At 42.1% G+C, this 60,948-nt stretch overlaps 2 protein-coding genes across 2 annotated transcripts; both read left to right on the plus strand.

Annotated features, from left to right (window-relative positions):
• The first annotated feature begins 33,348 nt into the window (after positions 1-33,348).
• Positions 33,349-41,617, plus strand: nus1 (NUS1 dehydrodolichyl diphosphate synthase subunit). Its single transcript, XM_062411422.1, has 5 exons — positions 33,349-33,900; positions 34,833-34,964; positions 39,000-39,152; positions 40,159-40,258; positions 40,373-41,617. Exons 1-5 carry the CDS (start codon positions 33,501-33,503, stop codon positions 40,461-40,463), a joined length of 876 nt encoding a protein of 291 aa, XP_062267406.1. The 5' UTR covers positions 33,349-33,500; the 3' UTR covers positions 40,464-41,617.
• Positions 41,618-44,782: 3,165 nt separating this feature from the next.
• slc35f1 (solute carrier family 35 member F1) lies at positions 44,783-59,521 on the plus strand. Its single transcript, XM_062412130.1, has 8 exons — positions 44,783-45,111; positions 48,908-49,083; positions 50,541-50,668; positions 52,729-52,888; positions 53,136-53,292; positions 55,067-55,119; positions 55,285-55,439; positions 57,242-59,521. The coding sequence occupies exons 1-8, from the start codon at positions 45,017-45,019 to the stop codon at positions 57,473-57,475; spliced, it is 1,158 nt and encodes a 385-aa protein (XP_062268114.1). The 5' UTR covers positions 44,783-45,016; the 3' UTR covers positions 57,476-59,521.
• Positions 59,522-60,948: the final 1,427 nt, after the last annotated feature.

Consider the following 60,948-nt stretch of genomic DNA (forward strand, 5'->3'; position numbering starts at 1 on the left):
TTTTATTTTCACCCTGACACAGTATGCTTGTGGCAGACAGAGTACCAAAGGAGATGTTTTGATAGCAACATTTAAACCAGGATGCTGTGCTCTCAACGCATACTGCATGTGACTATGCAGTATTCTTTCATTAGCAAAGCTCATTCAGGACAACAGCTGGAGTGCAGCTGTTTGGTCACAGCCATGGAAAACTAAGTAATGATACTGATGTGCTATGTATTCTTGTTACTCATGTTCGTGCTGCAGAAAGATGGCAATATAGTATGTTGGGCATGGACTGTCTGATAAACCCCTGTAGTGTCCATGTTTAATTCATTTTCATTGCCAGTGTTTTGTGTAAAAATGCTGAAAGTGTCAAGGGACACATACTTGAATTTCAGGGACGCAGGTTGAGTAAAACTTAAGGAGGACTTATTTGTGTTGGTTTTGAATTCTCTTGTATTTTCATTAACCCCCGGTTCTTTTATCCCTTTGTGTGTCTAACTGAACAGAGCTTTATTAGTAACTGAAGAGATAGAGTAACCTTCATCGTATGAGAGAAAAAATCCAATAGGTTGTCCTGCTGCTAACGTTGAAATGAAACTCTCTTCTTTTTTCTCTGTTCATGCTAAAATAAAGTGGATTCACTTCGTCTGACATCTTTATAAAACACCTCATTAGACTCACACTTCAAACCCCTTGGGGGGGAAAGGTTTTTTGAGAGAAGATTCCAGATTCATTTACTCGAATGGCACTCAGGAGATGTGCACCGCAGGAGATGTGCACCGCAGGAGATGACGCAAGATGTGCGTGCACAGTTTTTTTATTGATTTGATTTAAATATTTTTTTTCCGTAAATTTTGTTTTACTTATGTGCGCCGCAGGATGTGCGCACATCTGCGCTGCAGGAGATGTGCGCCGCAGGAGATGTGCACACGTCTGCGCAGCAGGAGATGTGCGCTGAAGGAGATGTGCGCTGCAGGATATGTGCATTGGCACAGATTTGCCCACATCTGCGCTGCAGGAGATGTGCGCAGCAGGAGATGTGCGCTGCAGGAGATGTTGGCCGGCACAGATTTGCGCACATCGTGCCGCAGGATGTGCGCACATCTGCGCTGCAGGAGATGTGCGCAGCAGGAGATGTGCGCCAACGAAGATGTGGGCAGCAGGAGATGTGCGCCGTAGGAGATGTGCGCACATGCGGCGCAGATGTGGGCTGCGGGAAATGTGCACCGGCAAAGATGTGCCAGCGTATAAAAAAAGATATTTTTATTTAGGTGCATCGCAGGATGTTCGCCGCAGGAGATGTGAGCCGCAGGATGTGCGCACATATACTAGGCAGGAGTGCGCCGCGAGCCCCTTCGCCGTCCCAACGCACTCACAGGCGGTCAGTCTCCCAGTAGCCTTGGGCAGCAGTCGCAGCTGCAGTCCGTGCAGAGAAGAGACCACAAAGCCGCCGCTGATCTGGCTTACAGAGTGGGATATAAGTGTCAATGTATCTTCATGTCACTGGAAAACATGAGTCATTGAGTTCAGTCTCTTCATCCAAATAGCTTTGTTGGCCAGATTGGGCAACTCCTTGGCAGCAGATAACCAAAAACTGTCCAAAGGAAGATCAGCTAAGTTTAGCTTTAAACCACGATCTTGTTTCAGTTCAATGAGTTCCTCTTGCTCCTGTAAAGTCATGTCGTTTCAAGCAACTGATGCTGAGCTGCATGGGTCCCTAACCCAGTCAAGGCATTCTGTGAAGGCTGAAGAGAAATAAAATGACAACTTCTCCTCAAGAGTTTTCAAATGTGTGCCTACCACCTCGCACATTGCATTAGTGTTGACATCATGCCTTTTCTCAGTCAGTGGGAACATCTTAAGGTTGCCACGCTGCACATGTTGTTGCCAGAGCTGCAGCTTTAAACGGAATCCATTTATTTGATCAGTGCCTGTAAGCAGGTTTTCATTTCGGCCTTGCATCCGTGTGTTCAGTTTACTTAGATGATGAAATATATCAGCCAGGTATGCCAGCTTTGCACACCACTCATTAGTTGCTAGCAGCTTTGAGTGATCGGACATCTCATTTGTCAGAAATACTTTCCACCCACCGGAATAGAAGAGTATTACATTATCTGCAACACTTTATTACAGCACAGACCAGGGGTGCCCACACTTTATAGGCCTGTGAGCTACTCATGAAATGACCAGGTCAGCAAGATCTACCGACTGACTAATGTTGGTATCACCCCCCCCCCCCCCAGCAACGCAACGCTGTTAGTGTTTTCCCTGGGTGTTACATCCCAGTTTTTTTATTAATTTGATTTAAATGTTTTTTTTTTATTTAATTGTTTTTTTTTATTTATGTGCGCCGCAGTATGTGCGATGCAGTATGTGTGTCGCAGGAGATGGTTATCTGCTGCCAATCTGGCAAACAAAGCTATTTGGACATGGCTCCTGTTTTCCATAACATATGTGTGAGCTGAGCTTTTCAAGCTTGACTGCGAAAAAACAGAAAATAGAGAGACACTGAGAGATGTTGAGGAAGAGCTTTGTGTGTGTCTTTCATCCGTTCCTGCCAGAATATCAGTTTTGTGTTCATCTAAACAGGCCCAGGTTTCACACTGAGTGAGTGTAAATACATTTAGAAACTATATTATAAACTATTTGTTAAACCCCTATCTGATAAATATTATTGTGTTATATCCGTATTCTTCTGTTGATTATTGTTTTGTTTTTTTATCTTGCCATTGAAATAGACCATCACTTCTCATAAATCCATTTTGTCCTGTATTGTTAAATGTTAGAATATCAATTTTTTTTTTTTACAAACATTTTTATTGATTTCACATTTGCAGTAGACAATACAATCAACAGTTTCATTTCCATTTTGTATAACCCCATGCCCATCCCACTCATCCCAGAGATCTTCAAACATTTTAACAACAGTACAATATACCAGATTGGTTTTAAATAACACGACATACAGAAATAGATAAATAAATAAATAAATAATAAACAATAACAATAATAAAATAACATGGTAATAAAAATAAATTAAAAAAAATAGATAAGGAAGGGGGGTGTAATAAAAGTTGTTTGCTGCCTGCGTCTGTGTCTCTGCGTGTTCAACTGATCAGCCCACTATTCCTGGGTCAGGTTGAGTACAAAGAGTCATATCAAATGGGGTGGGGGTCGGCGGACTATTCAAGACGTTTTAGTGGCAGGGAGTTTATCGACATAATTTAGAAGTGATTTCCAGTGCAAATAAAACTTCTCAGGGCGGCCTCTTAGGCTGAATTTGATTTTCTCAAGTTTCAATAGAAATAGCAAATCATGAAGCCAGGATTTGAAAGAAGGTGGCTGGGAAGATTTCCATAAGAGAAGAATTTTTCTACGTGCAATCAAGGACGCAAAAGCTATGACATTTTCCTGCAGTGATGTGGTTACAAGTTCATCAGGAGGCACCCCAAAAATAGCTATCTGTGGTGAAGGACCAACATGTATACCTAGGATGTCAGAGATAGATTTAAAAATTGATTGCCAGTAATTGAACAACTTGGAGCATGTCCAGAACATATGTGTCAGATTGCATGGCGTCCGAGAGCATCTGTCACAAGTTTCAGATGTCTTGTCTGGGTAGAGTTTGAAGAGTTTGTCTTTGCTATAGTGCAGCCTAAAAAGTACTTTAAATTGGATAACAGAAAGTCTGGCACAGCTAGAAGAGGAGTTAACAGCTTTCAATGCCTTTTTGCAAAGAGCATCGGAAATGCTTATCTGGAGTTCAGTTTCCCAGCCTGCCCTGCTCTTATTCACAGATGAATCGTTTGTCGGTGATAAGAGATTATAGAGATATGAGACATGGCCCTTAGGCAACGACTTAGCCTCCAGATTTGTCTTTGTCCCTGGACAAAGTAGAACTGATTAAGGCCCAACAGAGTGACTTTACCTTAGTTAGTAGTTTGTCTGCAGCTTCTGAAAACAGAAGGGAGAGGTCTGGCACTTACTTCTTTGATGATGGTGTCCTCATGCGGAGGTGGTCTTCTGGGCCTGACAGTGACCACAATACAATCCGACAACTAGTTGTGCCAACTCCCTTTCGTGTTCAAGTGTTGAGTTTAGCACATGATCATAGTCTGTCAGGACATTTGGGCATTTCCAAAACATATCGGCGCATCCTTAGGTATTTTTTCTGGCCGGGATTGAGATCCGAAGTGGCAGCATTTTGCCGATCATGTCATATTTGCCAGGTTGTGGGAAAACCTAACCAAATGGTCCCTCGTGCACCCTTACACCCTATCCCTGTAATAGGAGAACCGTTTGAGCATGTCGTGATTGATTGTGTGGGACCACTTCCAAAAACTAAATCTGGCAACCAGTATATCCTCACTATGATGTGCGCTGCCACTCGATATCCTGAAGCTGTGCCCTTACGCACAATAAAGTCAAAGGCTATTATAAAAGCACTAGTGACAGCTAGACAGTCTCTTGCTTCTGTTCAGACCAAGATGAAGAACAGATCGATCGGAAGACTGTGTCGAGAGCGTTTAATGCGTTGGTCGCTGCTATTGCAGGACTTTAATATCGAAATTCGGCATAAGAAAGGTAAAGATAATGTTATAGCTGATGCACTTTCGCGTTCCGGTGACCTGTGGAATCGATCATTTTCTTTTGGAGAGAAATGTTCGATCTTTAAGGGGGGAGGTGTTACAACCTTGAGGTTGTGTGGATCTCTCTCTCTCTCTCTCTCTCTCTTTCTCTCTCTCTTTCTCTCTCTCTCTCTCTCTCTCGTGATGATTGTGTGATGTGTTTCAGCTGTGTCTGTTCGAGTGGATGCGTTTCAGGTGTGTCTCTTTGAGTGGGTGGATGTATTTACAGGGAGTGGATTGGTTCCAGCAGCGATGGAGGTGGATCGTATTTCCAGGATAAGAGGACGGTTCCCAAAGCTCTTGCGGTTCTCACTCCTCTTGCCACTGCCAGCAGGACCTCCAGCCGGACTCAACTTATGCAGCCGTCTGTAAATTGTTCTATTGGTAACAGCCCGTTCTTGGTAGGGGTGGGTAGCATTTTCGTTCGAACCATGTTTTCTACTGTTTTGTTGGAGTTTGAGGAGTTAGGTCAGTATGATGTCTTTTGTTTTCTTTAATTTTGAGTAGGAAAGGTTAGGTTGTTTCGCCTTAGGGTTGTTTTCTGTTTGTTATTTTGCTGTAAGCCCACCCTGAAGCAAATGTGTCAATAAACACGAACGGGCTGTTAATTGTTGTGGCTGGTTCTTGGGAGCGTGGCAAGGAGGGGGTGAACTATTGTAGCATGTTGCCATTATATTTTCCCCTAGACAGGGTCGTAACAATGCCAACTGTGGCAGTCTTAAATGGTATGAGATGAGTTGGAATTTCTGTAGCTAGTTGGTTTATTGGGAACCACTCACTCTTGATGTTGAGTTTATATCCGGAGAATATGCTAAAAGAGTCCAGGATTGAGAGAATAGATGGAAGGCTTGACAGGGGATCGCTTACATACAGGAGTAGGTCATCAGCATACAATGAGACCCGATGTTCCTCTCCATGTCTCCTTATTCCTTTAAATCCCCCTTCTGATTTCAATGCTATGGACAGCGGCTCAATAGCAAGCGCAAACAGCAGTGGAGAGAGGGGGCACCCTTGACGAGTGCCACGAAAGAGGGTGAAAGGATCAGAGCGCTGTGTGTTCGTGCATACTAATGCCTGAGGAGATGAGTACAGTAATTTGATCCAGGACACAAAACGTGAGCTTAACCCAAATTGCTGCAAGGAAAAGAAAAGGTAAGGCCACTCCACTCTATCGAAGGCCTTCTCGGCATCAAGTGAAATAACCATCTCCGGATCTGTAGGGGAGGATAGAGTATGAATGATGTCGAGAAGTCTCCTGACATTAGAAAAGGAGAGCCTCCCACTGATGAACCCCGTCTGGTCCTCCGAGATGATTAAAGGCATAATTGGCCCCAGACGGCGTGCTAAAATTTTCACAAGTATTTTCACATCTACAGGTAGTAGTGAAATTGGCCTATATGATGCACAGTTTAGAGGGTCCTTATCCTTTTTATAAATGAGTGAAATGGAAGCTTGCGTTAGGGTGGGTGGCAGAGAACCCTGGCTGTATGAGTAGTTAAACATCTCCAAAAGTAGAGGGGCTAGCTGGTTAGAAAACCGTTTATAAAACTCAACGGGATATCCGTCAGGGCCTGGTGATTTGCCACTATTCATTGAGGTTATTGCTTCTTTTATCTCAGAGAGTGTTAAAGGAGCGTCTAGCACCTGATTATCATTAGGCGAAACTTTCGGTACATCTAGATTTTGAAAGAAAGCGTCCATATGGGTTTCATCATCGGGGGATTCAGATTTATACAGTTGTTGATAGAATAAACTGAATGAGGTATTAATTTTAATAGAGTCGGTCACTACCATGCCCGATTCATCTCTTATCTGGATGATTTGGTTGGATGCTTGTTTGGTGAGCAAGGAGACGCCCAGCCTTGTCGCCGTGTTCATATAGTGATCCATAGGACAGAGAAGTAGTCGTTCAGCTTCTGTTGTAAGGAGCAAGTCAAGTTCTGTCTTAAATCCAAGTCTTTCTTTATATAAGTCCGGAGTATTTGTTACTGCTAAGGATCTGTCCAGATCTGCGATTAACCTTTCTAGTTCTTCCTTACGCATTCTGTGTTGTTTATTTGCATAGGAAACATATGAAATTGTCTTGCCTCTAAGAAAAGCCTTCAAGGTGTCCAATAGCAATGATGGGGAGGTTTCCTCATTTTTGTTAGTGTCGCAGAAGACTGAGATTGAGTCCGAAATATGGTTACAAAATTTTTCTTCTCTAAGTAAAAGAGGGTCGAGACGCCAGAATCTAAAATGTTTGGGTTTTAGGTCAAAACAGAGATCTAGTACCAAGGCTGAGTGATCTGAAACCGTTATGGGTAAGTATTGTACATGAATAAGAGAAGAAATAAGAGTTTTATCCACTAGGAAGTAATCTATACGGGAGAAAGAACGATGGGCGTGCGAGAAAAAGGAATATTGACGAGAAGATGGGTTCGTAAATCTCCAGGGATCGACGTAGCCAAACTGGTCCATGATGGCGGACAGGGTTTGTGACATCTTCAAGGGCGGAATAGTTCTGTGACTCGATCTGTCAAGGACTGGGTCGATAACACAATTCAAATCCCCTCCAAAAATCAAAGTATGAGAGTCCAGATTAGGAATTAGAGAAAACACTGAATTGAAGAAGCTTTGGTCATCCCAATTAGGGGCGTAGATTGATGCCAAGATTACAGGCTTCCTTCTGGATCGTCCTTCTGGATCTGTGATAATATTACTGGAGGTAAATTGAACATTTTTTCTGATTAGTATGGCTGTCCCTCTAGTCTTGCAGTTAAATTGAGAGTGAAAAATTTGTCCTATCCATGGTCGGTTCAACTTTCTATGATCAGTTTTTAGCAGGTGCGTCTCTTGAAGTAGAATCACATCAGCATTCAGATTTTTGATATATGTCATTATCTTAGTCCGTTTTAATGCGGCATTCAAGCCTCCCGTGTTTAAAGAGGTGAACCTTACCACTTGCCCACCGGTGGTCCCTCCATCTAGTGAGCCAGTCATATTACAGCAAAAGGTAAAGAGGGTACCAGGTCAATTCTAAGACGCAGACAGCAAGAGATGAGGGAAAAAATCACAAATAATGTCAAAAACTTAATAAACCACAAAACAATGAAACTTATCAATACTGGACACACAAAAAAGGTCTCTTTACCCACACTTCCCCCAACCCTCCCACCCCATGTGTGAGGAGACCTAGTCTCCTGCCCTTGCTCCCTCTCATGCCCCCCCCTGCCCCTAGGAATGTTATCCACTCCTAAACTGACTTGCTCATACTTCCCTTTCTGAAGCATCTCACCTCGAAGAATCATCTCAGAACCCATAACAGAACAAGTATTATAATTGATTACATAACCCTTTGAACATTTAACAAAATACTTCAAAGTACCCCTCCAACAGGGTTAGGGTTATGGTTAACCCTAACCCATTTTTATATGCTAGGGTCTAGCATATAAAAATAAAACATTCTGTGTAATGTGACTATTACATAGTGAACTATGACCCATGTAGAGTGTTGAATATAATTATTTACCCTTACCATATTGAGTAAGCCTTCAAAACCAAGCAGAACAGGCCAATTCTTGTGTTTAGTTAAGCTCAACCTTATTCAAAACTTACAATTATTGTGCTTTTCTTCATCTAAATAAAAAACTACTGGCTCTGTAGAAATTGCAGCTTTAAGTAAATAAAGAGAAAATAATGCAGTATACTTCTAAACATTTAGTTATCTCATACAACCGAGTCATTATGAGAACTGCAAACCATGAAATAAAATGAGAATAAATACAAAAAATAAGTTGTCCGAGTGCAAAGTTAACTCAGTTTGCTGCAGGAGAGTGTCTTTGGATGAGAGCCAGTCCCCTGGTTCCCCAGGCAGAGGCACAGCCGGCGCGTTAGCCACCGGCTAGCACAATGATCGGCTATCAGTAGCCCTGAGCAAATAGACTTCAGTCACATATTGTCATTACATAGCATTTAACAACAGTCATATACCTTTGGTCTGCTATGCATAGGTGGTCAGAATTATACTGAACGGTTATCTTACGCCTTACTGGAGCTGGCTAGCCTGGCTGGCTAAGCTAGTTGGGCCCCGGGCTCTGTTTGTATCTTGAGGCGAACGCCGCAGCCTCCTCTTCTTCGCCTAGGAGAACCTCTTCTTCGCCTTGTCGCTGAGTGAAATCTGTAGGCGAGCCGGGAAGAGTAGAGCAGGCTTGAGAGCGAGGTTGTACAGTTCTCCCATTACCGCCCGGTATTTTGCGCGTTCTCCACATCTGGTGCGTAGTCTTAGAAGATCTGGACAGGAGCTCCTTCATACTGTAGTTTTCCTCTTCTTTTGCGAGCCTCTCGTATGATCAGATCCTGGATCCGGTAGCGGTGCAGTCGGATGATCACCGGCCGCGGCCGCGACCCCGGTTGTGGCTTGGCAGTTAACGCCCTGTGCACCCGGTCTAGCTCTGGAGGGGACTTTAAGATCTCCTCCCCGAGTAGTTCAACTAACAGCTTCGAGAAAAACATAGTGGGTGCCGGGCCCTCGATTGATTCTGGAAGGCCGATGATCCGGATGTTATTCCTGCGGCTCCGGCTTTCGAGGTCCCGCGTCTTCGCTAATAGCTTGTTGTTGCTATCGGCTTAAGCTATAAGTTTCACCTCCAGAGTGCGAATACGCTGGTCATCTGATTCGGCGCTGGTTTCCATTGAGATGATACGTTGTCCATGATTAAACACAGTTGCCTGCATTTTCTCCAGTCTTGTCTCCAGGGCAGTAAAGGAGTTTTTAAGATCCGTAGCTATGCTGGCTCTGTGTTTTTCCAGCAGGTCTTCGATGCTAGTTAAGCACGTGTTATCGCAGGCCCTCGGAGCTTCATTTTCGTTTTTCTTTGTCTGCTTCGTTGATTTTGACATTATTCCTGGTTCCACAGTATTATACGGAGTTTATGGGGCGTCAGTTCTTACTTGGGTCGTTGAGGGTATAAGAGGGTTTTTGAAAAGTTGGGTTACGGGAGACCGAGACTACACCGCTCTCACATGCTCACCAAACCGGAAGTTCGCTAGAATATCAAATTTAATCAAAAGGCTGTTAAGTGGGGCGGCATTGCTAGCTCTACGTCCAACCCTCGTCCTTTATCCGGGATGGGACCAGCAAAATGATCCAAAAGAGCAAGGCTTTTTTTTTTATAAGTTTTTTTTTTTTTTTTCAGGGTCCTGAAAGGGTTCAGTTTCACCACGTTCCACACTAGAGGTCTGGAAATGTCTAGATTCTTAGATGCATCACGATCTGGACTCTGCATTGATGAAGAGACTGGACTCAATGACTCATGTTTTCCAGTGACAGTGAAGATACATTGACACTTACATCCCGCTCTGTAAGCCAAATCAGCGGCGGCTTTGCGCACGTGCGATTCATTTGCAGTCCGGAGAATGCGGAGCGTGGGTCTCCTCTCTGCTCTGACTGCCACTGGGATTGCTGCGCAAGGCTACTGGGACACTGACCGCCTGTGAGTGCGCTGGGACGGCGAAGAGGCTCAGGGCAGCAACTGCTGCTTGTTGAGGATTAAGATTAAGATACATTTATTTGTCTCGAAAACATACACAGACATGCACAGCCACACTCATGAAATGTAGGGAAATGTAACCTCTGCTTTTAACCCATCTGGTGCAGGACACACAGAGCAGTGAGCAGCCATGTACGGCGCAAGGGGAGCAGATGTTGGGGGAGTAAGGTGGCTTGCTCAGAGGCACTAGACAGGGTAGGGAGGTTCCTCTTGGAGTTTTGGACAGATCAATCCAGGTTCATCTTTTTGTTGTACCAGAGACGAACCAGATACCTTTTCTGCCCATAGTCCAAGTTTCTGCCACTAGTCCACGGCCTCTCCCCATTGTCAGTCACTGCAACGATACGTGCTTTCACGTTAGTCTCCAAAACACCAGAAAGTCTCCAATATCACACATCACCAGAAAATGTAGCTTTTGACAAATCAGAAATTTGATAAATATAGGAGGAATTTTATTTTACATACAACTTTGTGTCGACCTGTATTCAGTTTACCATCATAGAACAGCTCACATTCACATTCATGAATGTGAAACCAGGAAGTTTTAAGTACAAGATTTCATATAAAATCTTTTATTTTGTTGTCATCGCTTAAATTAAATCTCTTCTTTCTGCCTCCATTTTGCACAACTTCATTTTTTTGCATCTTTCAAATCACTGTCACAATCTTTTCTTTTTACATTCTGTAATAACGTCCAAAGACATCGTCCCTTTTTTCTCATCAAGCGTCCTCCTCTCTGCAGATGGATCCCTTCCACACTTTGTTCGGAGTCAAGGGTCTCTCCCTCCTCGGAGACGAGTAGATAAAGCCGTTGAATCCAGTGCAGAGAGTCGGCCTGCTAGCAAAGCTCCCCAACATCAAACACACACACACACACAGACACACACACACACAGACACACACACACACACACACACACACACACAAACACACACACACGTTTATTAGTCTTTCCCGCTCAGAGCCTTGATTGGGTGCATGGATATTGATGAAACCGAATTTCAAATCTTTCACATAAACTGTTTTACCGAAGGTTTCATCTAAATGTTAAACAGAGAAAACAGTTTGAGAAAAACACTTGACACACTTTCAGAGTCAGAGTCACGTCATCACCATGACAATCAGAAGGCCCCTGTTCAGCAGGACCGATCAGAGCCACCGGGCACCGGAACACCAAGACCCACAGCCCGTCCAGAGGGCCACCGGGCACTGGGCCACCAAGACCCGCAGCCCGACTAGAGGCCCACCGGGCACTGGGCCACTAAGACCCGCAGCCCGACCAGAGGGCCACAAGGCACCGGGCCACCAAGACCCGCAGCCCGACTAGAGGCCCACCGGGCACTGGGCCACTAAGACCTGCAGCCCGACCACAGGGCCACCGGGCAATGGACCACGAGTCTCTGACACCAGCAGACCCAACCACCGGCCCCCCGGCAGCAACGACAGCATGCGCGGAGCCGCCTTCCCCACGGCCTGCTGTGGCTGCTGTTGGGACAGGAGATCCGCTGGTGACCCACATCTCCACACCTGGACGAGTTGATCCCGGATCACCAGGCTGCTCTCAGAAAAACGACCACCGCTTCGTTCCTCCGTGAGTTGTAGGAGATGTTCCCGTGTTCCACCTGCTCTCGAACCGCAAACAACACCTGCTGCCCTTGGCTGTCCTGCTGTTTTACCAGCCTCACTCCGTTTCTCACAGACAGGGTCAGCGACTCACGGTCCGCCAAACAACCACAGACACTAACAACACAAAAACTAACAACTACACAATCATACAAAAACACAGTTAGAAATACAGTATAGAAGTTTGCGGGAAAACACAAACTCTCACACTCTCAACACTACCAAACTCCTAGCATGCAGTGCGAGAGAAAGAAATAGGGGGGGGAGGGGCAGGAGCCACAGTTACCTGGCTTCATAGAACACAATTGAACCTTGTATCTGCATCATCCCTTTATTAAAATAATTTATAATTTGGAAGAACTAGGTTTAGCTGTTTTTGGAGGAAATCAGTTTAGTTGTTTCGTGTAATTATGTTAATACAAATAAACCAATATACGCAGGATAAAATATAACTTTTATAAATCATAACAACAATAGTTGCCACAGTTACCAGGCTTGACAGACTTCAAAGGTTTCAGTTGAGGCTTTTATCTGCATCATCCTTCATTGCCTATGATTTTTGACTTGGAGGAAAGCGGTTGAGTTGTCTGTGTAATCCTGTTATTACAAATAGACTAACTTACTCAGGATAAAACCTAGCTAGAGTTCATGGTTTCAAGGCTTGACAAAATTCCCGGGATTTAACCTTTTGCTCTCGAACCTACAACACACAAAACTGCATTTTTCTTCATTTTAACGGCATTAATTGAGGCAACATGGATGCTACGCTAACTGCTCAGGAAAACCAGGTGGTTCCAGGAAGCCTGCTAACCTCCGGATCCTCTAACTATGAGATGCAGTCTTTTCTCGGACAGGGCACATTCGGAAAAGTTGTTAAGTGCAAGAGACTGGACGAGACTGGACGACAACAAGACTGTGGCCATCAAAATGATTGAACTGCGGGCCTGTAATGTAAAAGTTGCAAATCAAGAGGTAAGAAACCAATCTGTACGCTGATCCCAGTGTGAATTATACCATCTAAAATCTGTATGTTCACATACTTCCTTGTTTAAGTTTACATCAAGCTGATATACAATGTTCCTGTGGCCTGCCATGTATCTCCAGGTGGCTGCTCTGAAGAAATTGAGATCGTTGGAATCGTTCTACCTTGTCCAGTGGTACCAGTCATTCTTTGACCGAGGACACCTTTGCCTGGAGTTTGAACACCTGGACAAAAGTCTTCTTGATTTCATGAGGCAACGATGTTTCAGACCGCTCTCCTTGATAGAGATTAGACCAATTATCCAGCAGGTCTTTCCTCCTGTTTTCCTTTGTGCACTAACAAACAGTATGGAAACATGTGCAGGTGGAAAGTTGTTGACATTTTTATGAAATTAACTTTTCAGATTGCCCATGCGCGCAACCACCTGAAGGCTGCAGGGATTGTCCATGCAGACCTCAAGTTCGACAGCGTCTTGTTGGTCGATCAACTACGGGAGCCCTTCAGGGTCAAGGTGATCGACTTCGGACTGGCGTTTGACGTGTCAGCTGCCAAGTTGGGTTCCCACATTCAGACCCTTCCATACCGGTGAGCATCTGGAACCATGACGGATCTTAGTAGCGTACTATTAACTAAAAAAAAAACATTTTAACTGAGAATAAAAACATCAACTCTTTATCCATTCACACAAATTTAGCAGTAAGAGTTATTAAGGTTTCCTTCAAAACAACCCACATATTTTGCATGGTTTATGTGATCGGGGTTGTTGCTCCTCTGTCTGATCCCCAGAGATCATGCCGGGGCATCCCTTCACAGAGGCCATAGACATGTGGTCGCTGGGCTGCATTGCTGCTGCGATGAACCTCGGGTCCCTGCTCTACCCTGGATTAGGTGAATATGAAATGGTACATATACATATGTGAATAATATTAAGATAAATAAGTAGTACTTCACCTGGACTATGGTGGAATTTTAAGCTGTGTTGTATTTTCAGATCAGAAACATCATGGAAACTCAAGGTGCCGACCTTAAACCGCTTGTTATATTCAAATATCTCTATCTCCATCTCGTGTCTGCCTTGCTGTAACATATTTGTTCCCTCTTCGGAGGGGCGGCTGTGGCTGAGGGGTAGAGTGGTCGTCCTCCAACCTGAAGGTTGGCGGTTCGATCCCCAGTCTGAACCATCTGCATGCCGAAGTGTCCTTGGGCAAGATGCTGAACCCTGAATGGCCCCCCATAGAATAACAAAAGTGCTGCAAGTAGATGCACTCAATGAATGTCTGTGTGAATGGGTGAATGTGAAACTGTACTGTAAAAGCGCTTTGAGTGGTCATCGAGACTAGAAAAGCGCTATATAAATACAAATCCATCCATTTACGCGCTTGTGAGAGTCTGATGCACTCTGCTAACCCCAACACTTTCTGAACAGACACCAGAGGAGTACCACAAAGAGACGGGGAAGCAGCCAATGGAGAACAGGTTTTAGAAGTTCACCTCCCTGGACGGCCTCTTGCATGTATGTCTTCTTTAAGATCATTCAACATGAGCTTGTTCCTTTAAGATAAGAAGAAAAACACTCGGAATGTCCTAGTGAGGTTTTTATTCAGTACTGGAGCTAACCAAGGACATGTTTGTGTTTTAGACCTGACCCATCAGCAATGGCAACTCTGCAGATAAAGTTGCAGAGATGGCCGACGCCCACATGTTTGTGGACATGGTAAAGGCGATGCTTCAGCTTGATCCCGACAGAAGGATCACACCCCGTCAGGTGCTGGAGCACAAATTCATCAGCATGCGCCACATCGCCAACATGGACCATAAAAGCCTCTAGTAAGTCAACAATGTGATCTGGTCTTTTGCTATACATATTCCACTTGTACCTTTGTTACTGCGGATACAGTTCATGTCAGAATCAGATCAGAATCAGAATTATTTTTATTACCATGTATATTTGCACATACAGGAAATTGCCTTGGTGTGGTTGGTACACTTTACAAACAACAAATTAAAAACAACAATAGCGAACAATATAGCAATATAAACAATATATACAGTTAAAGAGTTACGTGCGGTTTTAAGGTGCAGAGATTGATAATAGTGCCAGTAATATAGAGTTATAAATTATGTGCAAGGGTGGATGGGGGGTGGGGGGGGGGGGGGGGGTCAGCAGAGTCAGTGTGATGCGGAGTCAGTGTGATGCAGGGGGCTTGTTTGTGAGCCCCACTGCCATGGGGAAAAAACTGTTCAGGTGACGCAAGGTTTTAGTCCTGATGGCCCGGAACCTTTTTCCGGACGGGAGTCTCTAGAACAGGTGGTGAGCGGGATGGGAAGGATCAGCAATGATCTTGCCTGCTCTCTTACTGGTCCTGGAGTGGAACAGTTCTATGAGAGCCGGCAGGTCACCGCCGATGACCTTCTCAGCTGACCGAATGATCCGCTGCAGTCTGCCCTTGTCCTTGGCAGTGGAGGCAGCGAACCAGACGGTGATGGATGAGGTGAGGATGGGGAGTTGCACATGGTGAGAGGGACGGTTTGAGCTGGGCTCCTCCTGAAATCTGCTACCATCTCTACAGTTTTTAAAACGTTCAGCTCCAGGTTGTTCTGGCGGCATCAGGAAGCCAGGCTGTTTACTTCCTCTCTGTAGGTGGCCTCGCCCCATTGGAAATTAATCCAATAAGGGTTGTGTCATCAGCAAACTTCAGAAGTTTTACAGAGGGATGGCTGGAGGTGCAGTTGTTTGTGTAGAGGGAGAAGAGGAGAGGAGAGAGCACATAACACTGTGGGGCTCCAGTGCTGATGGTCCGGGTGTCAGAGACAAGCTTCCCCAGCCTCACGCGCTGCTTCCTGTCGGTCAGGAAGTTAGTGATCCACCTGCAGGTGGGCTCAGGCACGCTCAGCTGTGTCAGCTTGTCCTGGAGAAGAGCTGGGGAGATGGTGTTGAATGCGGAGCTGAAGTCCACAAACAGGATCCTGGCGTAGGTGCCAGGGGAGTCGAGGTGCTGGAGGATTAAGTGGAGTCCCATGTTGACTGCGTCGTCGGACCTGTTGGCTCTGTAGGCAAACTGCAGCGGGTCGAGGAGTTGGTTGGTTATGGTCTTGAGGTGGTTCAGAACGAGGCGCTCAAAGGTCCTCATCACTACGGAGGTCAGGGCGACTGGTCTGTAGTCATTAAGGCCTGTGATCCTCTGCTTCTTGGGAACGGGGATGATGGTGGATGTTTTAAGGCAGGCGGGTACAACACATTCAGCCAGGGAGGTGTTGAAGATGTCCGTGAATACTGGAGACAGCTGATCCGCACAGTGCCTCAGTGTTGAGGGGGAGACAGCGTCTGGTCCAGCTGCCTTACGGGGGTTCAGTCTCTTCAGGAGCTTATTTACATCTCTCTCCTATATTGAGAGGGGTGTGATGGGGGGGATGAATGTGTGATGGGGGGATGGAGGGGATGGGGCATTCTGGGGCCATTCAGAAGTCATTCAGTTCGTTTGCAAGTCTCAGGTCTTCCACAGAGTGGGGGGATTTGATTTTGCAACCGGTGATCACACAAAGGCCTTTCCAGACAGAGGAGGAGTCGTTAGCTGCAAACTGTTCAAGCTTCTTATAGCGAATACTGTCGTTTGGCCTCCTTAATCTCCTTGCCAAACAAGTATTTAATCAGTCTGAACCTATCCATGTCCCCACTCTTGAAGGCCACCTCTTTCTCCAAACAAAGCTGTCACAGCATCTGTATATTCGTCCAGGCTGTTAAAAGCAGTTCTAAAAATGTCCCAGTCAGTCTTATCAAGGCAGTCACGCAGCTCCTCCACAGCTTCTCTGTTGCTCCAGTTCTTGGATCTCAGCACAGCAGGTTTAGAAAGTTTAAATTTCTGTCTGTAAGCAGGGATCAGGTGAATGAGAGCATGGTCGGATAGACCGAGGGCAGCGCGGGAAACTGCATGATAAGCCTTGCTGATGGTGCTGTAACAGTGATCCAGGGTGTTATCCCCCCTGGTCAGGCTTTTTATTAACTGTTTGTATTTTGGGAGTTCGTTAGATAAGTTCCCCTTATTAAAGTCCCCAAGAACAATAACGGGGGAGTACGTGTTCTCTCTCCCTCTCGCCCGTCCCAGTATCTGCTCAGCGAGTTGTCGTTGAGCCTCGCGCACGTCAGCTTGGGCGGGGGATGTAAACTCCGGCCAGGATGAAAGAGGTGAATTCACGGGGAGAGTAGAACGGTCTGCAGGTGATGAAAAAAGTTTCCAGGTCCGGAGAACAGGACTGTAAAATTACTTTCACGTCGCTGCACCAGCCATGGTTTATATAAAAACAAATCCCTCCGCCCTTTGCCTTGCGTGAGAGGATCGGGTCGCGGTCCGCGCGTAACAACTGAAAGCCGGTCAGCTGTGCAGCGGAGTCCGGTGTGGCTTCGGTCAGCCACGATTCCGTAAAACACAAGACAGAAGAAAGGGAAAAGTCTCTACTTGTCCGGATGAGAAGGCGCAGTTCGTCCATCTTATTACAAAGCGAGCAAACATTGGAGAGGAGACTGCTCGGGGGAGGTGAGCGTAATCCTCTCTCCCTGAAGTGCACCAGAGCCCCGGAGCGCTTACCTCTCCATCTCCGCTTCAGTCTCGCTGCACTGTAAAACCTGACAAGTTAGGTCAACTCAAACCGTTTGCTGAAACTGATTGCCTTGAACCATTTAAGTTTATTAACTCAAACAATTTAAGGTTTACAAATTATTTGATTTAAGCAAAGGTAACTCAAATATTTATTGATGAGCCAACTTGAGTAACTAAAGTTAATATTGCCGATCCCTATAAGTTACCTGACCTTAAATCTATTTAGTATTCTATACTCATATGCAGTATTTACACAAACTTATTTATAGTGTGTTGACAGAATGTAAGTGAATTAAGTAAGACTAACTTAAATGAACCTTCTTTATACAAAGGTTTCCACTTAAGTTCAATTTACTTAGTTGTCTTCCATTTAAGAAAATGATAACATTTAAGTTGTGATAACTTAAAACTTTATTATGGCTACTCAGTTCATTTGATGAAACTGATTGCCTTCAACATTTTAAACTCTATTAACTCAAAATAAAAACACCCACATGACTCACTTTGAGCAATTTATTTTGTTGTTCACATTTCAATGCAACTTAAAGGCTACAGCAGACCAAGCACATTCTTGTGCCCATAACGATGAACTGTACAACATAAAGCAGGGCACATTTGAAGTAAACAGTTTAACCCTCGTGTTGTCCTTGCTTTCCCCAGTATATTAAGACGCACACGTAGGCAATAGACACAATCACACGCATGCATGCACACACACACACACACACACACAAACACACAAGACAACACGAGGGTTTTAAAGGTATAGTTCACCCAAAGTGTCAATACCTGACAAAAGAAAACATTTTAACGTCAACATTTGGATTCCCTTGGACTCCGTGGCAATATTGTTTTACAATGAAGCTGTTGATGAAATGAATGAAATGAGGCTCATATAAAAATAATATCAATATAAATAAAAAATATTTCCATGTGGTAACGAAGAGAACTGAGAACATCACAGAAACAATCCAAGAATAGGATCTTTTTTAAACACAAAAATCAGATGTGCCGTAGTTTACTTTATATACATATATTATTTATATTATATATTATTATTATATATATTATTTTTATTTTGGCAAAACGATGCTGACATTCAACATTATTAGCTACTTACAACCTACTCCAGCTCATTTCTTAAGGACTGCAACTTAGCTTTGAGCTGCTTTCTCCCATCATCAAGATTTAACATGACCACCTGGATGAACTCAAAGAAGCCACTGAGCTTCTCAGGGTACCTCAAATGTAGAGCATATATCAGTCCAAACAAAATTACAAGTGAATCAGTCCAAGATCTGCTAGACATAACAACTTGATCTTCGAGGATGATCGACACATGGTGAGTGTCAAAGGGAACTCCTGCAGGCACCTCTGCTTCATCCACCACTGCAACAAGAGCCACTGCTCCCTGCTGGGTTGCCTCCATCTCATCCTGAAAAGGGAATACATGTCCAGAGTGGTTGAGTGTACTTTTACAAACCATATAATATGATTGCTGTGTGGACCATTACCTTTGAGTTGTTCATATAGTGAGGGCAAACATACCTTGCAAGTTTTGAAGACCTCTGATGAATCCTCCTTTAAGTAGAGGGGTAGGACGGCTAGGGCTGTCATTCGAGCTGCAGTGATGTTGTTCTTGTCCTGTTGAACAAACATACACAGGTTATGCATATATGGATGTCCATCCTGTTCACATTAAACATTATGTAATACGCAAAAAACATTTTACCTGATCATTATATGCCATAATAACCTCTTCCATCTTCTCTGCAAAACTTCCGGTTTTCTTCTTTTTGTAAAGCTTTAGCAGCAGTGGTGTATACTTGTCAAGGGCAGCATAGAAGGAATGTGGCAGATTTGTGTTGGTGATCCTGTGGAATTCAGTGTAGAGCTGCATGGAAAACAGCATAGGAAAGACACATAGACATATTATATTAAACAACTCAAGCTCATTTTTCTAGATCAAGTAGTGTTTTGTCAATTAAGTGCTCTTTTTTTAATTGTTTACTCACTTGGGCTTCAGAAAAGAGTGCAGGCCATCGGTACTAAATGTACACAAACAGTTCTTATACAGGCATGGTAACGGTGAAATTGTGGAATACTGGCCATGATTCAGTCTGTAATGTCTCAATAACCGTATTCGTAGGGCAGTAGAAAAATCACACAATTTACATTTCCACATGGTTTTCAAAAGCGGGTATTGAGAGGCTTCAAGCTAGCGCCGTTTACTGAACTCATTAGCAAGTTTCAGCGTCAGACATTTTTCTTGTATATTTCTAAATCCAAGACATGAAGAGTAATAAAAGTAATAACAGAACAAAGTTACCGTGCGTGGGGGACTATCGTCACGGGGTTCTCCGTCAGTAAGTCTGACGCTGAAACTTGTAAGTAAGTCTCAAGTCTGTCCAGCAAAAAACTCTTCGTGCCGATCTTTTAAAACACGCCGGTGCCAAGTGCAAACTTCGCGCTGATCGGTTCGAAGCCCTCCGTCTCCGTCGGTACCGTGTGACAGCAGGTGAACGGCAGGTTAGGGTTACGGTAGTCAGCGCCAGGTCATAGTCAGCGCCAGGTCATAGTCAGCGCCAGGTCATAGTCAGCGCCAGGTCATAGTCAGCGCCAGGTCATAGTCAGCGCCAGGTCATAGTCAGCGCCAGGTCATCAGCTTAAACCACTCACTTCTTCCTGTGCCCGTTTCAGAGTAAAAGCACTCTCGCGTTTCTGTTGACTGAGTCTAGTCATTTATTTTAACAAGGTTTTATTGTTGCAGGAGCGGAAAATGAACGGACTAATAACTTAGAATCTTGACGTTTACTTGCGCGGAGAGCATAGACTGTATATATAGGAGCCGTGCTTTTATTTCCGGACTATAAAATACGATAATGATTCGGGCTGGAAAATCGTTTAGAAATCACAAACAGAAGTTGACACCACCTCGCCCCATCCTTCGACACTTCAAAATATTAAAAGATTTATAAGACAAGGAAATTAAAACAATATTATATATATATATTTCAAATGTTTATATAAAATGTCAAATGTACATATGATACACAATGAATCACGTATAATATTAGTTGGCAATTCATTTTCTGTCAATCAAGTTGTTAAAAATACCTGCTTGTACGTTATGTAATTAACATCCTCACTTAGGTTCCACTTTGGAGGATTATTAAAGATGATCTGGATGCATACTTATACAAAATATGATGATTTATAAAAAAAAACAAAAATACAATTTAAAATCCTAAGACATAGGAAGCAGCCCATGGGAATTGCATTTTTTGTAATAGTATAAAATCAACTTAAAGAAAATGAGTCATTGAAAATTTTTTTTTCATGTCAGCAGTACTCAAAATTCTCTCGAATTTAATCGAACTCAAAATAACTAAGTTATTACTTCAATAATTTACTTTTGAGTTCTGTTAAATTATTGATATTAGTGGTCTCAACTTTTTTTGAGAATTAAGTTATTGTAACTTACTTCATTAAGTAAGATGTACTGTTAGGTTTTACAGTGTGCGTTCATAATTTATAAAGCACTAAACCACAGCATACATTATCTCAATGTATATGCATAATCTACATATATCGGATTTCTGTGATGCTTGCTCATGTATCTGAGGATAGGTGATTTCGACCAAATCGTAATTTGTTAAATAGTAATAACAGTAAACAAGAGAAAATACTTTAGACAACTTAGATTTTCTAATTCATATCTATTTACTATAAGTTAATATAATTATCATATTTATCATCTTTTTATTTTATTTCTTATCCTCAGGAAGGTAAATAAGTGCAATAAAACACAACATAGGGCACTTGCATGGATGCCTGCCTTATTAGTACTACTTTGATCCACTGGATGGTAGGCTTTTGCAGCATGTGTGCAGCGCTCTTCTCTTCCATGAAACAAAAACAACAATTCACAAAAGAGGATTTTTGACGATGTGCAGGAAGAAACTCAGGAGATTTTATTTTAAAGCACCATACAATTGGTTTTGAAATATAAATCTAAATGTAAAGTTTGATTAAAAGTTTAAAAGTCTGTATTCAACCTAGACGAGTTAAACAAATACATTATTTCTGTTATTTTAGTTTAAAACAAAATATAAGACATAATACTAAGATAGAGCTTTCAATGAAAATTAACACATTTATACTTTACAGCATCGATAAGATGATATAATATGCTCATCAGTTGACTCATGCTGTACAGCAGCATGGATAATACACATATATATATATACACACATGGACAAAATTGTTGGTACCCTTCCAAAGAAAAACCCACAATGGTCACTGAAATAACTTGAAACTGACAAAAGTAATAATAAATAAAAATTTACTGAAAATCAGACATTGCTTTTGAATTGTGGTTCAAAGAATTATTTAGAAAAACAAACTAATGAAAATGGCCTGGACAAAAATGATGGTACCCTTAACTTAATATTTTGTTGCACAACCGTTTGAGGCAGTCAATGCAATCTAGCGATTTCTGTATCTCTCAATGAGACTTCTGCACCTGTCAACAGGTATTTTGGCCCACTCCTCGTGAGCAGGCTGTTACAGCTGTCTCAGGTCTGAAGGTTGTCATCTCCAGACTGCATGTTTCAGCTCCTTCCACAGATGTTCAATAGGATTTGGATCAGAACTATTCATTTTCAGAATAGTCCAATGTTTTGCTCTAAGTCATTCTTGGGTGTTTTTAGCTGTGTGCTTTGGGTCATAACTGTTGGAGGACCATGAGCATACTGCTGTGTGCTTGTTTTCACTGAAACATGGCTTAATGATAACATCCCCGACTCCGCTGTACATCTGGAGCAGCTAACATGCTATCGAGCGGACAGAGCCCTCGTCAACGGAGGTAAACAACGTGGTGGAGGAGTTTGTGTTTACACACGTGATGCGTGGTGCCAGGACGCTGTGGTAGTATGCAGACACTGTTCACCACTGGCGGAGTTCATGATCATAAAGTGCCGTCCTTTCTATCTGCCGAGGGAATTCACTGCGGTTTTAATAATCGCGGTATATATCCCTCCAACCTCCAGCTGCAGTGACAGGGATGCGGCACTTTGTGAACTTTATCAGGCTATCAGCGAACAACAGACAGCACACCCAGATGGATTTATAATCATCGCTGGAGATTTTAAATCATGCTGATCTTAAAACTGTCTTACCAAAACTTCATCAGCATGTTAATTTTCCAACAAGGGAGAAAAACACCTTGGACCTGGTTTATACTGCACACAAAGGAGCATACAAGGCCTCCCCCCTCCCCCACATCGGACTTTCCGACCACATCACTGTCATGCTAATGCCAGCATATATCCCCAGAGTGAAAGTGGAAAGACCGGTCCGGAAAGAGATTACAGTGTGGCCGGATGGATCAAGGTGTGCTCTCCAGGACTGTCTTGCGACAACAGACGGGGATATGTTCAAGCAAGCAGCTACATACAACAACCACATAGACAATGAGGAGCTTACAGACACTGTTCTCTCCTACATCCGCAAATGCACAGATGATGTGACCCACACAAAGACCATCATCACTCGGGCTAACAAGAAGCCATGGCTGACAGGAGCTGTCCATAGGCTGCTGAGGGCCGGCGATAGAATTGGCTTGAGAACAGCGAGAGCCAGCCTGTCCCGTGGCATCGGAAGAGCAAAACAGGACTACTCTAAAATGATAACAAGCCACTTCAAAGACAGCAGAGACACGCGCAACCTGTGGCAGGGCATCCAGACCATCACGGATTACAAACCTGCATCACAGACCTGCGGCGACAACATCTCTCTGCTTAATGACCTCAGCTTCTTTGCACGGTTCGAAGCAACAAACAACACAAGCTCACAGAAAACTCCACCCCCCGGTTGCGTGTGGAAATCAAAGGAGAGGAGTCGTCGTTCTCAAGTTGAAATTAAGCAAGTTTATTCAGAGGTCACAGGTCAGGAGAACGCGGTGTCCAGCAATTGGACATGCATCGGTCTCTAGTTCTATGCAGAAGGCTACACAGAAAAAGAGGCGCTTAAACAGAGTGCGCACATAGGTTATATATCGATATATTGGGCGTGACTGGGGTTTTTCTTGGATTTGTCAAAACTAGATGGAGGCCGCTGCATCTAGACGGGGCAGTGCCTCATCCTCTTGGAATGTCGCGTGATGAAGATATCGTGCATGCACTCCGTTGTCCTGGTTACCAGAGGTCATAATGTTTCTGTCTCAAAGCAGCTGCCTTAGTGTGTTGTGGGGGAGAGATTTTAGCCAAGGTCTGCTCCTTATCTGCTGTTGGTGTTCTACTTTGTGTGTGTGTGAATTAAAACAGGGAGCTGGGATGTGTGGTACAAAGTGTTGACTGTTCTGCAGAGTGTAATAATAAGGTATAAGGACATGGTATGTGTATCTGACCACACGCTAAAGTGTGTGTATTTCAATACCCCCCCCACGACCAGGTTCTGTGCCTGTCTGCCGAAAGTGTGAAGAGGGCACTCTCCACTATCAACCCCAGGAAAGCAACAGGCCCAGACAACATTCCAGGCCGTGTACTGAGGGACTGCGCAGAGGAGCTTAAAGACATCTTCGCGGATATCTTCAACACTTCTCTGAGTCAGGCTGCTGTTCCATCACATCTCAAGACCTCCATCATCATACCTGTGCCAAAGAAACCGTCTCCATCCTGCTTCAATGACTATCGCCATGTGGCACTGACCCCCATTGTTATGAAGTGCTTTGAACGGCTAGTCATGTCTCTCATCAAGTCCATCCCCCCCCCCACCCTGGACCCCTTTCAGTTCGCATATCGGGCTAAACGTTCCACAGAGGACGCAATCTGCTCTGCTCTCCACCCAGCCCTCACCCACCTGGAAAATGCAGACTCACATGTGAGAATGCTTTTCATAGACTTTAGCTCAGCGTTTAACACCATAATCCCACAACAACTCATCTGTAAACTGGACCAGCTGGGGCTCAACACCTCCCTTTGCAATTGGATTCTGGACTTCCTCAGTGAGAGGCCACAAGCAGTATGGGTCGGCAACAACACCTCGATGTCACACCGCTGTGAGGTTTGTCTTGTCTTGGGGTTTCTGTCTCGTAACTTCCTGTTTTATTTTGAAATCCTAACTCTCCTCTCTTTTCAGGTCACTTGCCCTTCATCATGTGTTACTGATTCCGGATTGTTTCCACCTGTTCCCTTCACCCTCATGTGCTTATAGTCTGCGTCTCCCCTTTGTCTTGTGCCGAAGTGTTTCGTTCTTGTTCGTGCACCTAAGCCCTTCCACAGCCATAGTCGTTTTTACCTTGATCTGTGCTACGCCACGTAAGTTGTTTTCTGTTTCCTCTATGAGAGTGATTTTTGGTTTGTTAAAGTTTTCTAGTTTAGCTTCTTTTTGTGTTTTGGTAATCTGTTTTTCTTCCTCCCTTTTGGAGTGATTTAGTTTATTGAGCCTCCTTTTTAAGGTGAGCCTTTTCTTTTGTCCCGTTTTCATAGGTTTGGTTTGGTTGGCTCCTTCGGGAGCGTTTTTGATTTCCTGCCCTAGCCTTTTGTTTGACCTCCATCGTGAGCGATTTTATGTTTTAAGACCTCCTTTTCCTAGTGAGTGTTTTGAATAGATTAAGTAAGTTTTTTCATAGCCTGATCTTTTGTCACTCTGCATAGAGGAACCGATTTCAATAAAGTGTGCTGGCACGTGAACCCTCTGCATCTGAGTCCTCATTCTAGTCCAGGCCTGACACTCGAGCAGCATCACACTCAGCACAGGAGCCCCACAAGGATGTGTGCTCAGTCCCCTGCTCTTCACCCTGCTGACTCACGACTGCACATCAACCTACAGCACAAATCACATGGTAAAGTTTGCGGACGACACAACTCTGGTGGGACTCATCACCAAGAACGATGAGTCCCACTACAGGAAGGAGGTCAACCTCTTGACCACCTGGTGCAGAGACCACAACCTCCTGCTGAATGTCAGCAAGACAAAGGAGATGGTGGTCGACTTCAGGAAAAGCCTCACTGAGCACCCCCCACTGACCATCGATGGTGCTGCTGTGGAGTGAGTGAGCAGCACCAAATTCCTGGGGGTGCACATCAGCGAGGACCTATCCTGGGCCACCAACTCTGCATCACTGGTGAAGAAAGCCCAGCGACGCCTCTACTTCCTCCGCAAACTCAAGAAAGCGAGAGCTCCCATACCCATCCTGAAAACATTCTACCGGGGCACCATTGAAAGCATCCTGTCCAGCTGCATCACTGTGTGGGGCAGTAGCTGCACTGCACACAGCAGGAAGAGACTGCAACGCATAGTCAACACAGCTGGTAAGATCATTGGTGCCCCACTCCCTTCCGTGCAAGACACTTACACCACCCGCCTCACCCGGAAAGCCACCTCGATCGTGAGTGACACCAGCCACCCCGCACACGGTCTGTTCAGCCTCCTACCATCTGGAAGAAGGTACAGGAGCCTCCGTTGCCGCACCACCAGACTCGGAAATAGTTTCATACACCAAGCTGTCAGGAAGCTAAATTCTCTCCCCTCACTCCCCCCAGCCCTATCCTCTAGTCTGACTGGAGGCTTAAATCCCCTCCCAAAAAACTAAAAACACTCAGGACTCCTCAACAAACTGTCTCTTGTACTTCTTGTACTGTTTGCACTTTATCACTTCAATTACTACGTTTACACTTTTAGAGAACCTTATGCTGCTGTACTTACAAAATTCTGTATGTTTACTTCTGCAACAAACTGTCTCTTGTACTGTTTGCAATTTATCACTTAAATCACTACGTTACACTTTTAGAGAACCTTATGCTGCTGTACTTAAAAAATTCTGTATGTTTACTTCTGCAACAAACTGTCTCTTGTACTGTTTGCACTTTAATCACTACGTTTACACTTTTAACGAGCCTTATGCTGCTGTACTTAAAATGTTTACTTAGTATTAGGAAATGTCTTATCTGTTGTGCCTGTGCACTTTATGTTTCACTGTGGGAGAGTGGGAAACGTCGTATCGATTCCTTGTATGTTCTGAACATGTTAAGAAATTGACAATAAAGCTACTTCAACTTTAACAACTGAGCCCAAGCTTTCTGACACTGGGCAGTACTTTTTGCTCCATAATGCCTTGATAGTCTTGATATTTTATTGTACCCTGCACATATTCAAGACACCCTGTGCCAGATGCAGCATAGCAGCCCCAGAACATAACCGAGCCTCCTCCATGTTTCAACAGTAGGTACAGTGTTCTTTTCTTTGCATGCTTAACTTTTGCGTCTGTAAACATGTAGCTGATTTGACTTGCCAAAAAGCTCCAGTTTTGTCTCATCTGTCCAAAGGACATTCTCCCCAAAGCTTTGTGGCTTGTCAATATGCATTTTGGCAGATTCTAGTCTCGTCTTTTAATATTAGCTTTCAACAGTGGTGTCCTCCACAGTCGTCTCATGAAGTCCACTGTGGCTCAAATAGCGACGGCTGGTGCGATCTGAGACTGATGGACCTTGACCTTGGAGTTCACCTCTAATCTCTTTGGAAGTTGTTCTGGACTCTTTGGTTAACATTCGTATTATCCGTCTCTTCATTTAGTCATCAATTTTCCTGATGCATCCACGTCCAGGGAGGTTGGCTACAATCCCGTGGGTCTTAAACTGAGGTAACCTTCCTACTGATGGTCTGGATATGCATTCAAATGATTCCTAAAAAAAATTATTTTGTCTAAATGTATTGGTTTTATTTGCTTTATTGGTTGACTTTTATTTCCCCTTGTTAATTTTGCTTTGATCAAATTTATTTACCCATTTCTATATTTCTAATCTTGACTTTTTTTACCTTTCATTAAGGTGTACGTAAGCTCAGAAGCCGGAAATGGCTTTTGCCAAAGAAAACTCTGATCTATAAAACCGTGCGCATGCACACCTGAACGAAATGTTCGCTTTATAAATCACAGTCCACATGGAAATGTTGGTACATGGCTCTGCCTCCAAATCTGCCCTCCAGACGCCCACTTTCAACCATAAATGGTCATTGCAAAGCACGGCATGAATATTAAATTATGCTTCTGACCTTGAATGTAGAGATGGTGTGCGACATGAGCTGTAGGATGCAAAGTGAGTTTCTCATCTTTAGTTATGAGCATGCTGATGTGTGGCCATGATGTTTACCATGTTCACCATTCATCCTAGTTGATTGTGTTAATTTGCATGTTGAAGCTAATGGAGTAAATGGTATACGATATGATCAAATTATTAAGGAGAAGCCTATTCTGAAGCTAATAATACACAAATATAACCGTTCTTGTGTCTTCACAATGCTGGTGAAATACGATAGTAAACCTTTTGATATATACTAACTAATCCAACCATCTTTGGCAGTGATGACCTCAATCAAACACAAGGAAAAAAACGAATTCATCATCAATAGAGCTCCAACTGGGATTCAACTCATCAGAGAATTAGACTCTGCAACTCCAGGGGCAGAGAGTGAGTAATAACACTATAGTGGGCAGAGGACAGGTGTATTCACAAAAAGCTTGGAAAGCTCTGAAAAAGACAGATTGATCAAATCTATAAGGGAGGGACTTATTGAAGGTTTATATTGATGAAAGAATTCTTGCAATTCTCATTTTCTGTATTTGCAACGCGTTTCTGTAATGTGTTGTGTGTAATGTGTTGTGTTAAGTTGATGAAGTTCTTACTTTGCTTGTGTTTTGTCCAATTGTATGTGTTTTCTTAAGTTGCAGTGTGTTGAGCTCTCAGGGCCACATAAATGCCATTTAAAAGTTCAACCCAGTAATGGCCTAATAATTCTGGTGATTTGCACTTAAGAAATTAAAGATGCTTTTATTCACTATATACATTGGCGTTGGCCAGCAGGTGATAGAGAGAGGGAGTAGACTTTGGTAGAGGAAAATACTGAGGTGAGTCATAGCAGTGTTTGCTCAGCTCAGTCAGATTGTGAATTTGGTCAGATTGTATTTGAATCTGATCCGGATCATGATTGGCTGGAGGATCTGTGCTCTCCTCCAAGGATTCCTGATAGTGTTTTCTGAGAAAGCACAGTGAACAAAAACAGAAACCGAGTCAAATACATTATCAGCTATCAGGGTTCTTCAGACCAAACAAAACATTATCACTTCTATTCCACTAGATTCAGCCATAACCTAAGCAGTCAGGATTTTTATTAATCACTTTGTGACTTTGTCCAGTGAATTGCCTACATATTCAACTTAAGGAACACTCCACATCCAAAATAAATATTCTTGCTTCTCAACTCTCTGTCACTAAGATGAGAGGATCAGCACCAATATCTAATCCTGGACTGTTTAGTTGAGCTAAGCAAAAAGTCTGGAGGAAGTGGGGAAACTGCCAACTTAGTACTGTAAAAGATTTGCTCACCAACTCCAAAGCTTTGTTGCTGACTTGAGTATGAAAAATTAAATTGAGATATTTCCTCTAAAGCTGCACGTCTGCAGCATCTCTGATAGACGGAAAGATCGATTTAAAGGGTCACAATTCAACTCAAGATCAACTTTTAAGCCACTTACAGGATCCCATCAATATACCAAGCCTGTTTGAAGACATGTAGATAGAAAGAGACATTATATAAGGACATTTATACTTCCCTGATCTAATGACCATGTTTTATGTTTTTCAAATTTTGAAAAGCTTAACAGCGAATGTCTCCTATTTCCCTAAGGTCCACAGCTTTCCCAGCTAGAGCCTTCGGACACCTTATCCCACACCAACCACCTTCTTTACAAGATCCTCTTCATGGAATATACTACACAAGCTCAAACTCCATAGACATCCACATTAGATCAGCCATACTAAGCAGTTACTGCAGCTATGAGGCGACGCTACCGCATGAACGCGGCTTCCAAGGAGCATCACAGAGGACATTTAGACTAAATACATGGTGTAAACTACACTGTTTGAAGTTGAGTTTGTATGCTGGGACTTATGGACCTTAGATGATACCACAGGAGCAGTGGTATCATTCTTCAATTGCATTCGATCTAACGCTTTTTACCCCTGAAACTCCGAAAGAATATAGTGGACTCACTTCACCCAACCCTCCATGGGCATAGTGGTGAGTAGATAATGAGTGAATTTTTATTTTTCTGTGAACTATCCCTTTATGTATAATTCTGCTTTTTCTGGACAGGGCCTTGGTTAATTTGTGGGTGCCCTGCATAGTGACCTTATAGGAAGGTCCAGCTTTGCTTTGACTCCTCAAACCATGTAAATACAACTGTGAATGGGACCAGGGCAAAACTGAAGTGTAAAGGGATTTGAGTGGTCTTCAAGCGCTGTATAAATACAGGCCATCAGGTCAACTAATCAGAAGGTTATTGGTTCATCCCAGTCTTCCCCTTTTACATGTTGAAGTGTCCCTTGGCAAGATACCGATCCCTGTGCCCAAGATGTCATGCCAAGTGTATCTGAAAACTGTCCCTATGATGTGAATTAGTCTTACATTCTCTGCTCTTTACACCAGTGCAGTGAACACACATGGATTGAACACATGTTGAAGTCCCTGCATGCACCTGGGCCTCATCTGTCTCTATGGAAACAAAGAAGGCAGAGTGACTCGACCTCAGGGTTAGAAGAAACCTGTAACAGAAACCAACAATACATGAAAAGGGTGAAATTACTTTTACAGTGAGATTTGACTGAAACGTGCTTGTGGTGCGAGTTGATAGTGAATTATGATGCAACTAGATTACTTCGATTTACAATATTCCCTTCTTGTCGCACTTCCTGTGGCAAATGGTGGTCATACTAGCTAACTAACTCATATACAGAATTTTGAGGTTGCATTTGTTATATTTTCTTGAGTGTACATGCACATGTGCACATCCTTTTTTGTGTGTGTGTGAGTGGTTGAATTAGTGATGATGTGTGCACATGTGGGGGAGAGACTAAGAGGGAGAAAGACGGGGATTAAGTATATTGTCGTTACTGCACACACACACACACACACACACACACTGTAAATCATATACAGAAATATAATCAGAGATTTGAGTTTTGGTTTATTATATGCACATGGACGTGAAGGCCCTCACATGCATGTAGATGTGCAAATCATGTTTGTGAATATGATTGGTCGAATTGGTAATGGTGTTTGCTCAATGTTATTTCACAGATTTTTCTACCCCTGCATTCTGTTCAAGCTTAACACACACACACACACACACACACTCCATTTTACTTTCCTCAGCGCACTCTTTGATTTCCATATCCACGAAAATATATCCTATATGTCAAATGTGGAAAAAATCTAAATCTAAAAAAATTAAATATGAATAAATAAAAAATTATGATCCAATTATATAACCCTCCACCAATGCCTTGCTTATTCATTTTAATTAACAGCCTTTCTCTCCACATAGAATCGTAAACTTTCTCTATATTAAAGAAAACTATAGTCATCAACCAAAATAGGAGGGTAACGCAATCGTTCTGTAACTTTCAACATCAGATTAATCTTTTCTTGGTTTAGCAAAGTGTAAAAATTAATGTCAAGCTGCATAGTGTTCCTTCTGTCCATATGGTATTTAAAAGTTTCAGCACTATATCTGTTGTTTCCTCTGGCATTTCTTTGAAAATACTGTAGCATAACTGATCTTGTCCCAGAGCAGAATTCCTGCTGCCCTCTAGTGCCCTTCTCATTTCCCTCCAGGTAAATGCTTCATCCATGCTGGAACTGAATTCCATCTTTTTATCATGCACCATACTTCTGTTGAGATATTTATGTTTCTCTGTATCTTTTGAATATATTTTACCTATATCCTGTGAATAAATGTTAGGTGTATAGTCTATATAATCAATAATGCACAATACAAAGTATAAACTGTCACTGTAACCTGTGTAACTTATCTTTTTGACTCAGACGCAGGGTCAGTCCCAAGGCACAGACTGATAACCAGGCACATGAGCAGGTGCCAATCTGAGTGTCAATCTGACTGCAAAATACAATTCGGAGAAGAGTGTGGGATGGAAATTCATCTTGAGATATGAAATAATGAAATTCTCAGACTGGAGTTGCCATTGAGTCTTTGTAATGTTAGGCTCTGCAGAGTTTGCACAACAAGCACAGGTTCTCAGGAAAGAGAGAGGTCATGCCAGAATTAATACAAAGAGGTGTTTCATGAAACATGGTGAGAAAAAGATATTAAATCCTCCTCGGTGTCTAATCTGTGTCTCTCCGATGTAGCAGGCTCCCTGTTGGCCAAGGCCACAGTAGTGGGACACCTGGTCAGTTGAAAGTGATGTGCTTGCAAAAAACTGCACTTTGAGGAAACAGTATACATCTGGCAAATCACTGAATTATCTCAAAGAAAAAGAACCGCCTCTGTGTTGCCCCCTGTGTCTTTATAAATACTGTGGACTTAGGATGTGTGTGAGCTTCTTCTCGACATGATCCAGTGAACCTGGTGACGTGTCCTGCAGAACCCCAGAGACTCTCTGTAGGTATTGTTCTTATGCAATAAACTTGTTACTGTGAATCTTTTGAACATTGAATTTGTCTAATCATTGCCTTTCCCACTTGAACCTCTAATCAACGAACACGATGCTGTCCAGTCCGGACGGGACCGGGCTCGACACTTCACATAAGATTTGCTTTGTCCACATCTGTCATTTAAATAAGGTCTCCTCAGCAAGAAAGTGTATTTTATTAGATATCCTTTTCCCACTCATCTTTTGAACCATATTTCAGACATGAGCCGCATCTTTCCCTGCAAAGTTTTTTCTATGCATTAAATTTAGCTTTAATTTTTGTATTCTTTTTGTATTTTTTTTATAAATTCGATATGCTTTGGCACTTTTTTCTTCTTATATTCCATCAAACTGTCTAAGGTTAGATAATTCCTGATGTTTCGGAGAACTTTATTTCTTTCTTTATTGGTCAAACTACATTCATCATTCCATAATGGCACAATTGTGTGTTAGGATAGTTTTAGGTGTAGAGGCAAAGTCAGCTATCATGTTTATAACTTCATTAGGTCATTCATTATTCGGGGTCTTACGTGATATGTCCTTGTGTACTGTTTTGTCGCTTTTTTTAATTGTCATTGTACAATGTAATGTTCTGCAGCTGCTGTAGCACTTTGGCCCAAGAAAATTTCCCCCATGGGGCAATAAAGTATATTTGATTTTATCTAATCCACAGGGCAATCTATTTAGTTGTTAGTTATTTCCCCACAGCACTCTTTAAACTTATCCCATTGAGCCTTATTAAAGCAGCATATTGGAACATTTTCATGGGTATATTTATCAGTATTTTAGTACACATGATGGGAAAATGATCGCTGACTGTTATTATAGCATATTTTCCATTCACATAGGCCAGCTATATATGCAGAAACTATGATTAAATCAACACATGACATCTTGTTGCTATATTTCTAATCTTGTACTACCATTGTTTATAAATACAAGATTCCTTGTATCTCACATTTCTTCAACCCCTGTACAATAATTATCAGTATGATCACTGCTCCAAAGACGATTGAGTGCATTAAAGTCACAAGACCAACATACCTGTCCCAATATCTCCTTAAACACTGCTCCTGTTAAAGCCTGACATGAGTTATAGAAATGAACTATTTTGATAGAATCTTATGCTATTAATACCTCAACAAGTGTACATTCATCTCTACCTGAATATTCTTCTGAATAGTAGATTGTCTTTAATGAATGTTAAAGACAATCTACTTTTGTAGATTGTCCTTTATATCCTTTATAACTCTCTTAAATTTCGGTCCATTTGCTATGAGGCCTCTAGTATTCCACTGGGAGATAGTGAGTACCATAATAAATTGATGGTAATGGAAAGGGTTGAGCATTTCTTGTAATGCTCCCTGCCCATCACTACAAGAAAAATGACTGAACATAACAAACTATAGAGGGCAGGATTTTGCCGGTGACATATCTTATCTTCCAATGAAGAAGAACACGTCACTGTGCTTCTGTCCAATCAGCGAGCTACGTGTCACTCTGGAGGTTCACAGGTCAAGGGTTGTTAAGGCGAGGGGAAGATGGCGGAAGGCGAAGCCAAGAGCTGCCGCCGCTGAATCAGATTTAACAGGCAGGTAAAGAGATTTACCAGCACATTTGATCGCTGTCAAGTCAGTCTTCACCCTGACGGAATAGAGACGCTGATGGCGCTGCTGTACGGCCTGTTATGGCGGTTCTTGCTGGTGCTGGTCCACGTCAACAGAGCCCTCGTCTCCTGGATCCGTGTCCGGCTTCGGAGCTGGAAGGGCCGACTGTGGGAGCGGGCTATGACCGCGCTGCTGCTGCCGCTAGCCCTGGCTGGCTTCCCGGACCACCAGAAGAAGTTAAATCGCAACTCCGGTGCTAACGCTAACCCGGTAACTGATAACTACGCTGTCAGTCGCCGGTCCCGGTGTCTGTCCGATGGCAGGTCCTTGGAGAAGCTGCCGGTCCACATCGGCCTGTTGGTTGCCGAAGAGGAGCCCAGCTACACGGACATAGCCAACCTAGTGGTGTGGTGTATTGCCGTTGGTATTTCTAATGTCAGCGTCTATGACAATCACGGTAAATACAGTGACTCAGGTTTACTGAATTATTATGTTGTAATTGCTGCTATCTACTCCACACATATAATCTAGTGGGGAGACTCCACTGCTGAATTTATGTTCTCATTCAAACTAATTAATACTTATTCTGATTAATACTTATTCTGATCTCTACCAGTGTATTGAAGTAGCTGCTCACTGTCCTCTGGTCCTAGTCTCCTGTGCCTATTTGCAGTTGTATGCACCTGCACAGTATTCTTCCAATAAGACGATCTAATCTACGCTGTTGTTGTCTTATCACATTACTTTCTACCACCTATTTGTTTTGCATTACTTTTAGGAGATGAATTAGTTTGACTTCCACAGTTTGTCCCAGCTCATCTGACCGTGAATGATACAAGTTGATGATCCTCCCTCCCACTGGAGGCATGAATCACCCACTTCCCTCCTGCTGGTTTATTTCAGTAATGGCATGTGACTGTAGATGTCAGATTATATGCCTCAACTTTTGACAATATAGGACTAGTCTATATTGGTAGGTAGTTGAAAATCGACACATGTACATGACCTCAGTTCAGGACACAACTCTTGTTTACATTAGGGCTCATACAGGCACTTAGATTTGAATAGACTGGTTTATTCCAACAGCAACTTCATCCCACCTGATACAACTGCCCTTTATTATCTGACTGACATTACATGGTTGCATTGCTATAGTTGTAGATTCTGATTAAATTGGATGGGGGAAAAAACTATTAAAGTAGACTGATATTCACGCAGCAAGCTCTGAGTGCTGGTTTGCTCCTTGTATGTAATCATTCCAAGAACCACCCACAGACTTCAATCTGTTATGCTGTATCTTTTACTTGTGGCCTTTTCTGCTTTCTTCTCTATTTTTCTGGATTGTCAGTTGATTGAAATGCTCATCATCCTCGCTGATGTCTCCCTTAGGTATTCTCCGAAAGAATTATTCTCATCTGCTGGAGGAGATTGTGAGGAAGCAGCAGGATTTTCTGGGTGGAGATGGATCCAAATACAATGTGGAGTTCCTGAGCAATGGTACTGACAAACACCAACATCATGGTGAGGACTTACTGCTCTTTTGTTATTTCAGTCAGTTTGTTTACATGCACTTTGGCATAAACAGCCTACAGTCATCTTTCTTTAGTAACCTGATTTCTTAAATGGCATGTAAAGTACAAACCTGGTTTCTGTAGTTTGGGTAGGGATTGAGTAAACCTGATTATCCCAGCTCTTCCTCTTCTGCTGAATGTAGATTCTTCTTTGGCAAACCCCTAACCCACTTTCTAATCAGCTATTTTCCAAATACGCTTCTGTACTGATAGGGAAGCAACAGTTTCCAGCTGAATAAAGGAAAAGATTAGTGTATGAAACATTGTATTCCTATATTTACAATGACTCAAAAAGATATAACTCAAAGAGATCCCAGTCACTTTCACTGCTGTACATTACACTGTTATAAATAGAGTAACACTACCCTGGTAGTACTATGAAGTTAGACAGGGAGCACAACTGATTATGTTGGAGTTTATTGTTGTGACACACTCTAATTATTTAGAACTGGTGACTGTTAAATACACATTTTTGGTTCTCATCCTTAATGTTCTTGCAAAATTGTGTCAATCACTGTACACTTAAACATAATATGTAAAATACATTAATGATGTTACACTTGCAGGGTTGATACTCTGATAAAGAGCTGAATCCCCTTCTGGGCTTGATTCTGTTTTGCCTGATATAACTGAGTATCATACTGAGGTTTTCTGACCATATATTCTAAGCGATTGGGGTGTCTTCTATTTCACTAGCCACTCAGTAACGCAGACATATCCTTCTGCTTGACAACAGCCCCAATATGTTGGATTAAATGTTTTGGGAGCTGCTTAAATAATCTCTAACCAAAATATTGAGAGGAAAGGGACTACTATAAGGAAAATAACCTGTAAGTATATGAATGAAAACATAAAGGCTATATTCATACACTACAGGCTCAGTGTTCAGAATTTCCCCAGTCTAATGTCTTTCTATGGGATGAAAACCAAGACAAGAGTATGTCACTTGTCTGTTTGCTGTTGGACTCAATTTCCAGAACACAAAAGACAGAAACTGACACTGCCAGCATCCCACAGAAACCCACATACCCACATTTCTGTCTAACGTTAAGATCCCAAAGGAAGTTTCAGTCAGTATAACCCATCAATTATTCGTCAAGGTAGTATTACAGTTTGAGAGATCTACCACAGAGGTTTCTTTGAGCACACAAAATCTTTAAATCAGATCATTTTGCATTTGATAATAGCGAGTCTCATTAAACGTGAATAAAATTGACTCTGGACATAAAAGTTAAGTAAGTTGACCATGCAGCTGGTTTTGTATTTCATCATCCATTATGTTGGACTTTCGCCCAGGCTACACTGGATGTGTGGGCGCCCATCGTCTTTGAAATGCCACACTGCCCATGTGAGTTGTACGTCTCAGGCGTGTCTCACGTGTGTGGGCTGCACTGCTCTTCTAGAGCAGTGATTCTCAACCTTTTTTCAGTGATGTACCCCCTTTGAAATATTTTTTCAGCCGAGTACCCCTTAACCAGCGCAAAGCATTTTTGGTTGAAAAAAAGATGTGATACATGGTGCTGTGCCGTTAGTGTCTGATTTATTAAACTTTGTAACTAGACACTTTCCAATATAAAATTCCATCTATGTGCATAACATTGCTCTTTGTAGTGGTCTCTCTTGAACTATTTGGAAATAAAAAGATATAAAAATAATTATCTCAATTATACATAAAGATTTGTGCACATAAAAATAATTATCAACTTAAAGTGCCCTCTTTTGGGATCATAACAAAGATATATTCTCAAATTTAACTCATGAACTTAATTATAGATAAACACTTCATCACGGAAAATAAATCATTAACTTCATTTTAAATAAAAGATTTGCTCAAAATAAATAAATAAAATCTATCGTCTTAAAATATCTTCTTTAAAGATCGAAAAGAATACTGATCTTAAATTTACAAACTGTCAACACTGAAGATTACATTGATGCATTGAACTGAGTGAGTGCTTTTGCATTTACAGTTTAGTGAGAAACTTGTGCTTGTGCTTCACTGAGGATCTTTGTCAGTCTTGATGGCAGGGAGGCAACTGCTTTGATCAATCTCTTCGACAGGCACAGTCTGTTTCGGTTTTTACCCTTTGCCTCAAATAAATATGTGGAGGCAAAGCGTAGTAGCTGCTCCAAAGCTTTCTGTCCCAGGTGAGGGTGCTCCTGCTTCACACACACACAAAACTGTGTCAGTGTGGATGTGGCAAACTTCATCTGGAAGCCACGTCAGATGACACAGTGACAGGTAGCTTGCTTCCGTTTGCTTCGGACAAGAGAAATGGGTCACCCAATCCAGCTGTGCAGATTTCTCCTCCATGTCAGGAAAGTAGGAATGAAAACCTTTGAATCAAGTTGGTCAAATGTCCAACAATGACCGACTTGACTGGAGCTCTCTCCACATCCTCATTAGAGAGCAAATCATCCACCTGAGGAAAGTAGGTGAAATCCCCCTGTGCAGAGGCCCTTCTCCAGATCTCTGCTTTCTTCAGGAAGCCACCCACCTTGTCATACAGGTTTAAAATGCTAGTGTCCTTATCCTGCAGAGACATTCTCAGTTCATTCAGTTTGCTGAATATATCTGCCCAATAGCACAGCTTTGCAAGCCCGTCTGTGTCCTGGAACAAGGTAGCAGAAATAGTATGTCCTCATAAATGTCGTCAGTATCGATGTATCTCACAAAAGCAACAAGTTGTGCATTGCCACTGACATCTATGGATTCATCCAGCTGGAGTGAAAAAGGGTCGCTAAGTTTGCCCAAAATTTGCTCGACAATGTCTGTTCCCATTTTATCTACTCTGCGGCACACAGAGTCATTTGACAAAGGCACAGTCTTTAATTTATCTGCTGCGTTTCCGTCCAGCATGGTCTCAGCCTTCTCTTCGCCTTCTATGGCACTTGTCCCTCCGTGTTTTCACCCCCACTGAAAATTGATTTTTAACTAAGAAAGGAAAAAGTGAAACAGGATACCTCTGTAAAAACCCTTTATTATTAATTGTAATAGATCAAATGATTCTTAACCATTTCTTTGTCAAAACAGAATGTAGATTACATTTAAAGCGACATCATATACAAATATGTATTATTTCTGGCCATTTGAGAAAGCAATCCCTAAATAGCACTGGCAGTAGCAGCTCCACAGCAGAAACACTTCCAGTGTTAACAGCTGTCTCACTCCGTTTTACTATGGACATCAAAGTCATGCATTTTCTCCATGATGCACCAAGAACAGTGCAGCTTCCTCTTCCTCTCTACAGTTGGATAATGAGTTTCGGTCTGAGTCTGTCCATCCGTTGAGGATATTTAAATGCATCAACCTTAAACACTGATTGGTCTTTTGTTTCCCTTCTCGTCTCATAAACCCATCAAGTGGATCTTAGTTACTCTGTTGTTTATGACTTGTACTGAGGAAGCTGTGGAGCAGGTGTAGCCAGTTTGCTCACTGCTGGCTTTGGCAGTATTTCGATCTTTGCTGTGTCTGGGCCTATAGGCATTTGTCGACTTTCCTCAACATAGAATTTCTCTGTGTGGTACAGCCCCACCGAATCCAGAGGGCTGTGTAGAAATGATGTTTAATGTTTGCCAGGATATCAATCAATCCAATTTTACGAGGCTAGTGCACTTAGTTTTATTTTGTACCTAAATAAAACTAAGTGTATAAGTCCTAATTAAATAATATAATGTTAGAGATACAAGCCAATAGTACACAAACACACACTCTCTCTCTTTAAATTATATTTGTCATTATGGAAATGTGTTCTGGAGCTAATCCCACCTGATAGGGTACACCTTTGTTAACAATGTGCTGGGAATGAAGACCTGATGACCAGGTTATGCATGAGATATATTGCTGTTTGCCTCCTGAGGTAAAGGGCAAATTTCTTACAGATATTGATTTCGAATCATACTAGAAAGTAGAATAAGCAAACATGCTCTTTAAAAATTCTTGAATTAAAATCAATGAATTTTGTTTTGCATGTGTGTGTGTCAGTGGTGTGCTGCAGGCCTACTGTGAAGGTGTTGTCTCCAGAGGATGGAAAGCAGAGGATCGTCAAAGTAGCGCAGCAGCTCTGTTGCTCTGTGGAGAACAAAGAGAGGAGCTCCAGAGACATCAGCGTCACCATGCTGGACATGATGCTCAGAGGTAACACTTACTTACTCTACTTATTAGTGCTTGGAAAAATTGTTACACTACGGCATCATCTTTTTTTTTTTTCTATTCTTTGCAAACAAAAAAAATCTCTGTGGATCAATATCATTTATTGAAAGATGCTGCATTTCCCTTCTATTCCTCAAAGTAGAAACAAGTTTCCCCTTTTATTCAGCAGATCGCAGTGTTACACCAGGTATTTTACGAAAAAGATGTCTCAGGATCTGTAGAGAGCTTACTGGGATTTCCCTGCAGGCAGCTTTACCCTTGCGATGCACTGTGGTCACTAATTTATTTGTATAGCCCATATTCGCAAATCACAATTGGTCTCATTGGGCTTTAACAGCTCTCCGAGGAGCCTCGGAGAGGCACGGAGAGGGCGTTCCACGTTGGGAGAGCGTGGCCTAGGGGATAGAGCGGGTGCTCTGCAACATGAAGGTCGCCGGTTCGTATCCCACTCTATCCCATATGCATGCCTAAGTATCCTTGGCAAGATACTGAACCCCTAGATGGCCCCTCATAAAATGATGAGTGTTCTAAAAAATGTAAGTCGCTTTGGATAAAGGCGTCAGCTAAATGACATGTAATGTAATGTAAAAAGGCGGTCCTATCTGTCCGTGTCCGTCAAAACGGAGAAGCATACATTGGCCTTAACCCTCATCAAGAGTAAGGAATCTCAAACGAGCCAATCTCAAACGACCCTTGGCTAGAAGCAGGGTACAGCTCTAGATAGATCACAGCACTGACCTATACAGATAAAAAACAATTCACCTAAAGGCACTTTTAAGAAACCTGCACAGGCAGATCATTAAAACTCCACACAGAAAGGCCCCCAGTGGAAGCATCTTAATGTGAGGCCACAGTGCTAACCGCTGTAGCTGTAAGTTGTATCTGAGTCAACCACTTCAATAGAACGTCTATTTAAAATCAGGTTTGTCCTGTTGAGAGAATGATTTCATGACTGTGCTGATGACAAACTGCCTGTCTGTGCTTCTTTCAGAGTCAAAGAATATTCCAGAACCTGAGCTGGTGGTGAAGTTTGGTCCAGTGGAGAGCACACTGGGCTTCCTCCCCTGGCACATCAGACTCACTGAATTCATGTGCGTTACTGTCTGTTTCAATGTCAACATGAACAGTAGATGCCACTGTTAAATTAGGAGTGAAGGTATGTGTTGTTTTGTGTTTGACATGTGTGTCCTTCTCTGTGTCCTCAGCTCCCTGCCCTCTCACAGAAATGTGTCCTATGAGGACTTGTTGGATGCCCTGCAGCGGTACTGCGATTGTCAGCAGCGGCTCGGCCAGTGACACTCAGGCCAGGAAGTGTGGGGTGCACACAGTCAGGGGAGGGTGTGGTGAATCTTCCACAGCTCGCTGTGTTCCTCACTGCTCCTCTCCCACAATCTGTGTGTCTCTTGGATCTCTAACAGACTAAGATTGCTCTAAAACGAGGAAGTCGGGAGAGCCAGCCAGCTCACTTCCTGCCACCAGCTCTTGCCACTTAATAAACTTGCATCCACAGGACTTGTGGAACATGTTCCCCAAACTGACATAAGAGAGACATTGACATTAGAAGAATATCTGCACAGACTCTGTGTTCCACAAACCCTGTTCTGTCCTCTGGCTCACTGTTTCACTGTTCAGTGTCCAGGTGCTGTTTACTGCTGAAGACCCAGAACATGAGTTGCCTTCACTCAACAGACAACAAAGAAGAAACTAGGCCTTGTGTTAGTCCTTGTGCGGCATCTTGGGGAATACAGCTGCATTTTTAGGGAGAGGCTCAACTGCTAACACCATGTGAGCTGAGCAGCAGAAGTTGACCTTAGGGACAGAGAGTTAATAATCTGTAAATATGAGAAATTAGGTGGCTCTGTGTTAGTCCCTCTGGCCTCCAGCTTACAGTTGTGTGATCATGTGCAGTGTAGCTTGAGACGCATCCAGAGGTTTGTTTTACTGACCAAGCTCTGAAATAAAGAAAAACACTGTCTGACTGTGTATATGACAATATAATCTCAGCTCCCGCTAATAGTTACTAATCCTCACTTATCTGCCTTTACTGAATTGTCACTTATCACATTTGACAACTTGATTATCTCGATCTGCAATACAGTCCATGAGAAGATGTCCAATGAATAATGAAATCACAAAAAATAAGTAAGTTGAATTTAAGTCAAGATTATTTTGTCAAACGTTGTCTTGAGCAAGCTTTCATACTCTGTATGGGTCATACTGTAACTCTGACAAACATTTGAGGTTTTTTTTGTTGTCAGTTTTAATAACTTGTTATTCACGGCACTTAACTTCTACATATACTGTATCCGCTTCCTCAGACATACTCCTTCATACAATCACCATTACTCTCAATGAAATTAACGGGTTTTAGTTGGAGTAATGTCAGGTCACAGTCAAGTGACAACATCAAGGCAAAAATAAAAGATGTCAAGTAGTCAGAGAAATGAAAAGTGACTGATTGTTAATTTTGTTGAATTTGTTCTGATCTGTAGAATGGAAGTACTGTGGTTCCACTCTTGAGCCACATTCAGACAGCTCAGCCATCTCAACTTGGTTTTATTTATGCTTGTGCTCAGTGTTCTGAAAGTTAACCGAATCATTTTCTTTGTGGTGCAGCCTGTTTGTTCTGTGCTGTGTGCAGACTTGAGTGTTTAATTTTGATTTTGGGGCTCAGGTCTTTCAAATTAATTATAAATGTACCACAAATTGTAGATGTCAAAGAAAATGTGATGGTGGAGATGCTCTAAAGATCATAGCATACCTAAGAGAATACATTTAAAGTTGTCATATGTAAGTTTTTTTTTCATTGCTACAAGCCAACCTTGTCATTCACAACCCTTACTTACCAATCTACCCTAATACTTTTACTGCAGCAGTAGAAAACCACACTAATGGTAACCTTTTATTTTCTATTTTATTGAAGTTAGCATGCTAACTAGCCCTGTCCATTTACTGCTGAGGATGCAATTTAACCTCTTATCTAAATAAAAAACCTTCAAAACCATTTTTTTACCGACAAGACACCGTGTTAGGCTGCAAACCCAGGTTTAGTTTTTTTGTATAAAGCAAACAAGCATTAAAAAGTCACACAAACTCTTGAGGTCTGGCTGCTGGTAGAAGCATTTGTTCTGTTCATACCCTAGAGCCTCAGCATCATCATGTTACTGTGCTCATGTGCTTTTTTTGTCTGACTGTTAAATGCAGGAAACCATCACACCACACCTTTAGACCTACTGTATATGTGGACATAAAGAGTGCACGGCTCCATATCATCAGGACTGCATCAATGTCTTCGCTTTTCTTTCCTCTGATCACTTAGGCTGTACACACAAATTGCCTCTACACTCCCAAAGTTACATTTCAAATCCACAGCAAGGTTTTAAGCATTTTGTTGACTTCTGTGAGCCGCTGTGTGTTTTTCCTTTGCAGTTTTCGGAAATAACAGTTTGGTGCTTCAGTTTGAGCAAAAACTGATTCAAACCTTTGTTTTGAGCAGTGTAGGGAAGGTTGTCTGGATTAGAACAGTACACCCTGATGATGGTGAATTCACACTGGACATGGAACTGTTTGGTGGATCAGTATCAAATAAATGTTTTAATATCACATGACACACTAGTGACTCCTGGTGCAAACTCTTCTGTTTTGTCACAACAGAGGTTCTCAACCTGCGGATCAGAACTTCCTGAGGTGTGCGCCAAAATAAGATCTAAAGCAGGATGATTAAAGAAATAATATAAAGCATTTGTTCTACACAAGATTCTGTTACTTTCCTTAAACTTTCCCTAACTTTTATCAGTTTTTCTTCCTTGTTTGTTGTAAAGCAGTGTATTATCTGTCCTTTCCTCTTCTCTAGATTTGAAGCTGAAATGGAAAAATCACTCTTGGCCAAAAACTGTGGAAGATGACACATGTCAAGACAGACACGTTGATTGAGTGGTCAGTGGATCCTTGTTGTGAGCAACAGTGACTCTCTGCTGACATCCTTCAGTTCACACCAAACAGCATGAACACTTTAAACAATAAAGGGTTCCTGATGGTTCTTTTTGTTTTTTTGATTTTTCTTAAGATTGATTCTGTTTCAGGAGAGCTTAAACTAATGCTTTTCTACTTAGTATCAGGAGCAGTGTCTGTCCTTGGTTCCTTCTCTCAAGTCGTCGCTCTGAGAAAAAGCCTCACCAGCAGCAATTTGTATGGGGATGTCACCACAACAACCAGATTCAAACTGATACACTGTGAGACAGATTCAACAGCATCCCTTAGATAGAAACATGTTGGAGTCCAACACTCTAACATAAACTCTCAAAAAAATCAATCAATCAATCAAAATGTATTTGTATAGCCCATATTCACAAATCACAATTTGTCTCATAGGGCTTTAACAAGGTGTGACATCCTCTGTCCTTAACCCTCACCAAGAGTAGGGAAAAACTCCATCGCCAAGGATGTACAGACGTGCAATGTATGTCAAGTGTAAAGGGGAACATCAGAAAGATAAAGGTATTTGCAGCATTGTAAGTATCTACTCTGTACTAAATGTATCCAGATTAAGTAAAAATATTCCATTCAAAACTACATAATTACATTTAATGGGTCGGGCATGGTAGGAAAACTCTGACCCTCTTCAAAACCAAATGAACCACACAATAAGTCCAAGTAGTTCAGGACTGAGGTGTACTGGTCTCTTCTACAGTCCAGTGTGTACGGCGCTCTGAGGAAGTCTGCAGTGCATGTTCCCTCATCCTTAGGTGCAGGCACGTGCACAGATAGACCCCTAGTGGTGCTCAAGCACCTGCCCCTTTGCCCTGGATGAGAAAAGTGCCCCTGACGGTGTTTGTGCAATCCCCCGACGTTGTTTGGTGATAAATTAACCACAACATTAGCGCCGCTGAAAACATTACGTCGCAACTGGTCCGACGTTTCCTAAAAAATAAATAGCCAAAAAACTCAAGAAATCCGTGACTTCAAAGCCTTGTCCAGCTGTTTACTGACGTTTGTCATGTTTAATGAAGAGAGAGGGAGAGATACAGGCAGACAGGCAGGCAGGCAGATAATTTAAATGCAGTTTTACTGTTCTACAAATTAGACAAGTTCACTAGTTTTGTTTTATTGAAATGAAAGGTAGGTCTGCTACATGTTGAGCTACATGACAGTCTGGTGAGGTATATTGTGGTATATTATTAGTGTAATGCTGCTTATGCTTCAACTCTGTCAGAAAACATAAAAAAATGTGTGTGGACTGTTTTGTCAGCTTCATAGAGATTATGTAAGTCACTCTTTGATTATTATGCACAACATTTGTAGCATAATGCCAAGAAAAGAGAGACTCCAAAAGCAGAAGGACAGGGAACTGCAGCAAGCAGTTCAGGGTAGCAACTCTCCTTTATCTTGGATCAGGCCACCAACTAGTGAAACAAATGAGGGAGAAGCAGTAAGTTTTTATTTATTTTTTATTATTATCCTTAATTTCCTAAATAATTTTGGCGATGGGTGCCCTTTTTATAGGTTTGAGCACCTGCCCCCAAAAATGTCTGTGCACATGCCTGCTTATGTGTTACGTCTTCGTCCCATGAGGGTGTCTGGTTGTTGGAGCGCCACCTTGTGGTTACTTTGGCTTCTCCACATCAGACACAGGACCTGGTTGTGAATCCCGTAGTTTGTCACCAGGGAAGAGCGAACCAGTAGCAGCTGCCCTGCTCCATCTGCGCACCGCTGTCTGCAGCACGGACACCGGCTCGGTCCGCCGCCTCTCCACCGCTGAGGTGAGGCTGCACCCCGTCACCCCGTCACCTCCTCATCCTTCTCCTCCTCAGGTCCTTCTGGGAGCACAATGCGCTGACTTCTGTGGCAGGATGATTTCTGTTGTTTCCACGGTGGAGAGCGTTCCCAGAGGTACAGGCACCCCGGCGCCCAGTCTCTACCAGCGGATCCGGAAGTTCCTAACCAGGTAAGACGAGCATCCCTTCACATTCGCTCCATGCTGAGTTAGCATCACTGACTGCGGGCATGGGGCGGTGAGGGGCTTTTACTCCTCGTCGGTTTCATGCACAACCTGTAACATCAAGCCGTCAAATTCAGTAGGCCGCTGCAGGAGGTGTTGTGCAACAGATGTCAACAGCTGCAAACAGCAGCATCCGTTTGCATTAGCGTCACATCGCGTGTGTTGAGGTGTTTGTAGAGGCGGTGGAGTGGGGACATTCCTACAGCATGTGGAGCCAGTACAGAGCCTCAACCTGACGACCACGGTGGCTTCATCTGCCTGCTCTGAGCCTGAAGCCTGAAGCCTGAAACATGCTTCTGCGACTGCGTCTGCGTCTTTTCACGCCGCTGTGGCGCAAGACTCGTTTTCATTCATGCTTCCCCAACCGTTGCGCGTCTTACAAAGCAATTCTGCGCCAGAACACTAGGCGGAGTAATGCTTTTTGTCGAGACGACCTTAGAGACGCCTTCTTTCTTCTTCGTCGATTGTTTATTTACATAGCCACTGCGGCTCCTCGTAGCCTTTTTCTGGCGGACAAATCCGCCAGTCAGTGACAGGTTATACAAGTGATCATACTATCGGATATCTTCTGCCAAGTGCTCTTCTATTTGGTCCATATTCGTTCTTCTAAATCTTCCGTGATTTCTGCCGGTTTTATGGGGCATGAAACCGGAAATGCAGCTCCAGAAGGGATGTAGAGCAGACCAATCACAGCCTTGCGGGCTGAGTGAGCTTGCGGAGCTTTGCCGTAAATTTTAGAAAAGGGGGTCGACACCCGTCAGCACGTAAGGAGGGATACATAAGCACGTAAGGGACCCGGAAGGGCTCTTGCGCTTACGGGCCCGTGAAAACGCAGAAGCATGTTTCAGGCTTAAGGGACCCGGAAGGGCTCTTGCGCTTACGGGCCCGTGAAAACGCAGAAGCATGTTTCAGGCTTTAGCTGCACAATGGCTGCTGTACCGTCCCTGTCTCCGCCTCATCCATCCCCAATCACCTGCACCACTCTCACGGATGCATGTAAACTCCATTTGCATTCCTCATGTGCTCTGGCACATACTCTTGGACAAGAAAACTCACACACATACACCTAGTCCCTTTCCTGCCATCTGCTGTTCTGTGATCCCTGGCTTCTGTTGCTCATCCCGGGGCCATTGGACTGTCTATCTGGCTGCAAGCTGAATTTGAGACCAGCATATGAGGCCCATGCCAGTGTGTGTGTGTGTGTGTGAGAGAGAGAGAGAGAGAGAGAGAGAGAGAGAGAGAGAGAGAGAGAGAGAGAGAGAGAGAGAGAGAGAGAGAGAGAGAGAGAGAGAGAGAGAGAGAGAGAGAGAGAGAGAGAGAGAGAGAGAGAGAGAGAGAGAGAGAGAGAGACAGTGGTGTTATCACTGCTGTCACAGACAGAGGGATGTGACTGAAATTAAACCTTGACAACTGACTGACAACAAAGGAGGCTCACATACAGGCAAATGGAGCGACATGATATATTGCTATATAAACCGATACCAACATGTTGCCTGACATTTATTCCCCCTTTTGTTGGGATCCCTTCATCTGGTTCTTAAAAAGTACTAAGATGCGGTTTGTACAGAGGTATATGTATGTCACATGTGCTCCAAAAACAGCTCAGTTACCACAGCACCTTTAGGTGAATGGGAGAGTGGCAGCATGAAGGTAAGCAGCAAATCAGCAGATGCTGCGAAGTCAAGCAAGCAGTGCTTCAACTAGCAGATTCATATATTTAAAGAGCTCAGGTTATGCAGTAATTAAGCTGTTAAAACAAGAAAGATGTACTTAATGAAGTGACCACTGTCTCCTGATTAACAAATGTTAGGTTGTTCTCTAATTTCTCATTACCTAGCTGATAAATATATATATATGTCAAAAGATAATATGTCCATCAGTTTCTACTGAATAATGTCTCAATGCTGACCTTAAATGGGCACTGAGTAGATTTAAACCTGCTTTGCATTGTTGCAATATTTAGAGTATATCAAAGTGTAAAATATTTGATTTCCCACCATGTTGCCTCCATTGAGATATATCCGATGTTTGTGTGCCCTAAGTCGACCAAATGACAATCTTTACGTCACTGGTGACTTATGTCAGCTCCTTGGTTGTTTCCACTTCCACATCTTTGTGAGCCTTTGGATCAAGAGGGGTTGGAACGAACTAGAATAACAACTAAAAGACAATAACCAAATAGATACTATATTGGAACTGTATTCATTGAGCTTCAATACACTGTGGACGGATAACGGCATATGGAGGAGTAGGAGGCCTAAAGCTGCACTTGGCCGTGAGGATAGAGGTGCAGAGCTGCCTTACTGGGGACACTTGGTGGTGCTGCTGGGGAAAATATGCACCAATAGAAACAAAAGAGGAGTCACTATGTTGTGTATTTCCAACTCCAGCATGTTTAACTTTACACAAATGTTTCGGGCCTATATGAACAAAGGAGTACTGGAGACGTAGTTCAGGATCCCGAAAAGAAACATGAGGGAACAACCAAGCATTTGGAAAATCAGGTGTCTGAGCACAGAGTGAGATCAACAGTGTCTTTGTTTCAGACACAGCAACTTTGTGAAAATATACACGTTTTTATATTCCCATTCAAGACTAGCTTAGCCCATACACTGCTTATATTTGTGTATTCGTGACCCAGTGGTGCTTTAAGAGTTTAGCATAAATTGATTAGCTCTGACCAGTTATTTGACGTAGTAGCATCGGTAAAAGTAAGCCGGTAGTGACGGTGCTCCATACCACTAAAAGATTTAATATTCAGCAACATGAAAAGGGGACAGCTGGCTGCTATAACCCACAAACAACAACCCCAACAGCTTCTTAATAGCTTCTAAATAGCTTCAGTGTGTTTGTGCTCACATCAAACCTGTGCTATCGGTTTTGAATGTGTGCTGAAGTGAACTCCACTGCCTTTTCTGATCTGTTCATAGACCTATGGTTTGATATGGAGACCACAAAGTATTTGTTTTTAAGATTTTCCATAGGCTAAGTTCTCCTTACTCCTACAAGTGGTATATGGACCCTGGCTCTGATAGCAATTGTAAATATACCAGAAGCTGAGGCCTGGCTCATTTATATTGTAGTATTTCTATACGTTTTTAAGCATTTACGTTTTACGTTTTCTAAAGTCATACTGAACCATCCATTTTTTTTTATCTATCTTACATAGGTACACATATTTTATTTTAAGGCGATCTTACCAGCAGTGAGTTATTCCTTTAATGTTGAACTCCACCATCACCTTTAAATCTGCAGAACAATCCACATTTGTAACGTGGTCCAGTGCTATCTGTGCCGATAATAATAATACAAATAATAATCATAAAAACAATACCTTTTTTTGTATAGCACTTCTCAAGGAACTCAAAGACACACACACTAAAGATGAATACACAACATAACATTGTCATACATTAAGAGCAGTTCTAATGAGTCTTGAGTAGGGATTTGAAAGTGGACAAGTGTTTTTCAGTGTTTTGTTCACTTCCTGTTCCCACTGCCCCCATTTGGACAAGATTTTGGCATTTTGAAGTGTAATTTCAGGCTTTATGTGTGTTTATTTGTGTGTGTGTGTGTGTGTGTGTGTGTGTGTGTTTGTGTGTTAATTTGCAACATGACAGAGACATATATATGAACCTGAGTGATACTGATGTGGTACTGGCTAATATTATTCTATTTCCTTGTGTTAATGATGTCAAATGAAACACTGATGAGCTTTGCCCATGTCCCTTGTCCTCTGCAGAGACCTCCTGGTGACCCTGGCTATGGGCCAGGTCTTGTCGTTGTTAATCTGTGCTATTAGTCTGACTAGCAAGTACCTGGCTGATGACTTACATGCTAACACACCAGTGTTCCAGAGCTTTCTCAACTACATCCTGCTGTTTTTGGTCTACACCACGACACTGGCAGTCCGGCAAGGTACACACAGAAAATACGTTGGGAATTGTTTGTGTGTCTGTGTGTGCATTTCACTCAACCCTGTTATGCATCTTAACACACAAGACATTTTCAAATTGTAAGTTATAGACAAACTAACAAATGTGCAAACATTCAAACAATAGCAGCATAGCATCAAAAGTATATAAAGCACCAAATGAATATATATGTATTCATAACATGATGCAACTATGTGGAGAAGGATCCATTTCCTTTGGTTTCAGTCCTGTTCACACATGGCCCACATCTAGCTCTCACACGTCTTTTACATATCATACTGTGCTGCATACTTCAATATGTGTCACAGTTTAACTTTCATCACTATGGTGTTTAGTTCATAGAAAATCATAGTTAGAGGTACAAGTTCAGAGAATTACTGTTAATTCTTTGAAACCGGGAACTGAACTGTATTAGCTGCCTCCATCATGAAGGGTATGGATTACCACGGAACTTGATGGAGGGATGCGGAATGGGTCATTTTCATTATCTTTAATTTCTCAGAGATTAGTCCAAGAATCTTGATGAGAAAACATTTAGGAGACTGATATCTATGAACTGTACAATTTGGTGCAGATCGCTAATATAAATCTGGATCTAGTGAATTGAATTGTGTTTCATGAGGAAAACATGGGGCCTTTTGTGCAGGTAGGGACCCTACAGAGTTCCTTTCTAGTTATACAGAGAATATACGTAACTCATTTATTTAAACAAGAAACTAAAGAATAATTAGCATAGTGTACATCAGAGGAGTAAAAAAGCTTGTGTTGGCTGCATGAAACATCTATATGAAACCTCACCATTAGAAACCAGCCTGAGAGTTTATGGATCTTAGTGAAGGTTTGCATTTAAAATGGAGTCAGTGTCTCATGTAAGCCAAATTCAAGGTAGGATTTTTTCAAAAAACTGGCACATGAGGCTGGGAAAACAGGGGAGTTGGTGGGGCGGGGGGGTGTACTGCTTCCATTCTTCCAAGTCCTTGGGCATCATGCTGAACTGGCTGGGTCCTCTCCACTGCTAGCTGTCGCAGTTCACATCCCCTCTCTGGCTGTATTTATATATATATATCGCTTTTCTAGTCTTCATGACCACTCAAAGTGCTTGCACAGTACAGGTCACTGATGTTACCCTTTCACACACATATTAAAACAGTGCATCTATGAGGGACATTCTACGTTCAGTATCTTGCCCAAGGACACATCACCATCTAGCCCCTCAGCCACAGCTGCTGTGCAGCTGATGTAGCAGTTGTTGGTGAAAATGATCACAGACTCAGATGATTCTTGACCCAAACTCTGAAGCAGGGAACAATTTTTCATACTGTAAAGGGAAATCATAATGTTCTAAGAAGTCCAGCAATGTAAACAGTGTTTCTATTCTGTTCCGCGGATTTAACCTTTATAAAACACTTTTTCCATTGTATTTGCTGTGTGTCACACCAGGTGAAGGGAACTTGCTGCCCATTCTGAAGCAACGCTGGTGGAAATACATGATTCTGGGTTTGGTAGACATCGAGGCCAACTATCTGGTCCTGAAGGCTTACCAGTACACTACACTCTCCAGTGTACAGGTTCGTGGTGTGTGTGTGTGTGTGTGTGTGTGTGTGTGTGTGTGTGTGTGTGTGTGTGTGTGTGTGTGTGTGTGTGTGTGTGTGTGTGTGATTGTGTGTGTTTGTTCAAAACTTTAAAAAAATGAAATTTGTGACACTGCATTTCACACACATGTAAAGGTCCTGGTCATGTTCCGCTCTGCTCAGCCTGTGGTATAATTTTTTTTATGGCTGATGTGGGAGCTTTGTCTGAGAAAGTGATCTGCATTACAAATGCTTGGTAATGCTAAAGAAACTCCTGTCTTGCATTGTTGTAAATGTAGGATCCTCTGTTTTTGGAGCAAACCCCATACCAACAAGTGAAAGTCAAGATATCTTTGTTAAACCGCATAGTAAATAGTTTTTTATTATTGGATGGATCATATTACATTTTTTTACGGACATTCAAAGTCCCAAAGAATGAATCTAATGGCTCTATTTTAACCACCTGAGCTGATGGTCCAAATCTACTGTTACAGGAGAGAAAAGGTTTGCTGCACCAGATGCATGCTTGGTTGTGCGTGATTCTATTAATTAATCAAATATGTGTTTTTGGCATTACATGAAACAACCAGACAGAGTCCAATCTTCCATTCCCTTCAAAACCCAGGTACACTTGTATTTTGGCGGATTATAATGGGGGATGTTCAAAGTTGTAATGGAACACAGTCAGATGAGTCATCCTTTACCATATTCTCTAGAAGTGGGTTTGTTTGATCAATCAATCAATCAAATTTTATTTGTATAGCCCATATTCACAAATTACAATTCATCTCATAGGGCTTTAACAGGGTGTGACATCCTCTGTCCTTAACCCTCAGCAAGAGTAAGGAAAAACTACAAAAAAACCTTTTAACAGGGTAAAAATATGTAGAAACCTGCGAGAGAAGTCTCTAGCAGCATTGATGAGGGTAGACATCCCGAAGGACAACCCCAACATGACATGCCAAGCAGTCCCGCTGCAAGCACAGTCCATGCTCAGCAACCATCTAGACCACGATCCACCATCCAGACCAGACGCCACTCCAGTCCTCAGTCACCGTCCATCGCCGCCCACCAGGAGTTTGATGTATTCAAAGAAAATGGTACAGGCCTTAATGCTCTACACTAACTGTGAGTGGATCTAGTGGCTCTGTCAAGCTGCCGGGGGCATTTTACTGACATGATATGGGTCCACTTTTCATTTGAAAGGGTGTCTCTGCAAAATGATAAATTTTAGAAATAAATTAGTGGCAGTTCATATCAAATTAATAACTTTGTAGACAGCGCTCTCCCGCACTATACAGTGTTAATCATATCACACACATTTATCTATGGCTAATTAACCCAGAGTGGTGAGTACTTCTGATTGTACTGGGATGGTTCGTTTCTGTCAATACGGTCTGTGTAATAGTTGATTTATGTTTTGTAAGTGGTATCCAGTGTGGTCTGTGTGCGTGACAGCACAGTCATATTCAATGCAGCGATTTTACACACACACACACACACACACACACACACACACACACACACACACACACACACACACACACACACACACACACACACACACACACACTATATGAGCACACTGTTGTTCTTGGTGATACATGCATAGTGGTATTATATTATCAAAAACTGTTAATCTCTTGTTTCCGCAACTCTGCTATTTTATGGTATCAGAGAGTAAGTTTTTTATATCCTTAACAATGAAGGTTCTTATGGAACAGCTAGGTCTAAGCACAAATTACACTGCTGGTCTTAATGTTGATGATAAGTGGATTTATAATCTGTCTTCAATTCCCTATCTGACTTCTGCATCGACACGTTCCCGTCTTCAAAATCTTCATACGTTTGACTTTGTTTTTATAGATCCCAACTTTTTTGTGCGAAGTGGCGTACTGATCTTTTGGACACAGTGTTTGCAACAGTCTGATATCACCAGTCTGATGGTAAACCCATGCAGGAGGAGAAAAAAACAACAGAGCTGGATATGATTGAAGCGTAAATCAAAGAGGTCATTATTTGTGTGTGTGTTTGTTTCTCTTTGTCCTTCCTCTCAGTTGTTAGACGGTTTTGTCATCCCGGTTGTCCTGCTGCTGTCTTGGTTTTTTCTCTTGGTGAGGTACAAGGCAGCCCACTTTGTTGGGGCAGGGCTGTGCCTCTTGGGTATCGGCTGCATGGTCGGAGCTGATATCCTACTTGGTCGGCAGCAAGGCCTCGGTGAGCACCTCCTCCAGACACATGCACACAAACATAGCGAGAGTACACAGCACCATACATTTACAATGAATTCTGTTAGCCCTCCTTGATTTGACAGGCATAGCTTTCCTGACCTCAATGTGACAAGTGAAAATACTTGTGGATGATTCCAGTTGGTTTGGGACGCAGTCAGCCTACTGCTCGCAGTAGTTTTTTTTCACTTTTAATCTTTTACCCACTTCTTTATTGTTCTCCCGCATTTGTCCAGGCGAACAGAAGCTATTTGGGGATCTTTTGGTTCTGGGCGGAGCAACACTGTATGGGATCTCCAACATCTGTGAGGAATTCATTGTGAAGAACCTGAGCCGTGTGGAGTTCCTCGGGATGATGGGACTCTTCGGATCCTTCTTTAGCGGCATCCAACTGTGAGTTTGTGTAAAATACTCAAGTAAATACACTCGAAAAAGGAATGTCTAGGCTTAATAAAATTAACACAACAGTTTGCGTGGATCTTTTTTGAGTCATGGCAACTTATTATGAAATGACCTTAAACCAACACCCAACTTTGAGTTAGGTCAATTAGATTTTCCTCTGCAACTACTTACTTAAAAATTGCTACAATAAATACAAAGTTTAGGTTGAATACTGTTTAAAATTAAGTTGTTCCAAGTGTTTTGTTCTTAATTTTAATAATTAATTTTTAATCATTATTTATTAAATAATGATTAAAAATTAGCAAATAATTGTATTTGCTACAATTAGATTGTTTAAGTAGTTTTTAGCTTTTCCAAAATCCGATACAATTGAAAGTCTGGAAAAGTTTCAAATGTAATAAAACAATAGAAAAAAACACAACATGTTGTTATACTGCTTGTGTGGTGTCATCCAAACTCCAAGCCCAGACAATCATATTCGACTCAAAACGGCATAATTTACACTATATCTTAAAGGGGACATATTATGCCCATTTTACCACAGTTGATATGTTTCCTTGGGGTCTTAATGAAATGTCTGTAACATTTTTTGGTCAAAATACCACAAGGATCATTTAAAACAGCACCTTTTTACCCTGTCTAAAAAAGCCCCCCTCAGATTGACCTGTTTTGAGTGGAGGACTGGAGGAGTGCATCAGTAGTGCCCTGTGTAAGAAAAATCGACTTATGGTCTGCTGCTGCTGCTGCTCCCACAGTTTCCTTTAATAACCTGTAATTAACAAAAGAGTTTTAGAACACATTCAAAATTAAATAAGTGATAATAACTTCCCCAGAATCATCTGGGGATTTTCTCAAATTCAAAGTTGAAGTATTAGATTTGTGTAGCTAATAACAACAATACTGGTGAAAGTGAAACACAAGACAAATAAACTTTCTTAGATTTAGACCAAATACTAAATGTCCAAACAAAGCTTTGGAAATCAGCATATCAGTGGGACTCTCCACTGCTGTATCAAACAACAGGAACAAACAGAAAACCTAATGACTTAAGCAAGCGTTATTGTGATGAATGATGACTAGTGTTTTTCATAAAGGAATTCTACAGGAGAAAAAACTATTTCTGGATTTCTTTTCAGAGAAGGGAAAATGGTTTGAGCAATTCACTAGAGTTTTGGGCCACCACCATGGTACTGGTAGGCAGGATGTTATATTTCCATGCTGGCATGAGTCAGTCTGTTACTCTGTGACTGTTATTCTTGACTTTGGCTCCTGACAGGCAAGGCTAACTTTTTTTCCCCTGGCTGCAGGGAATTGTTTTCAAACTGTGTGTTAGCACAAAATAAATTAGCAAAGAATGGAAACATTTTCACCAAACTTAATGGCAATATTCCTTGGGAGGGTATCTCCAGATTCACTTTTTTAACTCAAAATATTGACCAAGCTATCTCTGCAAATTGAGAAGTTTATGAAGTATAAAGCTTACAATAGGCTCCTAGCTAGTTGGCATCAAACCATGAGGCATGGTTCTACACCTCAGGCTGGTAAGGACTTTCAGGATTGTAGCTGTTCAGACCCAGGTGTTGGCAGCTAACTTTACCAGACTGGGCTCCAGTGCTGCCAGTAATTTAGAAAGATGTTTACTGCTTTCTCTACCTGAGGACATCCTGTCAGAAAGTCTTGAAACCATTTGGAGATGGAGATTAAGCTCCAGGTCCCTGAGGGAACAATGCTGTTCTCTAATCTCTGTATATGTATTCTCTTGCAGGGCAATCATGGAACACAAGGAGCTGCTGAAGGTATCCTGGGACTGGCAGATAGGTGAGAATAGACTGACACACACACACACACACACACACACACACACACACACACACACACACACAACCTGAATACCTTCACATTATCTATAAGTTATACAGAAGTAGTTTTAAAAAGCAGTGTCAATGCAATGTAAAATCAGCTGCTCTCTCTGTTTGTTTGCAGGTCTACTCTACGTGGGTTTTGGTGGTTTCATGTTTGGCCTGTACAGCTTCATGCCTGTGGTGATAAAGAGGACGAGTGCCACCTCAGTCAATCTCTCTCTGCTCACATCGGACCTATACAGCCTCTTTTGTGGTATTTTCCTCTTTCAATACAAGGTACTTTCAAAGAGCCAAGGTAATGATTTGATAATGTGTAGGTTAAAAGATGTGCCTGAGAACAACATTGCATTTGATTGTATTGCGTGGATTTTGATCATTGGATTAAATATGTCCGACTTGACTCAAATGGTATTGAGATGATCAATCTGTGGAGTAGCTATGTCCATCCAGGTGAGCGTGTCAGGAATATTTACCTTGACTGCATCTGTGACAGACAAACCTGTTCCTTGTTATCTAAAGACAGGAAACAGACTGACAGTTCCTGTAACGCTGACGTATCATAAGCTCAACAACTATTTCAAAGTCTGTGTCAAGTATTTTTATCATAAATACAAGATGGAACCCCCAACCCAAGGTTACACCGTCCCCATGTTTGTTCAAGTTTTAGAAGGACAGTTGGCCAATGTAGGAGTATCCTAACCCTAACCCAGAGTTACAGTACGGAGTTTCAGTCCCGAGTGACGAGTAATGTCTAGGTTTCTTCTCACTGAGCATAGCGACATGGCACTTCAGAAGAAATAAAGCGTAACAGCTGGTCTTGATCAGAAACACTCTTAGGAGGAATGTGCACAGACACCTTCTCTTCCTTGCATCCCTCCAGGCTGCAGTGTTTCTTCAGTGTTGTTTGTTATGGTTTGCCTTTGGAAGTTAACAAGCTGCTAGCTCAGTGGTGTTAAGGAGCAGGGGTTGTGGGTTCGAAGCCTGGACTGGTACTGGCTGGGTGTGGCTGAGAGACCAGTGCAAACCTATATGACTCAAACGGGGGAGGAAGTACGAAACAAGACGTTTCAATAACTTATTTCTTAGAATGGACTGTTTTCCTACTTTGAGGGTCCCTCCTGACCCCCTTCAAGTCATTACGGAAAGCCCAGAAAAAGTATTTTACACAATATGGGCACTTTAAAAGTAGACCTTATGCAAAGACAGTTGGAGGAAATGTGTAAGACCATTGAAAGCATCGCTGCAACTCAGTACCACATTTGGAGTTGCTGTGCAAGGCTACTCCATATATGCTAGATCAAGTTCTGACACTACTCAACTATTATTATTATTAGTAGTTTTAGTAGTAGTATTAACTAGCGCTGCTATCAATTCTTACTTGTGGGAACATCTCATCCTTTTTATATAAAGTGCCTTGAGATAATTTATATTGTTGGATAAAAATTAAATTGGATTGAATTGAATATGACCTCTTCCTGTTAAAGAAAGACAGAGGGTTTATTCCAGCTACTTCCTCATCCCCAAGTAAACCAGGGACCTGGAGTGTAGACAGCTAAATTCAATGTATCTAAAGTTGCTTTCCTTTTGTATGCACAGGTTTGGGACATTGTTTCAGGCTATGGCCCTTTGATTTGGCTACTTACACATTCCCATCAGTCCAGATTACAGGGGGTTCCTCAGGTAGTTCCCACTGAAGGCAACTTGTGACGTCGCACCCACTGGTGTGATTATTATGGTATAACACTCCTGACCCAAGGGTCACATGGTTAAAGGTTTACTTTCATTCATATACAGTATATGTATTAAGAATTTTTTTTAAAAACTGGTTTACACCAGCTGGTTTAGTTTCAAACGCCATCGCAAAGTCCGATTACACACCTATCAGGATTACATAAAATTTGAGTGACTGTTGTTATTGTTTGAAACCGAAAGGTGATAAAAAGTTTGAAACCACCTTATCATCAATACATATATTGAAGAAGAGCTGGCCTGTAATAGCTCACTGACCACTGATCTGTATTTAAAGGATAGGGTTTGAACCACTGTAAAGCAGCATACTGTCTGTCTCTGTGTTGCAGTTCTCTGGCCTCTACCTGTTGTCATTTGTCGTCATTATCTTGGGCTTGGTCTTTTACGCCTCCTCATCTACCTGTGTGGTCCAGGATCCACGAGTCTACAAGCAGTTCAGGAACACAGGCAGCCAGTTGGCCAACGACCCAACCCAACTTAGGCTTGGAGTACCAGAACCTTCTGTCACCTACACCAGCCTGGGCCCCGAGCCGGGTGATGAGCTTCCTGTACGTATAGACTAAGTTGATCTGAGAGATCTGGGACAGTGTTAATTTCGTTGACGAAAACGATGACGAAATATATTCGTTAACGACCCTTTTTCCATGACGAAGACGAGACAAAGACGTAACGAAAACGGATCTTTGAAAATAAAAACTATGACTAAATCTATTTTTAACTTTCGTTGACGAGATGAGACGAAAATGTTGGTGGTTGACTTAGTCACAATAATTTTTTTAACATCATCGTATCAGGCCGTCATAAAGTATCAGGAGCGGGCGAGTGAGTCTGTGTGTGTGTGTGTGCGCTCCCAGATAGCGCACCGGTCCTGAGGCTCCGCCCCCTGCCCCGCTCACTCACTCAGAGACACAAGATCAGAGCTAGTACACGTGAAGGAAGCCTCTCAGTGACTCACTGCTTCTTAACTATGGAAACAGTGAAAACACAGAGTTTCTCTGGTCTCAGCTGATCAGAGATCAGAGCCTCAGCTTCTTGATCAGAGCAGAAGCTGCAGTTGGTTTCTACCAAGCTGCAGTTTCTGTGTTCGCCTCCAGTCTGACCTGCTCTCACTTTTTGTTTTCACATTTAAAACTAAATATATATTTTTAAGCTAGTAGGCTGCAGCTATATGTTTTTATAAAAAAGGAGTTTAATGTGGCTATTAAATGTGACTAAAACTAGACTAAAATGGAATTTGTTTTTCGTCGACTAAAACTAGACTAAAATGTAATTTGTTTTAGTCGACTAAAACTAGCGATTACTCTGTCAGCCTGATGCATCAGTGTGTCAGCTGCAGCGTCTAGGTTATATAGAGAGAAGAAGTGCTGGCTGTACCCAGAATGCTGAGTAGAGTAGCTGCACAATCACCCAGGTAGGTCCAGGTTTTCATTTTATGGCCTGTACTGAATGATGGAGTCTTCGCTGCTCAGTTATAAAAAATGTATGTACCCAACTACACAAATGACCAGAATGTAATTAAATCAAAAAGCAAGTGAATATGTTGAGTTTGCTGTGATCAAAGAATGAGTAGACGGTAGTGACTGTAAATTATCATTAATGTAAATAGATGCTATTGTCATTTGAAGGGTTCTCCTTTCTTTTTATATCTGTCAAGACTGTTTTTGAGTATTCCCTTTATATATGCTGAACCTGTGTTCATCATATTGAAGTCCACAGTGTTTCTGAATCCACCTGCTCCAATTCAGTCACAGATTTGGTATTTTCAGATTGTTTAACACACTGGAGTCACTTGTGTTCATAGTATTGGCAGACAGCTCCTTGTGGTTCATTGAACAACTTTGTCACCAATATACTATATTTTGCTGTGTATTTTGAACATGGATATAATGTAGGCTGGTATAAATATATTTGGATATCATATATTTAAGTTTGAATACTTATAACACCAAAAAATGCTTTCAGTATTTCCTCTCCAGAAGTTCATAGAGAATTAGAATTTACAGAAAATAATTCAAACAATTGATGAAAAATTTAAGAATAAAGTTCATGACCTCAGCATTTCTACAATTCTGGTTATTGTCCTGAATTAGATATTTTTCGTTTCTGTTAGTATTAAATAAATGTCAAAACACAATCAAAGCAGGGTGCACAGTGTTTGTGATGAGAAAGCTTTGTTACTGTGGTGTGTTAGTGTTCCAGTCTTCCATTGCTGTAATCCCAGGATTTCGGAACATGGACATTTTTATTTTTAACACATGTTCGGGCCTCTCGTCTAGAACTACAAGAAAAAGCTTGTTTTCAGAAACCAAACATCATTCATAACCACTGTCATTGGCTGAGATGCGCTGGCTGCATCACATCGTTTTTGGAGGAAGTTGCTGTATCTTACGCCATGTCAATCGTAATATGGAAAAAAGCTTTGACAGTGATAGAAGTGATTGGGGTCAGAATCCATGGCCCCCTCATGTCACAGTGTATATACAGTATATTGCAAATTTTATCTGACATGATTATGAGGCTCAGCAGTCTGAGTCAGTGAAACCAAAGTGTTTCGTCAGTGTCTGAGCTACAATGAGGGGAAGGAACACACTGAAGACATTTCATTATAGAAATTCCACTAAGTTTTGCTCCAATGTCATATTAGCCTCAGATCAACTTTGGATTGTATTTTTGCGAGGGAAATATCCTGTACATCAGAAGCACATAAAGGAAAGATCTCTTAACATCCAGATTGAACAAAACCTGTCCTTTCATTTGGAGTGAGCTGTAGATGTGTGGGAAGATGCCAAGACCTTGCATTTACATAAAGTAAAAGAATCGACTGCTTCGCACATTTTATTGTTATGTATTGTTTAGTATATTGTTGGATGCATTTTGTCCTTTTGAAGTCAGAGAGATCCTAGTTTGGATTTGACGGGTAATGAGCTCACCATTATTGGTTATTGGGTTATTGTTATTTTTTCATTCTGTGTGTGTAATTTTAGTTTTTTCTATGTAAAAAATAATTTAAAAAAAGTTGATTGCAAAAGAAAATAAACTGAAAAAAGCAGATCTGTAAAATGTGTTTGGGCTTATGATTTATTTTCATCTGTAAGAGAAAGACTGTGTTATTTATTCTCTCAAAAGTTACCTTGTCTTCCTCCATAGCTGAATTCACATTTTTGACAACTAACAATTATTGTTATAGCTCAATTATTGTTCCAGTAATAACAAGCACACTTGAAATTGTTTAAACACTAAATACAGTTGCTTCCTCTATACAGTGACCTCAAACCAATAGATGCGATGGGCTATAGCCAAATACTGATCCTTACTTACTAGAGCTGATACCAAACATTACACAGAAAATAACTTCCTATATGTCCACTTTCTAAATAAAATGCTCCATCTCCTCCTAAAATTATAAATTCTAGACCAAGGATAGTGTCAAATACAAAAGCCTCAGTACCCTTAGACTGAAACTAGGGTTGTTCACCAGAGAACACATGAGAACGAGAGGAAACCACAATAACATTTATTTGGAACAGAGGGTTTTTTCCTCTCTTTACTCAAAAGTGGGGACAAAGAGTTCACTTTCTGTCGTATTGATTTCACATCCATATTTTGTAATTTTTTCACTAAAAAATTTGCTCACACTCAATATAGTTCTTGCTGTGATGATTATGTTGGTGTTTTGTTGTTCTCTCTCTCCCCGTCTCCTTTCTGTTCTTCCTCTGCAGGCTGTGTGTGTGGCAGGGGGTGTGGCTGGCTTCCCCACTGCAGCTGACAAGGCACACCTGCTCTCATTCATCTAATCTCCTCTCAATAAAAGCCTGGTCTTCACTCCACTACACTGCCATAATATTCCGTCTTGTTCGGTAGAGCAAGCTCATCTGATTCCAGTGGCGTTTCTACATTAGTGGCAGGTGCCCCACCAGTTGGCGCTGTTGTGCAGAAAACTCAATACATCTGTACTTTGTGGCAAAATATATTTTATATTATTTTATATGCAAAGTAGCGTGAATGTCTATGTGAACAAACTTGACTCACAATCATT

The sequence above is a fragment of the Platichthys flesus genome, chromosome 18 (assembly GCF_949316205.1).
Source record: "Platichthys flesus chromosome 18, fPlaFle2.1, whole genome shotgun sequence".
Taxonomy (NCBI): Eukaryota; Metazoa; Chordata; class Actinopteri; order Pleuronectiformes; family Pleuronectidae; genus Platichthys; species Platichthys flesus.

Excerpts from the sequence above, each read along its gene's own strand:
- slc35f1 (XM_062412130.1), top strand. The coding sequence starts at position 45,017 with ATGATTTCTGTTGTTTCCACGGTGGAGAGCGTTCCCAGAGGTACAGGC. Across the intron at positions 49,084-50,540 it reads GACACTGGCAGTCCGGCAAG|GTGAAGGGAACTTGCTGCCC; the intron begins GTACACACAGAA and ends GTGTCACACCAG. Across the intron at positions 52,889-53,135 it reads TGGTCGGCAGCAAGGCCTCG|GCGAACAGAAGCTATTTGGG; the intron begins GTGAGCACCTCC and ends GCATTTGTCCAG.
- nus1 (XM_062411422.1), top strand. The coding sequence starts at position 33,501 with ATGGCGCTGCTGTACGGCCTGTTATGGCGGTTCTTGCTGGTGCTGGTC. Across the intron at positions 34,965-38,999 it reads TGACAAACACCAACATCATG|TGGTGTGCTGCAGGCCTACT; the intron begins GTGAGGACTTAC and ends TGTGTGTGTCAG. Across the intron at positions 40,259-40,372 it reads ATCAGACTCACTGAATTCAT|CTCCCTGCCCTCTCACAGAA; the intron begins GTGCGTTACTGT and ends CTGTGTCCTCAG.